Here is a 69,562-nt window from a genome sequence, read left to right on the forward strand (position 1 = left end):
TTTCATGAAGCCGTAGTGGATAATACCAGGGATGGACCACCAAACACACACCAGTACCTTTTTTTGATGAATATTGGGTTTTGGACTGTGTTTTGGCACATCTTCATCCAACCATTGTGCCAAATGCTTGCAATTGTCAAAAAGAATCCATTTTCATCACACATAACAATATGGTGTAGAAATGGTTCACCTTTATCTCATGACAGCAAAGAAAGGCAAGCTTAGAGATGATATCTCTTCTGATGCTCATTTAATTCATGTGGAACCCATCTATCCAGCTTCTTTACCTTGCACATTTGTTTCAAATGGCCCAAAATTGTTGGAACAGTAACATCAAACCTCACTGCTAATTCACACGTAGGTCGAGATGGATTCGCTTCCACTATAGCTTTCAGCTCATCATTATCCACCTTGGTCTCAGGTCACCCACGTGGCTCATTTTCAAGATTAATATGACCGGAATGGAACTTCTCAAACCATCCATGCAATGTGCATCCATTAGCCACATCCTTCCCAAACTCTTCATAGATATTTCAAGCTGTCTGTGCTGCACTGGTTCCATGAAGGAGCTCATATTTGAAAATAACAGGAATTTTTGACTTATCCATGATTTCACAAAAATTGCCCTAAAAAACGTGAAAGATAATCACAAGCCAAAATGTGTGTTTGGAAGACTGAGGATGTACCTTTACAACAGGGAAAAAACCAACAAGTGTCAAAGTGAAATGTCAGAAATACCGACTGTCAAACTTGCTACTCAGGGAAATCGGACATTTCATCCTTAATGACCCGTAACCGGATGGGAAGGGATAGTGCATTCGTGCATTTGAATGCTCAAAACAGAAAAGATGTCAACTCTTCCAAAATGGATTTGCAGATTTAGTGGGATTCCAAAGAAAATCTTGGCAGGACTTCTTTTGCAGACATAGGCTGTTTATCAAATGTATGTGGAAACGCAAAACATCAGAGTAGCTGCAACAATTTTGAAAAAAAAAATAAAGTTGGAGGAATGACATTACCCGACTTTAAGACTTTTTATGAAGTGGCAGAAATCTAGACAGTGTGGTATGGGTGCAGGGGTAGACACACAGACCAAGAGAAAAGAATTGATTGTAGCACAGTAACTGCCGCTTGAGTTGTATTTAACTCACGCTGGTTTTGAGCCTGGGGCCTTGTGAGGCAACACCCTGCAGGTGGTTCGTGAAACTCTTACTTGTTGATGTTCTTATTGTTACAATTAATATTGACAAATTAATTCTAAAAACATGGATTTAATGACTAGAAGTCAATAAATCTCATTTTTCATTAAATTTTTCATTAAGTTAGGAAGGACCATTTTGTTTTACAAGTTTTTATTCTATTTTTGCAATAAAACACCAAGGCCCCAAGAAAAACATTCTTTTTCTAGTGTGGCAGTCAACATACTAGACATCAGCCTGCACAAGTGAGGCCAGTTATTTCTGACAAATGTGCAAAGACAACTAAATGGAGAAGCGTCATAGTCTGTCTGTGCTTCTGTAGCAAAATACCCAGGCCTGGGTAATTTATAGACAACAGAAATTTACGTCTCACAGTTCGGGACGCCTCGGAGTCCACAATGCAGGCGCTGGGGTGTCCGCCAGGGCCTCTTGCCCTGTCCTCACGAGGTAGGAGGGTACAGGGCGTGGAGGGCCTGCCCCGCTCCTCCGGCCCCCTCACACGGCACTGTGGGTGGAAAAGAACCAAACTCGGTAAAATAATTTAAAGAGGTTTATTCTGAGTCAAATTTGAGGACCATGACCCAGAGCCACACCCAGGAAGCCTTGAACAAGTGGACTGCCTGTGGCTGGGTTACAGTTTGGTCTTGGACGTTGCAGGGAGACAGGGGTTACAGGTAAAGTCATAAATCAATACTTGGGAGGCATCCATTGGTTTGGCCCGAAAAGGTGGGACATCTCGAAGGCAGGGCTTACAGGTTATAGGTGGGTTTAAAGACTTTGACTTGTAGTCGGTTAGAGACATGAAGGTTTGTCTAAAGGCTTGAAATGTTTTAAGATAAGGAGTTCTGTTATCAGAGACAAGCTACCGGACATACATATTTTTTTTCTTTTTCTTTCTGCCTATGTTAGTGTAGATGCGGACACATATTTGTTGTGTAAACTGAGGACCTGCAGGTGTGTCCTGCACAGCCTCAGGCCTGTTAATGTTTACACAGGATGTCTCCAAGAAGGGAGGGGCGTGATGAGGCAGGTCTGACCTCCCTCCTCGTGGCAGGCAATTGAGTTTTGGGACACCTCTTTGGCCAGGAGGGGGTCCATTCAGTCAGCCGGTGGGGCGAAGCCTTAAGATTTTATTTTCATCCCCAGCACCAATCTGTTCATGGGCGTGCAGCCCTCACGACCTAATCACTCCCCAAAGACCCCACCTCTTTCTACCACTGCAGTGGGGAGCAAGTTTCGACAGGTGATTTTGGGGAGACATTCAGACCATTGCAAGAAGGGATTGTCTTTTTCAGCAAATGGTATTGGAACAACTGAACAGCCATATACAAAGACAAAAAACTTTAACCTAAACCTCACACTTTATACCAAATTAACTCTAAATCAGTCATAGATCTAAATGTAAAATATAAAACATTCAGAATAGAACATAGGAGAAAGTCTTTGTGACCTTGAATAACAAAAGCAAGTGTGTCTAAAAAACACACAGTAATCTGGGTGGAGTCTGCTATGGTTTAAATATAAAAGGTAACGTAGCAGAGTCTCTTCCTTGCAAAGGAGGAAGGGCAGACAGGGCCATGGCAGTGTTGTCGGCGGTGAGGCTTTGGAAGGGACATTTGTTTCTTCTACACCATTTTCTTCACCAAATGTCTGGTCTTGGAGGCTCACGATTACCCTGTGCTCAAATTTCAGTTAATAATGGCGCGGTACAGGCGTCCCATGCAGTAGGACAGCAAGCGGAGCTCAACAGATTCACTTCCACGTGAAAAATGTAAGAAACAAAAACACAAACAACCACTTAAAGCATCTGGAAATGGCTCTACAGCCATTTTAAATGAAGAAACATTTACTCAAGAAAATCTGTAAAAACCTGAGAGGGACTCTACGGGAGTCCGCGGTGTTTGAGCCCATGCATGTGCCCTCTCCCCGCCCAGTGAGACAAAGTCCACACTAGCCTGATGCGGCCGGGACACAGGGCTGTCCTCACCCACTTCCAACTTGTGGGGCTGTCTGGTGGCGGGTGGGTACCAGCATGTCAGCAGTTCGCATCCAGCCCCAGCTACCTGTTTCTGAGTGTGGCTGAGAGGTGGAGGTCCCTTCTCCTCAGCCTCCGCTCATGCAGCGAAGGCCTACCTGGGGCTCAGAGTCCCTGATCACCTGGCTCCAGCTCGTGGGCGGGGGTTTCACACTGACCGAGCAAGCTGAGGATGCCTGGGGCTGCTTCCCCCCACCCACCCAGTGCTCAGCTTCTAACGGGGGTGTGTCACTGGGAGCCGAAGCCCGTGCCCCCAGGGCCATGGCTGCGGCGCAGAGACCTTGTGCTTGCAGAGAAGCAGGTCATAGAGCAGAGACTCCAAATTCCTCCCCAAAGGAACTGCCTTTCTGTGCAGCAGAGTGTGACCTGTTGGCCTAAGGGTGCTCTCAGAATGGGTGGGGGTTGTGGCGAAAGGCGATTCCAGATAAACTCTAAGACAGAGAGAAACGAAAACAGCAACAGCTGGGAAGAGCCCTCCTGGGTTCGTAACAAACCTCAACCTCTGACCGTGGGGATTTTCCTTCCAAAGGAATCGGAATTTGATTGGATTAGTCTGTGAAGCAATTTATACCCTAAGGCAATGTTAAAAAAGTAGAGAAATTAACTGGCAATGCATGGAGTTTAACAGCTGAGTTCGGTCAGAGAGAGACGTCAAAGAGAGCCCTACCCACGCCACTGTCACCCCAGGGTGGATCTTCCCACTGCTCCTCGAGGGGAAATGGACTTCACTAAAATGTTCCAGGCAATCGCTAAGCAAGTAAACAAGTAGGTCGTAATAATACGCTTTGGGAGCAGGGCGAGGGGCAGCACTTGGAGTTGCTACAATATATTGTCTAAAATGTCCAGTTTCCAAGAAAACCTTGCAAGACATGCGAATAAACAGGAAGATACAACTCATACATCAGAAAAAAGCAAGCGACAGAAACTGCCCGTGACAGTGACCAGATGTCAGATTTAACACACTACAAAGCAGCCACTACAAATATGCTCAGAGCAGTGAAGGAAACCATGACTGAGGAAGTAGGGGGAGGTCTGGTGACAATGACACACCTAACAGAGACTATCGATGAAGAAACAAAAACTATGAAATAACACCACATGGAAATTCTAGAGTTGGAAAGTATAATAACAGAAATGAAAAATTCACTGGAGGGTCTCAAAAGTAGATTTGAACTGGTGAGGACAAAAGCAAATTTGAAGGTAGGTTATTGGACATTGTGCAACCTGGAGAACAAAGAGAAGGAAGAATGAAGCAGAATGAAGAGCGCTGGAGAGCGGCGGCCGCCGCTAGGTGCAGCGACATGCGCCTAACAGGAGTGCAAGGAGGGAGGGAAGAGAAAGGAAGGAAATGTTCAAAGAAACGATGGCTGAAAACTTCCCCAATTTATCAAAGCACATGGACCTAAACACCCAGGAAGCTCAGTGAGCACCAAGTAGGGCGAGTGCAAAGGTGTCACGAGCAGACGCGCGCAGTGGGGATGCCGACAGGCGAAGGCAGCACCAGCCGTGTGGCCACCACCACCTGGCAACTGCACTCCTGGGCACCCATCCCAGAGAAAGGAAGACGGATGTTCACACAGGAGCCTGTGCCCAAACGCTAACAGCAGCTGTCATCTAACAGCGTTTATACGTCCACGTTGGGCTAGTCACAATGGCCCAAACCGGAAACAACACAGATGCCCTTCAGCGGGTGACTGGTTCAATAAACTGGTACATCCATCCATCCCATGGAAACCTACTTACCAACAAAATGGAATGCACTATTGATGCCTGCAACAACCCAGACGACCTCAAAAGAATTATGCTGAATGAAAAAAAAAATCCCCAAAAGTTACATACTATCTTATTTCAGTTATATAGCATTCTTGAAATGACAAAATTATAGGTATGGGCTGGGGCGTTGGCTCACACCTGTAATTCTAGCACTTTGGGAGGCCGAGGTGGGAGGATCGCTTGAAGCCAGGAGTTCAAGACCAGCCTGGGTAAGAGTGAGACTACATGTCTACAAAAAATAGAAAAATTAGTCAGGTGTGGTGGCATGCACCTGTAGTACCAGCTACTCAGGAGGCTGGAGAAGGAGGATCACTTGAGCCCAGGAGTTCGAGGTTACAGTGAGCTGTGATCACACCACGGCACTCCAGCCCAGGTGACAGAGTAAGACTCTGTCAAAAAAAAAAAAAAATCAAAAAAGAATATAGAAGACTTGAACAACACTATAAACCAACAGGATGTGTCATATGTATAGAACACTCTACATGACAAGGACAACGAATAAAACAATAACTATTAAAGGAATTGAAACTAAGATTAAAACCTTCCTACAAAGAAAACTGTAGGGTTATCTCGCCTCACCAGCTGCTGCACCAAATATAAAGGACAAAGACAAATACTTTCTAAATAACATGAGAATCTTGGCACTAAAACCCAACAAGAGCATGTGAGGAAGGAACATTACTAGTCCATCACACTCCTTTGTATCTGAAAAAAAATCACAACAAAAATAGCAGGGTTTTAAAAATACAAATACAAAACAAACATTTTATGTTAGCCCAGGCATGCAAGATTGTTTTAACATCAGAAAAAAAATCCAATAATGTAATTTGCTACATTAATTTATTAAAGAAGAAAAATCACATCCTCAAATTAAAAGATGCAGAAACATTATTCAATGATATTTAATAGTAATTTAGTAAAATTGGGTCATTTCTTCCAGAATGCGTGCTCACAAAATGTAAACTAGCTCAAAAACCACTGGCAAATACAGAAATATCAGTATAACTCCAGAATTATTCTCATTTGGACACATGTCCCCCCAGCATATTAATGATTTAGAGCGACTGAGGTATCCGTTTTCACAACTAAGACCAGGTCTTGGAAAATATGGAGACCGTAAGGAAAAAGCTGAAAATCCTGTAAAAGGCGCTTCTTTTGACATAAGCAGCAGCTGGCTCAGTGTCTGCGAGGACGGAGCCGCGTCCACCCTGATGGCCTCTCTGGAGAGGCTAAAACTACAAAGGAAGAAGTGAGCAGACATTGTCACCTGTGTTAAGAAATGACGAAACGTCCGCACTCGGGAGCGATGTTTACACTTGGTGAAGTCTGAAGTGGGCGCCTTCCAGGCCCTCTTCGTTGACATTAGAATCAGGATCTGGGGCTGGAGACCGAGAAGGGACGGCCGCCAGGGTCCAGGCAGCAGTGACGTGGGGACCGCACCCTGCCGTCCTTGCTGACTCCAGGCACAAAAGGCCACAGGCTTTGAATGAAACTGCCCCAGACCTATCTCCCACCGCCGCTGTCATTTGCCTGTTACAGCTTAGAGAGTTGGAGTCTGTGCTCTTGCTAAATGCAAAGTCTTCCCTATTTATGGCATGATAGCAACAATGTCGGTATCAGCATATTGTGAGTAACAGGGAAGTCCCTTCAATTAATAAAGGATATCTACCAATACCCAGAACAAATACCACACAAAACTGTGCAACCTCCGTTTATCTTTGAGATGAGGATTATGAAAGAAAAGCCGCTATCACGGTCTCTAGTTTACACTGTAATTAATGTCCTAGAAAATGTGGCAAATCAGGAAAAACAAACAAAATGTATATGGATTAGAAAGGAAGAAATAAAACTCTAAGCAGTCATAGGACGAGACGCTATGATTGTGTCTGCAGAAAATCCAGATGAGGTTACAGAATTGCTAACAGAAGAAACACATGCAGCGGGATTCCAGACACGTGGGCGCTCGTTAGTAGTCAACTATTTCTTCTCATCAGTAACAAACACTTAGAAAAGAAAATATTTCAAACTCTGATATTTACAGTAGCATAAGAATCAAATATCTAGAAATACGTCTAACAAACTCTGAGTAAGACTCTACCCTGGAAACTCTACAAGGCGTTTTTGGGAGAAATTGGAGAAGGGTTAAATAAATGGAGGGAGAGGGTGTGCTTAGAGCTTTGCAAAACTCAATGCTATGAAAATGTAAATTCTCCCCAAATGTATCTACAGATTTAATCAAAATCCCAATAGGCTTCTTCTTTACCTAGACAAATTGATTCTAAAATTAAGTGAAAATCACAAGTAGAATAGTGGAGAAATTCTTAAAGAAGCACACGAGCGGGTTAGCAGACACCAGACTTAGCGCGAAGCTGTGATAAGCAAGCGTCTGTGTCACCGGCGCAAGGACAGACACAAGAGCCGGCAGAACCTGGAAACAGCCGGCGCGCCCATGAGCACTGGGCGTTCGGCCAGGAGCCCACCGGGGAGCAACAAGGAACCGGCGGCTTTTCCACAAACGGACAGGTGAGAGCTGCCTCTGCCTCCCTGTACACAGGTGGGCGCACAGCTACTGTGAAACGCAAAGTAGTAAAGGCCCCGGAAGACGATAAAGGGCAGGTAAATCGAGAGCTGTTAATGAAGCAATGACACCACTGAAGACGCCTGCCTCCATGAGCTGTATTAAAGGAACATCACATTAGGCAGCAGTGCCACGGCCCCCATGGGAGGTACAGATCTCAGACACACACACACACACACACACACACACACACACACACACGTGGCCTTGCAGAGCCGTACAGCCAGGGAAGACCAGAGGAACTCAAAATTCCGAAGAGAGTAACCTTCCCCAGGGGGTTGATGGACCTGGCCCATTTCCTCTGGGGGTCCGTCCTGGAGAGGGCCAGGGCTGGGTGGGGCCTGGGCTCAGGGATTCTCCCGGGGACGGGGACAGAGAAACCAGCGGGATTTTGCTGAGTCTCAGGGCGAGCTGGGGGCGAGCTGGGGAGTGGAGCGTGGGGACGCCAGTGTGGGGCTGGAGTTGCCGCGTGACGCTATGTCCAGGGGTTGGGGGGCCCCAGGGGTTGGGGGGCCCCTTGCAGTCTCACGATGCTTGCAGAGGCTCTCCCTGGACCAGAGAGCCAAGTTCACAGCCTCTGATGGGAAAAACGGACCCTGCCACGCTCTTTCAAGGCTCAGGAGAAACAGCTACCGGACTGTCGAGGGAAGCATTAGGAGGGTCCTGCCCCAAACCGGGGACAAAGTGAAAGTGGACTGACTCTTACAAAAACTGACACCGAACCCTGAACAAACTCTAATTCCTCAAACAAACGGACTGGGTTGAGATTGTCAACCTCTCCCACACCACCCACCTGACAGGAAAAGGACAACATCCTCTGTAAGAGAAAATAATAATTATTAATCAATTAATAAATAATGTTTTGTCTCTATAGTTCTTTTATGCATAATGTATGGAATGCAAAAAATAAATAAACCCAGAGACATGAAAAGAAGCAGAGAAATACACCCAACATCAAGATAATAAAGCCAGACAGTAGGGGCTGACCCGCTGATATCTGCGTGCTGGGGATAGCAGGCATATGTCAACAGAATTATTATAAATATGTTTTAACAACAGGGGAAAAGATGAACAAAACGGATGAAAAGGTGAAAAATTTCACCAGAAAATTGGAATTCAAAAAGATCAAATAAGTGTTATTAAACTAAAAATTATGATATCTAAAATGTAATAATGCACCGCATGAAAAAAGAAAGAACACAGTTGTGCTATTTGCAAACGTGCTGAGAGTAGGTCCTGAGATATTTGCAGAAATTACATTCTAAGGCAGCATTTCTTAAAGGGTTTGGAAATGGTCAAGGCCTACTTAGATTTTGCTTAAGATGTAGAATGTTTACAAAACGTGTTTAGAAAATGTTGGATTAAGCAACACTTCATAGGTTTCCAGGTCAGGGGCGATGGCTCACGCCTGTAAGCCCAGCATTTTGGGAGGCCAAGGTTAGGAGGATCACTTGAGGCCAGGAGTTTGAGACCAGCCTGGGCAACATAGCGAGACCCCGTCTCTACAAAAAATGAAGAAATTAGCTAGGGGTGGTGGCTCACGCCTGTGGTCCCAGCTACTTGGGAGGCCGAGACAGGAGGATTGTGTGAGCTCAAGAGTTTGAAGTTGCTGTGAGCTATGATGACACCACTGCACTCCAGCCCGGGTGACAGAGCAAGACCCCATCTCTAAAAAAATAAATAAAATAAAAACAATAGGTTTCTAAACAATATGGCTTTTTACATTTCAGATATAGTCACCTGAAATAAAAAAATAAAAAGAAAGAAAAGATAAAAATTTTAAAATAAACCATATACCTTAAGAATTTTATCAGAAATGTGCATTGTGAATCTTCAGAGAAGCGTTCTGAATATGTTCTTTTTTCCCTTGATGTAGCCAGGAGTCCTAATCAAGATTTTCCGCGATAAACTATAATTCTATTTATGTTCAACTATAAGCAGAACACCACAGAAACGGGATTAGTAAATTAGTAAATTCAAGGAAAGATGAATAGAAAATACAAAAATTAAAATGCAGAGAAAAAAGGCAAATATCAGAAAAGAGCAGAGTACAGAAGTGGAAATAAAAGGATGTTTAACACAAATATAATTAAAGTCCTGGGAAAGGAGGGAGTGAGAGTGCGGCAGAAGCAATATGCAGAGAAAATAACCAAGTATTTTCCAAAACTGATGAAAAATATCAAACCACAGATTCAAAAATTTAAGGCAAACCAGTGCCTGTGAATCTAAAACACCAACAACCAAAATCCAGATACGTCAGCGTCAAACTGCTGAAAACAAAGACAAATCTCAAAAGTAGCCGGAAAAAAAAGACATTCCTTCAAGGGAATGTCAATCAAACTGACCAGTTTTATAAACCAGCGGATTTCTCATCAGAAAATGGAAGCCATAAAATAATAGAATGACATCTTCAAATTGTTTTAGGAAAAGAGATCGCCAACCTAGAACTCTACAGTCATTGGCAGTATCTCTCAAAAATAACAGTAAAATAAAGACAGTTTCAGACCAGCAGGCCTGCTGCAAGGGACACTTTAAGAAGTTCTTTGGGCTGGAAAGGGTTTTATCCCAGATAGAATCAGAAGTTCAAAGAAGGATGCAGAGCACCGGGAAGGGTAATTATGTAGGTAAATACGTGTAAAAAGAGAGAGAGAGAGAGATTGGGTGGTTAAAACATAAGATTGCAGGTGTTTGCCACACATACAGAAGTACAGCATACGATAATGGTAACGGCCCCCCAAGGGCAAGGAGTAGCTGTGGTTAAATTGCCGCCCGGTGTTTGTGTTGGTTGGGAAGCAGCAAACCTGCTATTTAATTTAGGCTGTAATGAGTCAGGAACACGTGTGGTCCTATTACAACTGCTAAAAGATTAAAACAAAAGTGTATAAGAATCTAATAGGGGAGATAAAAATGAAATAAAAGCATCCGATTAATCCAACAAAAGTCAGAAAAGGAATAATAAAGAGAAAAAACAGGTGATGTGAATAAAAAACAAATTGCAAACCAAAGGTAGGTTTAAATCCAACTATAATACATCAGCAACTGTAGTAAGTGTTAAGACGATTAATCACTGCAGATAAATGTCAAATATAGTCAATACAGCTCTTTTTTTAAAAAAGTTGTTTATAAAAGATAGAATTAAGGGATATTGACAGGTTGGAATGCAAATATGATGTAGCTCGCAAACATTAACCAAAAGAAAGCCGGGGTCGCTCAATAAATATTGGGGAAAAAGTAGACTTAATAAAAGAAATATTGGTAGCTATAAAATGAATCACTTGATAATATTAAAAGGAACAAATCAAGAAGTCATAACAATCCTAAATTTGTAATCATCTAACAATACGTCTTTACATTGCAGAAAGCAAAGCTTGACAGCTAAAAGGAGACATCCACGAGCCTGCTGTCAGACTTGGAAGTTTCAATCCACCTCCATCAGTAACTGCTGGAACAACTAGACCAAAAAACAGTCAGTAAAATGAGAGATTGCAACAACGTAATTAGCTACTGGACATAATTGAAATTTATAGGACACTACAGCCAATAACTGAAAAATACAAGTTTTTTTCATAGGTACATAGAAACAGTTAAAAAAAAAAAAAACAGAACAAATTCTAGTCCAAAAAGAAGTCTCACAAATTGTTAGGGGACTGAAATCATATCGGATGTGTCCCCTGACAATAGGAAAATAAAACCAGATATTGAGAACAGAAAGATAACTAGAAAACATCCCAATGTCTGCCAATTAACCACAAGGTTTCTGTGTAATCCAAGAGTCAAAGAAGAAATCATGGTAGAAATAAGAAACTATATTGAAACAAATTATCAGAAAACAGTTAAAACTTGTAGGATATTTATAGCTTTAAATGCGTAATATTAAGAAAGAAGAAAAGTTGAAAATTATTGACCCAAGGGCTGGGGGAAAGAGAAATACATACGCAAAGAAACGACAAGGAAACAACGAAACTAGGAACAGAAATGAACGAAACAGAAGGCGGACACACAGCAGACAGATCCAGGGGACAATGTTTTCTCTTTGAAAAAATTAAGAATATTGATAATTCTCTACAAGACCGACCAAGAATAAAGAACATGGACATCTGTCAAGAACACAGATCATGATCAGAAGCGAAAAGGTGGGCATGACTTCAGACCTTGCAGACGTCCCAAATGTAATAAAAGATGCTGGGAAAATCTTTAGTCCAGTAAGTTCGACAACTTCAACGAAGTGGAAAGAGTCCTTGAAAAACATACCAGCTGTGAGGACTCACTGCGCACAAAGCCACGGTGACGATGACAGCGGCATGTCACTGGACCAACGGCGCAGACTGAAGCCCAGGAACAGAGGCACTGCCTCTGCTGTCTCCCGACTGGTGACGAAGGGGCCCCACGGTAATGGGGCAGGAGGGTCTGCTCAACAAACGTGGCCACGTGTGGAGTCTGCGGGGAAGAAACGTTAACTCCGCCCCGCGTGGGCTCAGGCTCTCTGGAAGCGGCAGCTGAAACGAGAAGGCCCACGTGTGTGTGTTGTCATCGACTGGGGACGAGCTCCCAGAGGAACGTGGGGAGGGCAGGTCTCAGGGGCGGGGGTTTCAGGTGTAGGCCCAGCTTCTGCCTCATCACCGGGAACTGCTGGGCAGAAGCCACGGGTTTATCCCAACCCCGATGCAGGCCCTGGGAAGGACGTACAGGCCAGACGCAGCGGGGTCCTCACCTGGCGGAGTGGCCCGAGGGTCTCCCACGGGACTGTCTCGGCTGCTCTGAGGGACAGGTGGAAGCCGGGCGCAGGGCGTGAGTGAGCGGGGAGGTGGCTCTAGGGGGCCTGGGTGAGGACCTGCAGTGTCTGTCCCCTGTCGCCCCACCTCGTGTCCCAGGCAAAAATGGATTCGAGACGGGCCACGGACCTAAACCTGCAAGGCGGGACCGTAACGCTCTTAGACGAAAACTAGGAGAAAAACCATCATCACCTTGAAGTGAGTAAAAAAATAAAAATAAAAAATTTGCAGGGCGTGAAAACCATCAATCATACAAGAAAAAATTAAATGGGACTTCGCTGAAAACAACCTGTCTGTCAGAAGGTAACACCGAGGGAGCCAGAAGGCAAACCACGGAGGAGACTGTATCAGTACGTGTCACTCTTTAGTCACCGTGCCCTTCAGGCTGGGACAGTCTTGCCATCGTCCCCTGACTTTCACAACCCTGACAGCTCCGGAGGTTGCAGGCCAGGTCTAGCTCTGTGAGCCCTCAGTCCGGGTCTGCCCGGTGTTTGGTTACGCGTTTTGGCAGCGTATGTGGCAGCTCGCGGCCACAGCGCAACACCGCGGCAGACCCGCCTCCTCGCGGCTCTGGAGGCCACAAGTCCAGGACGGAGGTGCTGGCGGACCGGCTCCTGGTGCCGACCCTCTCCCTGGCTGCAGACAGCAGCTCCGTCCGTGTCCTCGCGGGAGGGGAGGGAGCCAGCTCTCTAGTGTCCCTTCCATACGGACCAGCCCCACGCTGGGGCCCACCCTCACGACCTCATCTAACCCTGATCACCTCCCAGACCCCACCTCAAACACGGTCGCGTTGGTGGTCGGGGCTCCAACATGTAAGTCGGAGGACACGAACGTCGTCCTTAACAGGCAGGACTGTCACAGACATGACACTGCTCTCAGTGCACCCGGTAGGTGGCAGGTAACTTCGATTTACCCCATGATTGGTGACGGTCACTCTGCCCCTTTGGTCTGGGTGGTGCTGGCCGGGCTTGTCCGCCTGTGAAGCTGCTTTGGAAGCTGTGGGGCAGTCAGGTTTCCCTGCGTGGTTAGAGTCACCCTTCAGGGTGGAGCTCTGAGACTCAACACGCCTGTTAAACTTCTGCTCCTTTATGCATTTTGACCCGCAGTGTGGACTTTGTTCAATGGACTGCAGTCCTTATCAGCACATTTAGCGCCGCCGACTTGGTCGACTTGGTCAGGGGAGGCTCATCCTGCGCTTGGTGGTGTGACAGGTGGTCCAGGCTGGTCTCGCACCTCACCTGTCCCGCCTGGGGCAGCCACTTCCTGGGGAGCCGCCCCTGTCGGTGGATGGTGTTCCCAGCAGTGTCTGTTGCAGGCCGGCTCCTCGCTCCTGGGCTGTGGCTGCTTCCGGACACCCTCAGTACAGACCCAGAGGGGGCCCGGCCTCACTTCACCAGCACCGCAGGGCAGGTCGCCTTCTATCATCCGTCTCCATTGCTGCTACTCTCTGCACCAGCAGCGAGAAACCTGACTCCCGTCCCTGTAGTGTGTTGACCCACGTGACCCATGCTGCGTGTAACCAGCCCCTCCAGTCCTGCTGCCCCTCCCAGGCACACGCCCCTCGCACTGCACCCGGCCCCCCCCCAGGGCCCCTCCCCCGGCTCAGGCTCGTCAGCCCCGGGGGTCCTGCCCGCACAGGGACCCCCTTCTCGCTGTCCTCTGTGTGCATTTTGGTTCACAATGAAAATTAATAATCTACCGCCTACTGTTTCCCTTACCAGACCCAGTTTTCTCCCCGGAGATATTCGATTCTACGCCCGGGAATTATTTATGAATAAACATAAGGATAATTTCCCTCAGGGAAATTACTTGAACCCCAACAAAGATGTGCACATTTATTCATTGTATCTTCAAATATAGATGGAAATATGTCAATAGCTGCTTGAGTTATTTCCTGTCCGCGGCGCGTATGAGTAACGCCGCTCTCTATATAAATACGTGTATATCAGATAGAAAAGGGCCGTAAAGCAGAAATGTGCAGCCTAATGACTTTCTGAGGCCGTCACTCCTGTGAGCACCACCAGCATCAGGAAATGGAAGCTTCCGGCAGCGCACAGTCCTCCATCTGGGCCTTGATTGCAGCGCGCCGAGGTTTTTCTCCCTGATGACTTCTATTTGTGGGCTGCAGAGACAAGCAGGAGCCAACGGAAGATGTTAATGTGAGGACATTAAAATTGGAAACTTCAGTTTATAAAAAGAAGCCACTGAGCGAGGGAAGAGTAAGTGTCGCAGTGGAGAAGTCGTCCGCTGCCCGCGAGCCGGCGAAGGGCGTGCGCTGTCCTCAGGGGACTCCTGGAACCAGTGGACAGGGCCAGCTGCGCAGGAGGGGACGTCAAGGCACCAGGTGGGCATCGCGCAAGGAGGACACCCAAGGGGCCGGTAAACGTATGACACGGATGTTCGACTTCACTGGCGTCAGGGAAGCGTGGACTGAAACCACCGTGAGATGCTCCTCTGAGGTCGCGAGTGGCTAAAATTTAAAAAAGTTGACAACGGGACACGCTGGGGCGAAGAGGAAGCGCTGGGAACACGCTGGTGGGGTGACGGCACGGCCACCGCAGGAAGCTGGTGTCCCCTGCCGAGGCAGAAGACCTGCGAGTCCCAAGAGCCCACAGCCCCTCTCCTGAGCATGTCCCGGAGGCGCCCCCGGGGGCAGGCACACGAGTGCGCCCAGCAGTGGTGCCCACAGAGGCCCTGCGGTCTGCTGGCCGTAAAATGGATGCACGGCGGCGTAGCCAGCGGTGGGAATGGGCGAGCCGTGCTCACAGCACCACGGAACCACCACAGCCTATGGGTACCGGGCACAAAGGGTGATAGGACGTTTGGTTTCATTTATAAAAGTTCCAGAAATAGGAACTTGTTTAGCAGGTGTGGTGCTAAGCGGTGCACCCCTAGGTCCCTAAAAGCATAGACTCGACTGCCGCGTGTGCTGTCCGTGGGGGTTGCAGGACACTCTTCCTCGATGTTGGTGGCTGGCGCTGTGGGTGATCGCTTCGTGAAAATTCATAGGGCTGCACATCTAAAAACCTTTTATTTTTAATTGACTTTGTGCACTTTTCTGTGTGTTATATTTCACATTTAAGATGCTTTCATTTAGGCCGGGCGCGGTAGCTCCCACCTGTAAGCCCAGCACTCTGGGAGACCAGGGCAGGACGATGGCTGGAGCCTAGGAGTCAGAGGCTGCAGTGAGCTGTGATGACACCACTGCACTCTACCCAGGGTGACAGAGTAAGGCCCTGTCTCAAAAAAAAAAAAAAAAAAAGTTTTTGTTTAAAGCAATATTTTCTGTCCCACAGGTCATGAATGAATATGCTGTTATTTTTGGTGAAAAGTTATCTGTTGCTTTGAAAATAATCCTTTTTCTCTGGCTGCTCAAAACTTTTTTCTCTTTGTCTTTGGTGTTTTGTGGTTTGCTGTGCTGTGTCTACCCGGGATTTGTTGCTGTTTCTGTCGCCTGGGCTCCGCTGCTCTTGCCTCTGTGCACTGACGTCGTGGATCAACAGTGGGGATTCGCAGACTTCCTACAACTGCTACTTCTGCCTCTTCTGTTGTCACAGCCGGTGTCCCAGGGGTGCATCTCTGCTGTCCTGGCCATGAGCCACTCTTGGCCACCCCTGTGGAGTCTCCAGCTCGGTAGGTGGACGTGGAGTGGGGCGGAGGAGATACCTGTCCCTTCTCTGCCTCAGAATGCCCCTCCCCGCCCCCCAGTACTGGTCATGGGGGCCCTGTGGTCCGGTGCAGTCAGAGACCCCCACCCGCCCGAGCTGGTCCTCTCTATTCCGTGGGAGCAGGAGGACCCCGGGGAGCGCACATGCCTGCTCTCAAGCCCCGTGTGCTACGGCTGAGAGCACACAGTTAAGAAAGAACATTCTGTGGATTCCAGCGTCTGGAGAAGAGACATCAGGCTCCGCTCCCTGGCTGGAATGGGCAGTGGGTTTGGCAAATGCGTGGGGGCCTGGGAAACTCCGGGCCACCGTGGTCAAGGTGAGAGAGGCTGGGGGCTAGCTCTATGGTGCCGCCTGCCCAGTACACACATGTGCAACATGCTCGCACACACATGCACACAGTCACACACAATGCACACATGTATATATGCATGCACATGCACACACATGATCACAGCCACACAGTCCATACATGCACACATGCATAGTCCATACATGCACACGTACATACACAGAGTCCACACATGTACACAGTCACACATAGTCCACACATTATGCATGCACATGCACACACATGCACACAATGACACACAAGCACACACATGTACACAGTCACACATACCCACATGCATGCAGTCACACACAAGCACACACGTACATACACACAAGCACACAGTCACACATGCACATACACACAGTCACACACATACACACAGGAGCACACACACACAGATGCACAGACAGGCTCGGCCTTTCAGCCCCCTCCCCATTAGGCCACTTGGTCCTGGTCCTTTTAGACAGGGCTGTGGGCTGAGGGGAAGGGAGTCAGGGAAAGTCACCTGACCCCCCTAAAAGTCACAAAAGACCACAGCGGCAGGGAGGGTCAGGGAGGGCAGGAGAGGGGTGAGAGGCAGGGAGACCCATTCTTTCACTCATGTGAGTGTTCAATGAACGTCAAACCTGTGCCTGGGGCTGCACAAAATCCAGTAACGGTGGGGTGGGCAGCACGGTGGGCGGGGGGCCGGCAGGGCAGGGGTGAGCCCAGGGAGGCAGAGACGTGGACGGCAGCCCCAGGGCCACGTGGAGCCAGTGCCGCCTGCTGAGGGTGCGGGATGCCCCTGCTGCCGAGGTGCTTAGTCTGACTCTCCGTGGGGCGTCATGGGCGCGTCAGCCCTCCCTGGCCCTGGGGGTGCGAGCCAGAGCCTCCGCGGCCCCCCTGCCCAGGGGTGGACACCAGCATCCTACAGCCAGGGCACCTCGATGTCCCGTTTCTTCAGCAAGGACGCAGAAAGCCTCAGCCAGGCCCAGATATGTCCCAGGGAAAACTGTGGGCCACCCTAGCGTGGGCGCAGTTCCTCCCGGTAGCGGCCCAGGCAGCAAGCATGCGCTGGGGTCCAAAGCACATCCCAGGCGACTACCCGGGAATGGCAGGGCCACCTGTGCCTATTGGCTGAAGCACTGGATGCGCCCTCACGCAGTCAGACGCCCCCAGCCCTCCAGCTATACCCCACCAGCCTGCACCCCTGCAGCAGCCCCCAGCCCACCACCTCCCATCTGGGGTCAGGGGTCAGCACCTGGAGGGTCCTGCCCAGTCCCCACATGTCCCTTTCTGACCCCAGCAACCTCTCCTTGATGCTCAGGCCCTGCTGCTCCGAGGCCGCGTGCTCCCTCCACCCTTCCTGCAGAGCCCACCGCCTGCCCGGGCCGGAACCCCGTGGTGGGTGCTGACCACCCTGCCTCTCCCTTGCAGGTTCCCCGGGTCAGGCCTGTGACACTGCTCCTGCTGTGGCTGTGTCCCCACCCTGCGCCTGTCCCGCCTGCTGCAAGCTTTGGCACCCAGCTCAGGGTCCTCCCTTCCGAGTCCTGGGCCACATATCCATGTGTGTGGCATCAGGCGTGTGACGTTCCCACTGGGACCGTGATTGTCCAGACCAGGGTCGATGATCCCCCAGAGCTGCTGCCCCGCCTGTCCTTTCTGGCATGGTGTCCCCAGACCCTCAGCCTCGGCCTGCGCGGCCTGAGTAGCCAGCAGTGTGTCCTCGTCCTCGCTGGCCCCACGGCTGCTCTCTGCTTGGCGGGGCACAGTCGGCATCTTCCTCCGGGTTTGCTCCCGGTGCAGGGCCCTGCGCACCCCCGCTGTCCCTCCCACACACACCCCCACCCCCGTGTCCTCCCGCCCAGACTCAGCGCCCGCCACAGCCTCTGTCCACTCCCGTCCTCTGCAAGCCGATCCTGACACCCAAGAGGGCACCATCCTCAGAGATCGCAGAGCGACCCTGTTCTGCTCTGACAAAGCTTGCCTGCCTGCTGTGGGCACCGCGTCCCTCCGGCTGCTCCGCGCCCGGGCTGCACAGACTCCGCGGCTCCCCAGCCCGGCCAGACGGAGGCACCTGGCTCTGCACACCCGCTGCTTCCTTCACCTGACCCCGACTCCTCTGCTGGCCCCACACTGTCCCCTCTCAGCTCCTCGGACTCGGCTTCAGGGACCGACCGGCCCCCACCGTGGGACCAGCGCCCTCCCCTGCTGCAGCACCTTGGCCCCGGCCCACGTGCCGCTGCCTGTAGTCGCCAGTGGATCATTGCAGCGGCTGTGAGGCGGGAGGGCCGCTCCCCACCTCACAGGCAGGAGCCACGCGCGAGCCAGGCAGAGGGCCCCGCCTGGCCCCCAGAGCTGGCCGAGACGGGCAGCCGGCGGCCAGGGCTCTGCCACTGCCCGGTGCTCTGACTCCCAGCCGGCGTGGGCACCACGTGCTGCTCCCCATGCCCCCCCTCCACGGGGTGCTCTATCCTCTAGGGGACCCATGTTCGGGGCGCCTTCCACCAAAAGCCCCGTTGGTCCCCTGCCAGAAGATCGCCTGGCTATAGGCAAATCTCTCCGGCAAAGCCAGGTGAGACACAACCCGGGGCCTGGAGCACCAGGTGGTGCCCAAAGGAGGCCCCCAAGGCCCACGTTTCCCTCCGTGTCCTGCCGGGGTGTGGGACAGAAGGTGGGCAGGCGCTGCACAGGGATTTTATTGGAAGTTCACAGACACAGAGCTGAGCAGGGTCACGGCAGCAGGAGGAGGGGTCGGGGGAGAGCGCGAGTCCCCGATGCTGGCAGCCCCCCATCCTGGGCAGCCCCCACATAAGCCCTTCTTGCTGGGTGTCAGGTCGGAGGGGCCCCGGGGCCTGGGAAGGGGCACAGGAGGGCGGGGACGGCAGCCACTGGAAGCCGGGGTGCAGCGGCACAGGGAGAAGCCCACAGGCCCCAGGAACAGGCGGAGATGGGGGGGACCCAGCTCGCGACCCCCTTGCCGTGCTCAGCTCCTGACGGCCTTGCTGCCGGGGTCACGGCTCAAGGGGCCCCAGGGCAGAAGCCCTGCTCTGCCCGACCTCAAAGGGGCCCGCGTCTCAGTGACCGTGGAAGTGCCGTGTCTCCGCTGGGGCGCCCGGGGGGCCTCAGTAGTCGGTGAGTGGGTACCGTAGGAAGATGAAGATGAGGATGATGCAGGAGGCTGCCAGGGCGGAGCTGGTGATGTTGAACAGCCGGGCCGTCTTGGCGTCCTCCACCGCCCCGTTCAGGTCGTTGAGCAGCTTCTTGTCCCGGACCTGCGGGCATCAGAGCACGGTGTGACGGAGCGTGGGTGGTTTCGCGCCCACCCCCTGCTTTCGGACAGCACCGCTGTGGCTCTGTGGGCAGTGTCACTGCTGTGGCCACCGGGCCTGGAGCCTACGCACACACAGCTGGCGAAGTGAGTAGCGCGCAGCCGGAGAGAGAAGGAAGCGTGAACATGGTAGAAGGTTAACGCTGGGGACATCTGGGTGAAAGTATCAAGGATTCTTTCCCTTTTTTGTAACTTTTTGGTAAGTCTAAAATTATGTAAAATAAAAGAAGTTGGCCTCAGAGAGAGTAATGTGGTCAGAGGATGGGGCCACATCGGTCCTGGTTTGGTGGCTCCTGCCCGAGGTACCATGGGCCGGGAGGACGAGAGCGGCACAGGTGGTGTCCCCGGCTCTGGGAATGGACGTGGTCCGGGGCCCTGGAGTCCCAGGAGACACGGGACTGGGCTGACACATTTCTGAGACACCACCTCACCCAGGCCCAGTCTCAGGATCCCCTTTCTTCCCGCAAAGTCCAAATAAGAGCCAAAGCCAAGGCCTGGGGGCTGGAGGGGAGCGGGCAGAAGGTCGTCCCCCAGGGGGCTGCGCCGGGCTGTGGAAAGACCTGGGCAGGTGGACGCAGACGCACCGGGCCTGTGTCACCAGTGGGTGGGCGGGGCAGGCGGGGGGCGGGGGAGGGAGATGCACGGACAGCAGAGGGATGGAACCAGGTGGGTGTGGATTGTCTTGCGGGCGGGTGGGGGAGGGGATGGTGGGAGGGACCAAGGGAGGGGAGAGAAAAAGGAAGACGAACAGCCGGGTGTGCAGCAGCCGGTGGGGGAGTGAGGAAGGGGCAGAGAGAACAGAGCCGCAGGGACGGAGGGGACAGAGGGGGCAGAGGGGGCGGAGGGGCAGGTACAGAGAAGAGTCTACGCTCTCGGGAAGTTTCTATCCTAGCGATTCTGGAGAGAGCCGGCATCTCACTGAGTTCTGTCTTCCTTCCTAAGCACAGAACACGTCACCCACCTATTTGGGTCTAATCTGATGTCTTTGTTAAAATAAAGTTTCATACTTTTCTCCAGAAAGAGCTATTATATCTTTTGTTAGATTTAGTCTTTGTCTATTTTTTAGCATAAGTTAAAATTACATTTAAAAAGCACGTTTCTAACTGACTTTGGCTGGTGTGTGAATGTGTGACTGTCTCGTGCAGACTGGTGCTGGACATTCAGCGAACCGTGGGGCTGTGACAAGGACCGGGCTTTCTCCTCAGTGCACCTCACCGGCAACCAGCTGCCGTCCTCGTCCGCCCGCGGCCCGCGGGTAAGAGCTCAGGCGCCGGGACGCTGGCTGGACGGGCCCTGACTGCCGGTCGCCAACTCTGCGGCGCCAGGCTAGTGTGCCGCCTGCCGCCCCCCGGCCCGGCCTCTGCGGCAGGAGGGCAACGGCAGCGCCTGCCTCCCGGGCCGTGCGCGGTGGCCGTCGGTCTGGCCCAGAGCGGGCTCGTGTGACATCCTGAGCCACACTGAGCTGCGGGGGCACAGCAGCCCCGTCTCGTTCTTGGTCTTAACCTTCACTGCCAAGGACACTGTTCATCATTGTTAGAGGTCTGTGGTCCTCCAAAAGTTCCATAAGATGAACATATTGTTTTCTCTTCCGATTCATCGACCTGCGGGGTTGTATTCATTAACCTTCTTAACCTAAAGCAACCCTGGGCTGCGATCTCGTTGCTGGGTCCTTGCAACGCGTGGGCAGTGGGGGGTGTCCACGGTGGACGGCCCTGGAGGGCAGCTGGGGTACGGGAGGGACGGGAAAGAGGGGATAAGGAAGAGGCAGACCGGGAAGGTGACACGGGAACTGGACGGTGGCTGAGCTGGACGCCTGGCACAGGGACGTGGACATGGGAACGTGTGCTGGGGGCAGCCTGGCTGCACAGAGTCATGCGGGGGTGGGGGGGAGGGGAGGATTGGGGATACAGATGCTCCTTGCACTACAACAGGGTCACATCCCAACAAATCCGTCCTCAGTTTAAACTGTCGCAGTCACAACTGGGTTTGTCCAGACGAAGCCCCGTGGTGAGGCCGTGAGGGAACCAATGCGTGTCGCTTTCCCTTCACTGCAAAGTCGAGAAAGCGTAAGTCAAACCGCCGTCAGCCGGGGGCCGTCTGGAGGTGCCGGTGCGTGGAACACACGGACGGACATCTGCGTGCACGTCAAGCGGACATGCAGGCAGCTGCATGGGCACACAAGCGTGGCCAGACGGATTTATGAACATATGTGGACGGCTGGCACAGGTCCACCGTGGATGTAGCAATGCACGCTGGGTCACGGGACAGGCACACACACGTGCTGGGTGGGCGGGTAGGTAGAGAAATGGATTTACGCCTGCATATTGGACAGGGAAGGCTGTGGAGGTGGACAGGGAGGAATGCTTCTGGACGGATAGATCGTAGCCGGACCAGCGGACGGCAGACGGGTAGAGTCACCCGCTCACACACTCAGTCAGTCCGTGCTCGTGCAGCGTCTGCCCTGCGTACTTGCTGTTCCACGTCCTGGGTACACAGCAAGGAACAAAACAAAGTCCCTGTCCTCGTGGAGTTTACAGTCTAGGGAGAGGGTGCAGAAAGCAAACATGAGTAAGTGAAGTAGACAATGGGGTCAGCACCACATCAGGAGGGCCCGGCCGGGAGCAGACGGGAGGGCCCCGCGGCGCCTGCCGTGACGTGGAAAAGGCCACCTGGCGCAGTTCGACTCTGCAGTTCCGGCGGCTGCACTCGCGCAGGCCGAGGCTGCTACCGTCCGGGTGGGCGAGGGGCGGCGGGGCCGGGCGGAGCAGTGAGGTGGGGGCCCGGCGGGTGTTGGCGCTAGAGCTCGGTATTTGCCGGGATCAGCTGGGAGTGTGGCACAGAGAATGGGGCTTTTCAGTTTGACCAACTGGAAGGAAGCTGTGGAACTTTGCACGGGGGCAGGTCTGGGTGGTTCGGGCCCAGGTCCCGGGGAGCTAAGTCACAGAGGCCTTCCGGACACACAGACACGCTGAGTAGGGGCTCTGGGAGACCGGAGTTCGGGGGCGAGGACTCGGGTGGCTGGATGAGTGGGTGACGGGTGGACGGGCAGACAGGCGGACGTGTGATGCTGGCACTCGTGACGGAGGAGGGGCAAGGTGCACAGGCGAAAGCCGGTTCCTTCTGAGCCTCCCGCGAGGTCCCAGCTGCTCCTGCTCCCCTCGCCCACCCTTCACCCTGCCCTGGTCCCCGCCACATGGTCTCCCGCCGGGACCACCACTGTGGGACCCTAACCTCTGCTTGTAGGCGTGTCTCGTGCCTTCCTCCACGCTGGCTGCAGGTTTTACGGCACTGACCACATCTCTTCCTCCACACGGTGAGATCCCAGCCCCCACGCGGCCCCCAAATCCCTCCCCGCGTGGCCTCGGCCTGCCTTTCCTCCCGCAGAGGACGGGCCCGGCCGACCCCCCACCTCCATGTCTCACTGGATGCAGCTTCCCCACCTGGACACCTGTCCTCTCACGCTCCACCGAGCCCCACAAAAAGGCCACCTCCTCCCAGAGTCCCCACCAGAGACCAGCCTCACCCCACGCTGGGAGTGACATATTTCTTCTCTGAAACACCACTCGGGGTAGTCCCTCCTGTCCCAAGTCCTCTGTCCATCCCCCTGTGCAACCAACATTCCTTGACCCCCAAATTGGTCAGCCCTGCCTTGGGAAATGACAGGGCACCAGAGGGTCGGGTCTGGCGGGGTAAGCAGACGTGTCTGGGCAGCAGGGTCTCGGGGGCTTCCCAGGAGAGAGACCTGCACTCTCAGAAGCTCTCTGGGCCACGGGAAGAGCTCTTGCGAGCTGAGGGCGCACATGGCCCATGGCGCCTTCACGGGAGGACGGGACAGGGGGTGTGGGGAAGCCAGGAGAAGGGTGGAAAACTGGTCTTGAAGGGTCTTGAACGCCAAGACGGGAAGCTTGGACGTGGTCCAGCCGACAGCGGGAGCCAGCGGCCACGGGGAGGCGGCCACAGAGAAGCATGAATGGAGAATTGGCTTTTTGTGCCTCTGCCTCCCCCAACACCAGGCCGCATGAACACAGACTCGGTCTCTGCGGTCAGTCCAGCGCGTGGAGCTGAACCGCCGGTGGGTGGGGGTGGACAGGTGGCTGGAGGGTGGACAGACACGTGGGGCCGGGCAAGGACACGGCGTCTGTTTTACACCTGCCACACGCCAGCCTCCACCCTGCTCCCAGTGCCGGCTCCAGGGCTGTTTGGTTTCCATTTGTTGTGTGAGCAGATGAGGGAGCAGGAGTCAGTGAGGTGTGATGGCTTGTCTGTCCCCACAGCTCGGATTTTGGCCGAGACCTTCTGACCCCAAGTCTGCCCGGTGCCCTTGGAAGAGCCGCGACTGGCTGCCTGTGGTCTGGGGTGCAGCAGGCCAGGAGACCTGCAGCTGGATGGACAGACGGACGCACTCCCAAGCATGGGGCCAGGCTGGCCGGTCTTGTCCTCCCCCCGCCCCAGGACGGAGGCAGCTCACCTTGCACCCGCTCCTGGAGGCCCCGAAGCCTTTCCACACTCATGGCCTCCAGGGAAAGAGAGGAAAAGCAGTCCCCGTGTGAGGTGGGGTGGGCACTCTGTGCCCCTCAGAAGGACAACCTCACACCACCCCCACCCCAGCTCCAATCTGGCACCATCCAGAAAGCCTGACCTACCTACAACCTGTGCCAGATGGGCCTGCCCAGTGCCAGCCAGCCGGCCACAGCCCGAGCCAAGGGGAGGAGGGGAAGGCTTCCGGACAGGAGCCCGGGCAGCCAGGCCGTGTCCGCAGGCTGCTGGCAGGGCACAGCGAGAGGGCACCAGGAGGCAGAGCTCCGCAGCTGCGGCTTCCGCTCCCCGGCAGCCCTGCCCTCTGCTCGGCACAGCCTGGGGAGCAGAGCTGAGGCTGGTCTGGAGGCTGCACCCCTCACCCCAGGGACTCCTCCACTTTGCTGCCCTCAGCACATGCACACACATACACATACGTGCACACACGCAATTACACGTGCGCTTACATACTCATGTGTGCACATACTCCCATGCACAGTTGCACACATGCACACAATATATGAATGCACACTCATGCACACATAGTACATTCCCATGCACACGCAAGTATACTGACGTGCACACACATGCACACTCACACACATTTGGTTATGCTCACACAAAATACACTCACCTTTATGCAATTACACACACACATACACATGGACACACTCATGCACACTCACACACATTCACATGCACACATGCAGTTATACACTCACACATATGAACACTCACGTGCAACACACTGACACACACTGGCACATGCTCCCTCACACACAGGTCCCGCGTGGTCGTGCCCAGGGCCAGGGCCAGGCCTCAGGATGAGTGCACCGGTGACGGCAGGCAAGTGGGGCCAAGGCTGAGTCAGGAGCAGGACAGGAGGCCAGGTGGCCAGCGTGTGATGCCGAGCGGGGCACTCAGAGCTGGATCTGAGGCAGAGCTGTCCAAGTGACCTACCTGCCAGCCCGGCCTCTGCCCCAGCCCCTGCTTCCCTGCAGCCCCCGGCCCCGCCCCTCACTGGGCAGCTGCAGGCACCGAAGTGCCCCTGGCTCGGCCACTGGAGTCTGGGAGGGGAAAGTGATGATTTGGCTAAATGTGAGCTGCGCTTCCTTCCGGAGTGTCGCCTCCGCCTCCTCTTGCCGGCGGGTCTCCATCCCAGGACAGGACGGGCCCCCACAGCAGGTCCCTCACAGCCTCCTCTGGAAGCCTCCGTCTGTGTTTCTCTGGTTTGCCTTTGGGGCACGAGGGTCCCGTCACCTGGCACCCAGCTCTGCTACCAGCCAGCTCCTCTCACAGTGCCAAGGGGCTTTCAGAAGTTGAGCCCGCTCAGGGTGTGGGGTGAGGAGGTGTGCAGGACATGTTTACACCTCTCTTCCCTGGGCTGCCTGGCCACCCGGGACGGGGCCCCCGCTAAACGTCTGGCATCGGGCTCCCTGATGAGGGGCTCAGGTAAGGTCTCCAGCCACCCTCCTTCCAACCAGAGAACGAAGCCAAGCCCCCTTCGGCTCCACGCCAGCTCCACCCCTGGACACCAAGGGCTGCTGCGGTCCGGGTCTAGTTCCCACATCCCCAGTCACTGGACAGGACTCTAAGCCCATCCAGACCCCCATGCCCCCTCCTGCAGGCTCCCCCGAGCCCCGCACATCCTGTCCCTAACAGCCAGAGAAGACCCCCAAGAAGCTCTCTCAGCTCAGGCAGGGGAAGGGCAGACCCCTGCAGATCACATCTCGCCAACACCCCCCACCCCAGACCCCATAAACAAGACCCCTCACTCTTCATACACCTCTTGGCCCTGACTTTGCCAGCTCTACCGGGGGGCTCCTCTGAGAGGGAGGGACAGAGTGGAGGAGGCTGGGGTGTCCTGCCAGCACCGCCGCCCAGGGCCCTGCCCCGCCGCCAGGCTCACCTTGAGGGAGTAGGCCAAGGCGATGAAGCCCAGGCAGCAGAAGTTGAGGTAGACAAAGTTGAAGATGGACCACAGGTAGTAGTCGTTCACCTCGCTGCTGTCGGGGTAGACCTCAACCACCGTCGCAGGGTTCGCCATTGCTTTCTTCTCGGCTAGGTGCTTGCAGGCCTGGGGGGCGCCAGTGGCCCGCACGCTGTCTGTCTTGCTGCTCTTGGACTCCATGGGGAACAGCGTGGGCGCCATGGGGGGAGAGGCGGAGGGCTCCGGTGCAGGGGCCGGGGGAGCTTGCAGGGCGGGGGGCTTGGACACGCAGGCAAAGCAGCCCTTGGGGGACCCTGCTGGGGGCCTCGGGATCCAGAAGGCCCCGTCCAGGGAGACTCGGGCTTCCTGGGTGCCGTCCGTGGTGCTGCCGGGGCTCCCAGCGGGGCTGGGCACTGGCCGGGGCCCTGGGCCTGGAGGGGAGGGAGAAAGGAAGACTGAGATGGACCCTGCCCGCCTGGCGGCACCCACCCTCTTGCCCTGCAGCCCCGTGAGCAGCCCCAGAGGAGATGGGAATCTGCACCCCCCCTGCTAGCCAGCTGCCAGCCTGCCACCTGCCTCCCTGGCCCGGCCTGGCGGCCGCGGCCACAACACTGCCAAAGCCCTTTGCAGCAGCCTTGGCGGGGACACGGGGCTTTTCACCACTTCGCCATCTGCGCACAAACATTCGCCCACTGACACACAACAGCACCCACAAACGCACACCCACACTTGGACTGACACGCTGCAACAGACGCACCCAGCACCCCAAACAACCCAGGGCTCCAGACCCCCATGCTGCCCAAGCCGGTAACGTCAGAAGGAGCAGAGCTGCAGGCACCTGCACACAGACGCGCGACACATGGGACACAGACACCAGCACCGCCCACGGGCTCTCCAGACCCTGCGCGCCCGCAGGCGCCAGACGCCGCCAGGTAAACAAATCCCCACGCACGCGACACCGGCTCAGCCGGGGACTGACGCAGGTGCGGGGCCTCCAAACTCGCGCGCATCGCCCCTGACCTCCAACCTGAAGACCCCAGGCGCGCACATTCGCATGGAGCCACCCATCCCCGAGGCCGCAGACAGACGCACAAGGACACGCTCCAAAACGAACACTCCAGCCATGCAGCGAGTCGCCCGCGCCGAGCGGCGCGCGCCGGGGGTCTGCGGCAAGGCCCCTGCCCGGCCCCTCTGCCCTGCTCTGCCGCAGCCGCCCGGACGGCGCGTCCTCACCTACTGGCGACTCTTCGGCGGGCAGCCGGACCCTGAGCCTCCGAGAGCGCGTCCTTCCGCCGTCCCGCGGGCCGCTGTCTGTCCACCCGCCGCGTCCCAGCGGCCCAACCTTGGGGGCGGGGAGCGCGCGGGGCTCGCGGCGGCGCCGCTGCCTCCCCCGCTGCCCGCGCTCCCTCCGCTGCGCCAGGCGGCCGCGCCGCTGCAGCCAGAGCCTGACTCACGCGGCGGCCGCCACCTCCCGCCGGAGAGGTGGGGGGGCTCCCCGCTGGACCGAGCCCGCGCCACCGCTCCGCACCCGCCCCTGCCCCGCCCTCTCGCAGGCCCCCAGACTCCAGGCCCTCCCCATCCGCCTCCCCGGGAGACAGCACCCCCTCTTTCTACTTCCCCCCTCGCTGGGCCAGCTGAGCCCCTGCCCCCCCTGCCCCCGGCTGTGTGCACAGCACTCAGAGTCCTTGTCCCCTGCCCCCTGCCCCAAGAAGCGCCAGTCCCTGCGGGGGTCTGAGCCTCACCAAGCCCCTACCGGAGCACCCATGTCTGCACAATCCTGTCCCTAACCCAGCCCCCACCCAGACGGCTCTCCGGCCCCTCCTCAGCCCACCAAGTCCAGGCCCCCCCACTAACTTTCAGTGACCCCCCCCACTCTCCCCTCCTCTCTGGGCCCACCCTGGTCAGAGCTCCTGCCCCCTCATCAGACCCCCATTAGACCCCACCGAGCCTGGGCCCCACCCTTGCCAGTGCAGCTCACTCCCGAAGTCTGGGAGCATGTGGCCCCTCCCTGGACAGCTGTCCCTGAACAGGCACCCTGGAGCGCTCCCCTTTGCCTGCAGAGCCGAGGGTCCTGCTTACTGAGGTCCTGGCCACTAGTGACACTTGTGTCCTCGGAGCTGGGTCCACCACCTGCCCACAGCCTCTCTCTGAGTGCTACCTGTCCCATCTGGGCCTTGGGTCCCCCCAAATCGCTTCTCAGAACTGATGTCTGTCCTTCCAGCCTTGGTCCCTCCCAGCCCTCATCTGCCCCACCACACTCTCCTTCTCTCTTGGACACTTGTCCCCAACTGATCTCCCAGCCCCACAAAAGTCCCAATGAGGAGACTCTTTCCCCGTGGAGAAAGCACCAGCCTCCCACCCTCCTGCACTGCCCACCTTGGAGCTGGGTCCTCGTCACCAATCTGCTGGCCCCCACCCAGCCCCGACCCTCCTCCAAAGGGACGCTGTGCTGTGGCAGTTCCTCCTCTCCAAGCCCCGTCCTGGCTCTGAACCCCCCTGTCCCCCCATCCTGTGGTCCTATGAACCATGAGCCTCCCTCCCACCACCCTCTGGCTCTACAAGCTGGTCCTTCTCGGGCTGCCCCTGACTCCCAGCACGCGCCTGCCCGTGCCCGACACTCTGTTCCTGTCTGAACCCCTTCTCTCCCCAACCTCCGTGCTCTGAGCCCACAGCCTGCTCTGAACCCCTGTCCCCTGGACAAGCCCAGCCCTCTGCAAGCCCTTCCCCTTCCCAACCCCTCCCCCGGGCCGACCAGCACAGCCTCAGCCACGGTTAGGTCGGAACACGCAGTGCAAAGCTGATCTTCAGTGATGTTAAAACCCTCCCTGGGCCAGCCAGCGGGAGAAAGCACAGGAACCTCCCCCTGCCCCCCACCCCCTTCTCCTGGGACACCCTGGCCACACCTCTGTGGAGCCCTGTGGGCAGGTGGGGCCTGCCAGGGAGGGAGCCAGGGCTGCGTCCTCCTGTGCCCAGCTCCACCGCCCACCCTCCCCAAGGGCCTGGCAAGGGGATCCCAGGCCTCAGTTGCCCTCCCCAGGCTGCGTGTGGCCTGTGTGCCATGCCACCCCTGTCCCCGGGTCTAAGCTGAGCGGGAGGCTTTTGGGGACAGGCAAGGGGCCTGGTCTGCACACAGGTCCAGAGGGCCCTCAGGCGGCAGGGAGGAGGGGGTGCCAGGGCCTGCTCAGGTCACTGGGCAAGGCGAGGGCAGGCCCAGGCGCCCTCCCTGCTCCAGACCACCTCTCTCCAAGGCCCGCAGAGCCCCCACCATCCTCCCCTCTGAGTGGGTGATTGGAGGGGCTGGACTCCGGTAGACTCCTGAGATCTTGCCCTGGGACGGAGCAAGGGCGTGGCCGGGAACACCCACTGAGGGGCACAGGGTGGGGGTGCAGGGCCCAGCCAGCCAGGCAAGGGCCAGTGCTCTGGCCGCAGTGACAGGGCGCCCCACGGGCACTGGTTAGTCGCAGCATCCTCTGTGAGCAGTGTCCTGCTGCTGCCCAGTCTGGAGACAGGACTCCAGGCTTAGGGCCAGTCCCCCAGCCAGAAAGCCAAGGAGGCTGGATTTGAACCTGGAGTCAGACCCCAGGGCCCTGAGGCTCCCAACCGGCTGAGGGGAGCCCTCCTCGGGGCACCCACCCCGGCCCTGGGCCCCCGGCAGAAGCAGCAGTGCAGACGGAACCTCCAAGGTGTGGCCTATAGTTGGGGGGGGGGACTGCCCCTGCCGCGCTGCCCTCCCTGGCCTCAGTGCACTCTGCAAAAGCGTCCGGTCACCCCTGCCCCGGAGCCCTGCCGGGCTCTCTGCTCAGGTTTCCCGTGCGTGTGAACTGGGCAGGTGACGAGCCTCCTTGCAACTCTGGATAAGTGTCCCCAGAGAAGGTGTCCGATGGGGCCCAGCTCTGGGGTGCAATCTGCAGAGCCCCTGGGAGTGGGAGGCCAGTGACAGCCACCAACCCACAGAGAAGGCACCAGGATGATGACGAATGTCACGTTTGCCCCATGTCCTATACCTGCTGGTACGAGGCAGGGGGAAGTTCCAAGAAACACTTCAGAGCTACTGATCCCAAAGGAACCCTGTCCCTACCACCAAGTGCTCACAAACTCCTGCCTATCCCTTAAAACCCCACTGGCTGCTGCCGCTGTCACATCTGGGCACATGCCCCCAGTGGACCACCCCAGCCATCAGTGGCTGCCGCAGCTGTGGCTGCCACAGCACCGGCTCTGCTCACGGCAGGAGGCTGCGTCCAGGGCCAGGCAAGGGGCAGCCCACACCCACCCACCCCGTGCAGGCGTGTTCTCTTTTCAGGTCCAAAGAGGGGGCAGAGGGCCATCGGAGGTCCCGTCTCCTCCAAGAGCAGAAACACTCTCTGGAAGGGCACAGCCGCCACTCGCCTCGCCTGGGCCACTTGAAAACCGCACCTGGACACCGGAACCCCTGGCCAAGGCCACGTCCTGCTGCTCACTGCTCCAGGCCTCAGAACGAGCCAGTCCCTGCCCAGAGACCAGGCTGGACAGCTAGCTACGGGCGCAGGGTCCCACGTGCAGAGAAGGGCAGGGGCACCCGAGTCTGACACCAGGCACAGGGCACCCAGACACTCGCCCTGAGCCTGGCCCTGCATCAGCCCTGCCAGCCCCTTCCCCATCCTGACTTAGAACTACCCAACCTTGGCCGGGCGCGGTTCCTCACACCTGTAATCCTAGCACTCTGGGAGGCCTAGGCAGGAGGATCGCCTGCGGTCAGGTCAGGAGTTCGAGACCAGCCTCAGCAAGAGTGAGACCCCCATCTCAATAAAAAGAACCACCCTCCCGCCAAGCACAAAGCACGCGGACACGTAGAGAGGCTGCACAGCTGTATTGTCACGTCAATTCTGTCCCTCAGCCACCCGAAAAGGCAGCAGAGGCCAGCCGGTCCGGCTCCCCGTCGGGCCCACGAGTGCCCACGCAGATGGCTCCTCCTTCCAGCCCCTGCCTGCTCACCCTCGGCCCCGGCCCTCCCTCAGTGGGCCCAGCACACATGGACGGGGGTCGGCAGAGCCCAGCTGTGGGTGGCCAGGGGCTGGGGGGGGTCCTTGGACAGGGCCAGTTTCCGAAGGAGGATCTGTGAGGACTTTGTGAGGACGGCCTGAGGTGGGCGGGAGCTGGCCAGCTTGGGGAGGGACTCCCAGGCGGAGGGGCTCCGGGGCACACGAACACGCTGCCTACCGAGTGACATGTGTGCTGGGCCGGTGCCCGCCCTCCATCAGACAGGCAGCCTTTCTGAACCCAGGGCGGGGCAACACCGGGCGAAACGGCAAGCCCAGCCGGGCCGGGGCCCCCAGAGCCGGGACAGCGGCCGGGGCGGGTGAGTGTGCGAGTGCGTGTGAGAGGGGAGGGGCGGGGAGGGCTGGGGACGCCGGCCTCCCCCTGCAGCCTCCTGCTAGCGGCTCTCCTTTCTCTGCCGGCGGCGGGGCGGGCCGGGGAGCTATAGCTTGGTGGCCTCAGCGAAGCCCACCCTGTTGTTGTCGCGGTCGAACACCGAGTAGTAGCGGCCGATGAAGACATCGCCCAGAATCCAGAGTGGCCCGCTGGGCGGGGGGATGTCCATGCCCATGAAGCCGCTCAGGCAGATGGTCTTCCCGGCCTGGGACACCTGGGCAGCCATGGGGGTCACCACTGGCCCGTCACCACCCGGGCTGCCCTCCCCCCGGGGCGTCCAGGCCACAGCCCCACCGCGCCCGCTCACCTTGAGCGTGTAGTCCTCCGAGGACAGCACGTAGTCTTTGCCTCCCAGCTTCAGGGTGACCGAGGGCAGGCTGGACACCTTCTCACAGGGGATCATGTACTGCGGGCGAGAGCGGCGTGTGGGGGCACCACCCTTGGGGGCACACCCTCGGGCCCCCGCCCGCCTGCCGGCCAGCCCCGGCGCTCACCTCGCCCTGGATCAGCGGCACGGCCCCGATGGCCTTCTGCAGTGCACGCACCTCGTCCACGGGGCCCACCACGAGGGAGGTGCCCGTGTCCACGATGGCCTCGCAGCCCTCCTTGCACAGGGTCAGCCCGCTGGCCACCTCGACCCTGGGGGCAGGGAGGGCATGAGTCCCCCACCCAGGCTGGGGGAGGGCGCTGCCGGGCACAGTCCCCGGAGCCCCTGCCTGGCCCGCATCTTCTGCAGGACGTGAGCCGGGCGGGGCAGTGGCAGACACTTCCTCCTCCTCCTCCCTCGGGGTGGCTGAGTGGTCTGGGCAAGGGGTGGGGGAGCGGAGACTCGGGGTGGCTGAGAGTGAGAGGGACACCCACAGGTGGAGGCAGAAGGCATGGGGTCCGGCAGGGCGCAGGGTTCTGCACGACTCCCACCACGTCCCCCACCATGTCCCCATGTGCCACACCCACCAGCAGGACCGAGGGGCGACTGCCCGCTACTCACTGATCCAGATGGATCTGCCAGTAGGCCTTGCGGGTGACGTTCAGGTAGGACAGGGAGCCCGTGTAGTACTTGGAGTCTATGCCGCCCAGCATCAGCTCACCTCCGGGCTGCGCGCTTGGGTCCCTGGGAGGAAAGGGAAGGAGTCAGCTGCCTCCCTGTCCCCCAGCGTGAGAGGGCCAGGAGACCACTGAGGACTAGGCCCACGAGGGCAGATGTAAGGGACTGGTGGGATTACCAGGGAGAACTTCCTGGAGGAGGGGCCTTCCTGGACCTGCCGGGACAGAAAGATCCAGAAAGGAGAGGAGAGAGGGGCCTTCCTTCCTCCCAGGGAGGGGCTCTGACCCCACACCCACGTGGGCAGATCTGCACTGGCCCAGCCCATCCCAGGCAGAATAGATCTTGCTCAACCCGTAGGTTCTCCTGCTCTGCTGGCCGGACGGCCAGGAGCAAGGCTGCAGGGCAGAAGGGGGAGAGGGGGCCAGATATTTAAGCAGGGGAACCCTGTCTGTCTGGGAGAAAGACCAAGAAAGGCCTCTAGGAGGAGGTGACAGCGTGACCCTGAGAAGCTGAGGCTGCTAGCTTGTGCCCCACGGCCTTTGCACTTGCTATCCCAGAAACTCCCTGCGCTCACGCCCTCCTGAGCCTCACTGGCTCTTCCTTGAGATCTCGGCCTCTCCCTCCCTAAGCCAGACTGCCACAGACAACAGCCAGCGCTCTGGGCGGGGACAGGGATGTTATGTTCTCTGTTGAGGTTTTTTTAAGTGACGCTCAAGTATGAGCTCGAACAGGCAGCAAACCCACCAGTCTCGACAGGGAGGTTGCCCTGGTGGGGGTTCTGCTGTCTCGCCAGAGCATCTTCAGCTGAGCCTGCCAGTGTCCTGCTGGCCCATCCCCCACCCATGTCCTCCCACCACCAGCCAGGGGGCCCACCTGCCAGCCCCTTGGCAGCCCCAGGCACAGACGCCCCTGCCCGAGACCCCCTCCCCGGCAGTCACGCCTCACTGCCTCGGACCTGGCCAACCTCCTGGGTCCCCCTCCTGCTGGGAGGGAAGGCACCCTCTTCACCTCATCAAGGGCTCCAGAGGGTGACCCGGGCGGCCCCTAGCGAGCGGCGCTGCTCAGGAGAATCCACTGCCCCAGCAGGGGACGGAGGACAGGGGCAGGGCCAGGGCTGAGGCCTGGAGATCCCACGTGCTGGTGGGCGTGTGAGGAACAACCCACCCGTCAGCCCTGGCGAAGGGGAGCGGTGACCGGGCACGGCTCAGGGCAGGAGGCCGCCTGCTGACGCCCTGCGCACACCCCGCGGCCAAGCGCAGGCGGCTGGGAGCCCCTGCGGCGCCCGGCACCCCTTCCTTGTGTCTGATGCTCCCACAAGGCTGGCCCTAGAGGAGGAAGCTGAGGTCCCCTTCCCGAGGTCCCCTGACGATGGTCACCCATGCTGGCACGGCTGCTAGCAGGGCGGGGGGCCCAGCTCCCCCACAGGAAGGGCATCCATTAGGAAGGCAGCCGGCACCTGCCAGGGAGGCCCACGGACCGTGCACGCCCCCTCCAGCGCTCAGGGCCCACCCCCCAGGCCAGGACCACATGAGCCTCTGACCCCTCTTCCCAGAGGACGGAGGTCCCAACCACGGAGGTCCTGGTGCCCACGGCCCATCCTGAGCCCCTCCCCACTGGGAGCCCCAGGCAAGACACGACACCTCTGCCCTCTGTAGAAAGGTGGCCTCCCCCGCCTCCCAGGATGGCCCAAAGTCAGAGGTCAGGAGCTGTGGCCATATGCCTGGAGGGCAGACATGGGGCGGGGGCAGAGGGGGGCAGCCTCTTGAGCACCACAGCCCCGCATTCCAGCAAAGCTGGGCCCTGACCGCCGGGGGGACGAGGAGGGGAAAAGGAACCTGCCCCTCCCATCCCACCTGTTCAGGTAGAAGGAGAAGATGTTCTTGTCCACCAGCTTCTGCTTCATCAGGTTGTCGAAGACGGGCAGCACGTTGTCCACGGAGATGCGGGGGAAGGCCAGGCCCAGGATGCCATCGAACTTGGCCGCGATGAAGGTGATGCCGGGCTGCTTGGTGGCCTCCCCGAAGACCTGCTTCTCCACTTTGACACCGACGGAGGCCTTCACGGCTGAAGAGCAGGGCACCTGCGGGCCGGGGCAGGGGTCAGCGGGCCACACGCGCCCGCCAAGCCCGACACCAGCCCTGGGCGTGGGTGCCTACGGCTGCAAATCCAGCCCCATCAGTACCCCTCATCTGCCAGGACCAGGTGGAGAGGGCACAGGAGGGAGGGCTGTGAATGGGGTTGGGGACGCGGATGGGGGCTGGGAGTGGGGGCAGCCTGCGCAGGAGCTGTTGGGACCTGGCAGGAACGCAGAGGGCAGAGGGCAGGCTCCTTGCTCCGCTCCCACCTCCTGCCCCGCCCCCCCATGCCAGGCAGGGCTCACTCCTGCCCTCAAGCGTGGGGACGAGGGCCTGGATCCTGGGAGACGGAACTGCAGACGCCACCCCAGCAGCCCACCTCCAGCCACGCCGCCCTCCCCGGGCCCTGGGCCGCGCAGAGATGGGTGGCGGGGCAGGATGTGGGAAGCAACGGCTGAGCTGTTGGACAACATCCTGTGCAGGCTGAGCAGAGCAGACAGCGAGACCCCGAGGAGCCCTGCACGTCACTTGGCAGGACGCAGAGGGAGACAGGTGGCCCTGTGGGGTGCCCCCTTGCCGTCCTCACTCTGGCGCCATAGGCATGAGGTGCTGTGGCAGAGTCCTCAGAGCCCACCCCACCCCTCTGGACCCCCCAGCAGAGACTGTTAGAACAGGCCTGGCTGGCGGAAGGGGCCTCTCCCGGACCCCTGGCCTTCCCGCCCCAGGGCTGGGGGCTGCATCAACTCCGGAACCCTGGGCCCCCTGCAGCCTGGAGCCCCCGGCAGCAGGCAGCTGTGTGATGGGAACACACTCGAGGCACACCAGGGGTCGGGGCGGCTCTCCCTCTCCTCGGGGCAGGAAACAGCCACCCCGCTCGGGCCCCTTGGGCTCCTCTGCAGGTGCCTCCCGCCAGCTGCCTGGACAGCGGGGTCCCGGCACAGCCCCGCACCCCTCCCGAGCCTCCAAACCCCTTGGCTGGCTGCAGGGACCCCACCCACCCCCTTGCCTGGCCCTGAACACCTGCTGGCACCTCAAACCAACCCTGTCCAAAGTGGAGCTTAATCCTTAATCCCCTGCCAGCTCGCACCCAGAGCCTGGCAGGAGAGGCTCACTCGCCAGGGCTGCCCACGGAGCCGCATGCCTGCTGGGCGCTGAGGTCCTCCCCTCCGGCTCCTGGGCCTGACTCAAGGGGCTCCTGGCCATCCCCCGCCTGCACCCCAGGCCCTGCCTCCTTGCCCAGGGACTGCCGCCAGCCACCCACACTCCATAGCCCTTCCCGAGAGCCGCTCGCCCGTGCACCAGCCCCGGGAGGGACTCACCGACACGGTGTCTTGGCTCAGGTACCCGGAGAGGCTGCCTGAGCCGTAGTGGATGTCGAAGGAGGTGCCGTTCTTCACGTAGCTGCTGGACTTGCTGCTGTCGTACTTGTGGTGCACCCCTGCCAAGCAGGGTGGTCAGCCACAGTCCCTCCGAGTGGCCTCGGACCTCGGCCCTGGGCGGCCCACTCAGAGCCCCCCCTCCCAAACTGCCTCCCAGGGTGGGTCTGGCTGCGACACGAGGCCCACCATGCCAGGGGTCCCAGGACCATGGGGCTGTGACACCCGGCCTTGCTCTCTGCCTGGCGGGTGGTCCAGCCCACCGCCTGCTCCATCCTTGGCCACCATGGTCCCCAGCCCCGGTGAGAGCAAGGCTGGGGCCGCTATGAACAGGCTCAGCCAGAACGCAGGTATCCCCGGGTAGGGTGGAGGGAGGGCCGGCCCATCTCCTGGGGCCAAGAGTTGGGAGCAGCGCATGGCCTAAGACAGTTCCCGAGGCAGGGCCACCTGAAGGCCCCAGCCCTGTCCCTGCCTTCCTGGTAGGGCCCCAGCAACATCCCAGAAGGGCCACACTCAGGGGAGACCCAGGACCCCAGAGGGAGGGCGTGTGGGCATGCAGGTGACGTGGACGGGCCCCCACTCGGGCCAGCCACTCCCCACCCATTCCCCACCCTCGGGCCCTGACTGTGACCGGCCACCCTGAGGCAAGTGGCATCTTGAAGGGACAGAGGCTGGGCAGTGGGCGGCGAGCGTGACTCACAGCAGGCAATGTCCAACACCTTGCAGTGGACCGAGGGGACCCACAGGTTGGAGGAGCCGGTGTCGAAGATGACGGTGAAGCACTGGGGGGGGGTCCCGATGCCGATCTCGCCGTAGTACTGGGCCTGGGCGGGTGGGGGTGGCGGTCAGGGCTGCGGTGGGGGCACCCACTTCCCCTCTGGGCCTGATGAGGCCCTGGCTGTCCCTGGAGACAGGGCTCGAAGGCCCAAGCTGGAGGGAGGGGCAGTCTACTCCCACCTGCCAAGCCTGGGTTTGACCCCTCCCCAGGAAACAGGCTCCTGCAGGGAGGCCGAGGCCAGGCCCCCAGCGCTGGGTCCTCAAACCCATGGACACGTGGGGCCTCCAGGCCCCTTGGTCAAACCACCAGCCCTGCCTGTGTGGGGATGTTGGGGAAGGACCCAAAGAAAGAGGAGGCCAGTGGTGAAGCCAGCGTGGGGACAGGCGTGGGCCCAACCTCAGCTCTGGGCACGGCACAGGCCTACCTGGAAGAACCTCTGCTATTCAGGGCTCCAAGGCCTAAGAAGGGGAGTGACTTCGGCCCCAGCGTGGGCCACGTCAGGGCCTGGCTCTGGGGCCCGGCTGGCCAAGGGGTGCCCTGGAGGCACCTGCCACCCAGCAGCCCTGCCTTAACTGCCCCGGAGAGAGGGGGGGTGCCGCCTGGGGTCCGCAGGCACGAGGGTCACATGCCCCTCTGAGTCTCGGGAGGAAGGCCACCCTTGGCCCTCTCAGAGGGCAGAGGTGTGTGAGTCCTGGAGCTCGGGGTCATCCGGGCCCTGCCTGCCTGGGCACCCCCTTCCCTGGGTGGGAGCCGGGCCCACCGCTGGCCACAGGATTTCTGGCTCTGATTCTGCCTGGTGTCTCTCTGGCCACTTGGCTCCAGGGTGCAGCAGCTGCTAACTCATGACCCAGCAGAAGTGTCCCCGCTGGTGGGGGGCAGGGGGTGACTCAGCAAATCTCCCTCTGTGTTGGGGGAATCTGGAACTGGCCTGTCGCGCCCCAGGCGGATAGTTCCCCCTACCCCTGAGCAAAGTCACATGCCTGTGAGTCTCCAGAGCTTCCTGCCTTGACCAGGGCTTGGGCCAAGTGGGGCAGAGGGCACAGCCACCCACCCCACCCGTGGGCCAGGGCGAGGCTGGACAGCAGTGAGGGACTGGACTTCGGGGGGCCGGGGGCACCAGCTGGGCCCTGGGCAGCTGTGGAGGTGCCAGGCCCTGGCCCAGAACCTGTCCCCACAGGGCTGGGACAAGCCTGACGAAGGCCCAGCCTGCTGTGAGGCTTCCAGAATGTTCTACTCTGAGCTCGTTTCCCCTCCAGGAGCAGTGGGCACAGCAGGGGCTGCCGCCCAAGAGGACAGTGAGGAACTGGGCACAGGGTCACCCCAGGCCTGCCAGCAGGATGGGCAAGACAGAGGCTGCTGGGCAGTGGCCATACCCAGGCAGGCAGGCTCAGAGAGCCCCAGGGTCCCCCCACGCCGCAGCCTCGGGGCAGGCTCAGGAGCTGGGCCTGGGTTTGACTCTGGGCCAGGGGAGCTCCGAGCTGCCGTCAGTGCTCAGGACACTGGGGAGACGTCACCAAGGTGCCAAGGCCACCCCCATGCACCCCTGGCCCTGAGAAGACCAGGACCCTGCTCGGGGGTGCAGCAGGAGCACTTGGCCTGGAAGCCCCCCCAGCTCACGGATCAGGCCAATCAGGCGAAACCACTGGCTGCTGTGTGAGCGCGCGGGAGCAGCACACACGCCCCTGCAGAAGTTTCCTGAAGGCCTCCAGCAGGGCCCCCCCACCCGCCCCTCATACTCACGTCCATGTAGTTCCTGAGCATCTCAGGGACGGGCCCCTTGGTCCCAGTGGCCATCGAGTATTTCGTGACGGGGCCCTTGGCGATCAGATCTTCCACGGGGCCCCCCACCTCCGACATGGTCCGGCGTATGGACTTGAACTTGTGCAGTGGTATTCTGTCAACATGGGGTCAGGGCATGTCAGGGCGGGGCAAGGGCAGCCCTCCTGTGTGCCAGCTGATGCCACCCATCTGTGAGCCACCAGGCACCCCCAACAGCCACGTCCACTGCATGTCCACCCAGATGCCCCCAGCATCTCAAACCCAGCAGGGCCCAAAACACTGGAAGCCCACTGGCCCAGCCTCCCCCAAATCAGTGAACAGCAACCTATCACCACCCCAGGTTGCCAGGCCAAAGTCCTGGGAGGCCTTGGTCACCCACCCGCCGCCCCCCACATCCAAGCTGGGGACAGTGTGCCACTCCCCTCTTCGGCCGCTCCAAAGACTCCGAAAGCTGGTCTCCTGTCCTCCCTCTGCACCTGGGCTGTTCCTTCCCGGAAGGTGGCCAGTGGGGATGCCTAGGGTGTTGGTGGCACCTGCCACCCCTGCCCAAAGCACTCCAAGGCTCCTGGCCACTGGCCCCATCTGCCTTCACCTGGACCTTGCCCCAAGGTGGTCCCACCGCCAGGCTGGCACTGGTGGCTCTGTCTGTCTGAGCTCCTGGCAGCCTCCTCCTGGCCACCATACGGGCCTTCAATGCCACCCCAAGAGCCCTCTTTGACTACCTGTAGCCCTTCCTGCCACCGTGCTGGGGTCCAGAGCCCTGGCCCCACATTGCATTTCTGTGCTTGGGCCCCATGAGGCCGAGGACTGCACCTCGGGCTCTAGAGGCATCTGTGCTTCCTCCAAACGTGCCCCTCTGCACCCCCACTCGGGGCATCCCCCAGCACTGCGTCCGGCCTGGGGCCTCGGGGTCTGGCCTGTGCCGGAGGGAGCTGAGACTGCGGTCAGGGGCCTGACTTCTGTTACACACGGAGTGTGCTGCAGGGGAGGGTCCCACCCCCTCCTCCGGGCTCTGGGGCTGAGCCTGCTCCTGTTCCAAGGAGGGCTTATTCGAGTTTTTAATGACTCGGATGAAACTTTGTCCTGCCCTAGGGATTTGGAAGTCCAAGGTCACAGCTGGTTGTGGCTGGCATGCCAAGGGCGTGCTCCAGGAAGATGGGATTCTTGCCTAAGAGCTGGTGGGCTGGAAGAGCCCCAGGTTCTGGCCTGGGGGAGGCACATGCCCCCCAGGGGTCCCAGAAGCAGGTACCACCAGTCCCATAGGACCTGGGATTAGGTGAGGGGTTCGGGTCAGATGCCCAGCCCCCAGGAAGTCCCAGGCTCCCTTCCTCGCTGCCGGCTGCCTGAGAGGGGAGGCAGGTGGGCGGGGCTGGTCAGGGCAGGCTCAGGCCTGTAGCTGCTCCCCAACAATGGCTCTGTCTGGGGTTAGCACCCCGGGGGCCACTGCCCAGGGCCTGTGGAGAGGCTCAGTCCCACCCTGTCCCCAGCCCCCGAAGCCCTATGACCTCCCCCACCTGCCCAGGGCAGCAGGCCCACAGCAGAGCCCCAGAGCAAGGGTGGGGGCAGGAGCGGGGGTCCAGAGAGAAGACCTCAGCCCTGCCTTCTGCTTGGCTGGCACGGCCTGGCCCAGCCTGGGTCCAGGCCAATTGTGGGTGGCTCACCTGGTTCAGGACTGAAGGTCCTAGGCCTGAGGAGGGTGTGGTCCTCACTGCAGCGGAGCCCTGGCTGCAGGATGGGCAAGCTGGACCCTGCCCTGTCCCTGCTCCCCGACTGACCTCTCTTAGGACCTCCCTGACTCCTAAGGCCTCCAGGGCCTCCCCACCCCGCGCCTGTGTTGGGGCCCTTGGAGCAAACTTTTAAAAACCACACCCCAGTTCATGGCTGGCAAAGGGGTCTCCAGATGGAAAATGTGGGGTCCAGCTCAAGAAGGCTCCAGGGCCTACACCTAGGTCTGGCGACTTCCCCAGTAGGACCCTGCGCAGGGGGACACCTCAAGCACACCTGTCCTGAATCAGCACTACCTCCTCCCCACCCTGCACCTGGGGAGGCTGGGGTTCTCACGCCTCCTCCTGTCCCCTCGAGGCTGGCCCCCGGTGGCATGGGGGCGAGGTGCTGGCGAGGGCCCGTGGAAACCCCGCACCCCCAGAGCTCCCGCGCCCGGGGGCGGTGGGCGCTCCAGCAGCCGCGCAGGACACAGGTGCACAGCGCGGGCGGGGCGCGCAGGGGACACCGCGGGCGCAGGTCCCTCGGCGCGGAGCACCGCCCGGCGGGGCCTCACCTGACGAGCGCGGAAGTGGACGCGATCAGCAGGCCGAGCGCGAGCAGCAGCAGGCTGGGGGGCTGCATGGCTGCGGCGGCGGCGGCGGCGGAGGCAGCGCGGTCGGACTCGAGCGTGGAGGTCGCGCGCTTATAGCCGGGATGACGGCGCAGTCGGCCGGGTCAGCTGACCGGCTTGTTTGCGCCCGGGCCGGTCACGTGGGCGCGGCAGCCGTGCGCGGGAGGCGGGACTGGGGCGGGGCGACCGGGCCCGGTGCAGACGCGCGCTCCCGCCCAGGCCCGCGCACGGCGCTCGAAGCGCGTCTTCCCAGCCCGCGCCTGCCCTGCATCTCGGGCGTGCCTGGGTGGGGGGCGCGGCTGAGCGTGGCGGGGACCCTGACCCGCTCCCGGGGCCTCCAGATGAGCCAGCCCACGGCTGCCGCTCCTGTCCCCGCTCGCCAGCCGAACCGGGGTGCACCGGGTCCCCCAGTGGTCGCTGAGGCTCAGGTGCGCGGGCAGCCCTTCCCAGGGCCCGAGGCCGAAGCTCCGGGCTCCCCTGCGCCCTGGCCCCACCTGCCCGTCTCTGTCTCTAACACCTCCTGTCCACTCCTGTCTGCTCCCTTGGGGACCTGATCTCAAAGGTGAGCGGGAACGGAATAACCATGTCTCCTGAGCCTCAGCCCTGCAGAGGCCACAGGGAGGCCACCCCCAGGACCTCACCCTTCACGTGAGGACCTGACTTAGGAGCTGTCCCTGGGCTCCCTGGACCCTGTGGAGCTCAGGGCCAGGGTGGGGCAGGAGGGGCAGGCCTTAGGTAGGAAAGGGGTGTTCGCACAGCTCATTTTAGAGATGGTCCATGTCAAGAAGGAAATTTATCAGGGAAAGTGCTAGAAAGTGCGATCTGGAGGGCGTGCCTCCGAGGAGCTGATGTTTGAGCAGTGGCCTGGTGACTCAGGGAGCCCAGTGGAGGAGGCCGGCCCCCACCCCGCCTTACAGAGGGGCAGGGGGTTCTGCCCGCTGTAACCAGATAAAACGGGACCCTGGCGGGGGCTGAGCCTCCTACAACCCTGGTCGGCCTAGTGGCCGTAGGCGAGTGGCCGCTGCTTCGGCCACCTCCACACCCAGCCTCTCCGTTAATAGTTACTGGGGTCATCTGATACGGTTCTAAATACCAGCACAGATGCCCGAGCAAAGCAGAGGACATCTGCCATGGGACTCTGCCCTAGATGCCCGGGGCTGGGGCTGTCCTTGGGGCAGGCCCACAGCCTGCTGCCTGCGGTTGTCACCTGCCTCCCAGCGGGCTGGGATCTCAGAGATGTCAGCTGGCCCTGGGTGGGCTGGACTCAGGAGAAAGGTGATCCCCACCAGTGTCTCCTGCATCAGCATCGGGGTCCCTGGGCCCAGTGCTGGTCAAAGTGTCATCCCAGGTTGCCGAGATACACACCTATAAGGATGAACACCTTCAGGCGTGCTCCCCAAGGAGGCCCTGACAAGGTGACAGGCCTCTGAAGTGAGTGCGCGGTGCAAACGACCAGCGGGACTGGAGGCATGACATGGCGGTCCACTGCGGGGCGTGTGTGGGGCCGGTGCAGGCCCGGCTAGGATTCTTGGGCTGTCCCCTGCGGATGACAGGCAGTACTGAGAAGGGACCCTCTGGGGGCCCCAAGGGTAGAGAGGCCCCCACTTCCCTGCAGAGGCCGTCGGCTCTTCCCTTTATCACAGAGTGGAGACATTCTGCCTGTGTTGTGCCTCAGTTTCCCCACACCGGGGGCAGAGCCTGGCACATGGTGGGTGCTGACAGTTCTGTGTGGGATGAATAGCTGGGTGTTGGGGTCCCACAGAGGCAGGGCAGGACCCTGGGAGGCATATTGGGTGGAGGTTGAGGGGAGTGGCTCCTAATCCCCTCACCTCTTATCTGCCCAGGTAGACCCTCCTGGTCTGGGCCTGGCGCTCCCAGGCCGAGAGTCAAGGGTGGGGATGACAGCCTTGACTGTCCTCTAGGGGCCGGAGCTGCAGGAGTGTGCCCTGGCCTCCTGGCCTGGCTCGGACTCCCAGGACTCCTGCACCTGCCGAGCTGACTCGGGAGCCCCTGTCCCCACTAAGCCTGCCTTCGGGCACCTTCGGCTGGCGGAGTGCTGAGCATGTCTAGGCCCTGCACCTGACAGGGCACAGGGGACAGGGCCCTCTGCGACCTGAGCACAGATCCCACCGTGGGTTGACTCTGGTGGAGTTACTGACTTGGAGGGGCCCTTTGGCCCCCAGCACAGCAGAGACCCCCGAGGTGCCCATCTGGAGCTGAGGGGGTTCTCAGGGGGCCCAGGATCCCCAGGCCAGAGCAGCTGCCTACGACTGGGATGTGGGCTGTGCCTGGTGCACACAGAGTGGGGCAGGCGGTGGGGGCCTGGCCCAGGCTCAATCCCAGCTGCTGGCGTCACGGGCCACTGAGCTGCCCGCCAGGGAGGCCCCTGAGCTCCTTTCTGGGGAGCAGCTGCAGGGCCCAGGACAGTCGGGGAATCGCGGGTGCTGGAGTGCCAGAGAGGGGAGGGGTGGAGAAGGGAGCGGGAACTGAGCACCCACTGTGTGCCGACACCCCTAGGAGGGCGGGCAAGGGCCGAGTGGAGGGCCCAGGCCCGGACTGGGAGGGCCCGCCTGGGCGGGCAAGGTGAGGGGCAATCCACTCCCCCGATATCCCCAATGTGCCTCCCAGGGTCCCGCCTCCAGGGTCGGTCGCTCTGGGCCCTGAGCATCCGTGCATTGATCCCACACAGAATCATCGCACACCTGACTCTGCCAGGCCTGGCTCCATGTACTGGGGAAATCGAGGGAACGGGACAACTTCCGGCCGTCGTGGAGTCTACATTCCAGACGGAGAGGCCAGGCGTGCGACACCGGACCTTGGGAGGTGGTACGTGCCAGGGAGGAACTGGTGCAGGGCACAGGGGTGACAGGGAGGAGGGTGCTGCTTCAGAGAGGCCTGCTCTGATCAGACTCCAGGGAGGTGGGGACCCAAGCAGGCTGGCCTGGAGTGACAGCAGAGGCCGTGTCGGGGCACTCAGGCCTGGGGGAGGGGAGGAGAGAGAGGCCGGGGCAGAGGGCAGAGGAGCGTCCTGCCAGGGAGCCAGGCGTCCACCCGCTGGGGGGCCCCTGCTGTGTCTCCCACTCAGAACAGAGGTGACGGGGCAGCCCTTGACTGCCTGTGGGGAGGGGAGCCATCGTCCAGGGGGAAGGACAGCGGGGCCTGGGCCAGGGTGGCGTGACAGAGCGTCCATACTGACATACCGGGGTCTACCCAACAGCCGGGAGGAGGGCGTTTTGCTGGCTGGGATGAGAAGGGGTGCAGGACGAGGTGCCTGGGGAGGAAGGCCAGGATGTTTCCAGTTGCAACGACAGACGTGCGGGTGGTTCTGCTGGGTGGCAGCAGCTGTCTGAGTCGGGGGTGCAGGCGGGGTGGACGTCACACTCAAGAGTGCCATCATAGAAGACTTGGGTGAGATGTCCAGGGACTGAGTCCTGGGGCCGTGCGACTTTAAGAGACCAGAGAAGCCAGGGGTCCCATGGAGGAGACAGGAGCCGGAGACTGGAGAGGCCAAGGGGAGAGGGCCAGAAAAGTACTTTGGGGCGGGCGTGGCCGCTGTGTCAGAGCCCCTGCTGCTGCATGGGGGAAGGGGAGTGGGCACCAGCCCTGGGTCTGGCAGTTTGACCCTGACGGAGCTGTTCCGGTGAGGGGGGCTGGGCAGGAGTGAATGTGACATTCAGTAATCGATGCAAAGACAGGCTGACGGTGGCAGCCGGGGGCTCTCACACCGGGAAGAGCGGGAAGAGCTGGGGGAAGGGTGGTGCCAGGCCATGGAGTGGAGGGAGCTGATCTCTCCCTCACACCGTACACAGAAACCGGTTTTAGCTGGATTAGAGATGCCAGTGTGAGTGGCAGTTTGGGGGCGGGGGGCAGAGGAGACCATCTTCATGACCTTGGGTCAGCACAGACTTGTTCAATAGGACACACACACGCCAACGCCAGACCTTGTCAGAATGAAGGGATTTGTATCCAAAATACACAAAGAACTCTGAAAGCTCAACCATAAGAAAACAAAGAGCCCAATTTTAAACATAGCAAGTGGTTGGGTGGACGTTTCAGCAGAGCAGAAATGCACAAGCACACGAAGAGGTGCCCCACGTCACGTGTCATTAGGGAATGCAGATCACCACGACGAGGCACGCCTGTTAGAATGGCCAAACCCAAAACACCGATGACACCGGTTGCTGGTGAGGACCTGGGGCAGCAGGAAGTCTGCGCCGCTGGTGGGAGGACAGTTCTTACGAAACTCCACGTCCCTTGCTGTGCGGTCGAGGAGTCTCGCCCCAGCCCTGAGGACTCAAGTCCACACTGACACCTGTGCACGTGCTCACAACAGCTTTGTTCGTCATCACCCAAACCGGAAGCAGCCACGGCGCCCCCAGGAGGTGCGTCCAGACGGGCGGGGGCTCCCTGGGGAAGAGAAGAGAGCTGCCAGCCCCAGCAAGACATGGCAGCGACTGCCGAGGGGAGGAACCAGTCTGCGAGGGCTGCACCCCACGTGACCCTGACTTTGACCTTCTAGAAAGCAGCACAATGGAGACAACAGAAAGAACGGTGGTTGCTGGGGCTCAGGGGCGGAGGGGTGACGATGGCACACACAGGGTTTTTACGGCAGTGAGACTCTCCTGTGGGACTCTCTACTGGGGCACACAGGACCCCAGGCATTTGTCAAAGCCCACCAAATTTACAGCACAACCTCAGAGCGACCTAATGTAAACTCTGGACCTGAGTCAGCGGTCAGGTGTCACTTGTAACACATGTCCCACCCTAAGGCGAGGTGCTAATCGTGGGGACCTGCCTGTTGCGGGGGAGGTGGGGGAGCCTGCACTGTCTGCTTGACTTTTCTGGATGTAAAAACTGTTCTAAAAAGTAAAGTCTATTAACAGTGGAAAAAAAAGAGCATTAACTTCTTTTGGGGAAAATGATACGTTGGACTGTAAGATTAACAACTTCTATTCCACAGTGCACCGTGAAGACAGTGAGAAAGCCGCCCAGAGAAGAGACAAGTGTTTTTCATTACGTGAACTGAAATAAAATCTTAAGCCTCCAGCTGCCTGAATGGACCCCCTCTTGGCCAAGGGGACCCCGGAAATACCCTACAGTTGCTGGCCACGAAAATGGGGGTCAGCCACGCCTCGCCATGCCCCCTCCCTTCTTGGAGATGCCTTTTGTGACTCATTACCAGGCCTAAGTCTACACAAGACAGAGCTTCGACCACTCCTGCAGGTCCTCCATTCACTCAACAGATGACTTGAGTCAGGTGTCTGTCCAGTGTATGTCCAGCGGCTTGTCTCTGCTGCAGTGGTCCCCAACATTTTTGGCACCAGGCACAGGTTTCATGGAAGACAGTTTTTCCACAGATGGGGGGCAGGGCGGGGGCGTGGTTTGGGGACGACTCAAGGGCATCACATTCATTGTGCAGTTGAACTTCTCTGCTGGTGACAATGTGCATGTGCAGCCGCGCCCCAGTGCGAGCATCATCAGCTCCAGCCCAGATCACCAGGCATCAGATCCCCACAAGGAGCCGTCACCTAGAGCCCTCGCGGGCGCAGTTTACAGTAGGGTTCGCGCTCCTGGGACAATCTAATGCCACCGCTGATCTGACAGCTCTAATTAACAGAGTTCCTTATCTTAAAACATTCCAAGCCTGTAGACAAGGCTTCATTTCTTTTTTTTTTTTTTTTTTTTTTTTTTGAGACAGAGTCTCACTTTGCTGCCCAGGCTAGAGTGAGTGCCGTGGCGTCAGCCTAGCTCACAGCAACCTCAAACTCCTGGGCTCAACGATACTACTGCCTCAGCCTCCCGAGTAGCTGGGACTACAGGCATGCGCCACCATGCCCGGCTAATTTTTCTATATTTATATTTTTAGTTGTCCATATAATTTTTTTCTATTTTTAGTAGAGACGGGGTCTCGCTCTTGCTCAGGCTGGCCTCGAACTCCTGACCTTAAGCGATCCACCCGCCTCGGCCTCCCAGAGTGCTAGGATTACAGGCGTGAGCCACCACGCCCGGCCTTTTTTTTTTTTTTTTTTTTGAGACAGAGTCTCACTCTGTTGCCCAGGCTAGAGTGAGTGCCGTGGCATCAGCCTAGCTCACAGGAACCTCAAACTCCTGAGCTCAAGTGATCCTCCTGTCTCAGCCTCCCGAGTAGCTGGGACTACAGGCATGCACCACCATGCCCGGCTAATATTTTTTGTATATATTTTTAGCTGTCCATATCATTTCTTTCTATTTTTAGTAGAGATGGGGTCTCGCTCTTGCTCAGGCTGGTCTCGAACTCCTGAGCTCAAACGATCCGCCCACCTCGGCCTCCCAGAGTGCTAGGATTACAGGCGTGAGCCACTGTGCCCGGCCCAAAGCTTCATTTCTTTAACCAATTACAAATCAAAGAATCTTCAGACCCACCTATAACCTGTCATCCCCTGCTTCAAGATGTCCTGACTTTTCCAGCCAAACCAATGCATGCCTTCCGTGTATTGATTTGTGACTGTACGTGTAATTCCTGTCTCCCTGAAATGTGTCAAACCAAACTGTAACCCCACCACGGCAGGACCACTTTCTCAAGGCTTCTTGGTGTGGCTCTGGGCCATGGTCGCATATATTCAGACTTAGAATAAACCTCTTTCGATTTCTGTACAGAGCCTGGGTTCTTTGCCTTGACAATTACATCTACCTGACAAAGAACTAGTATCTGAAATACGAGGACTCCTGAAGTCAATGAAAAGACAGACAACCAGTAGGAAAACATGAGCAGATGATTTGACAGACATTTTACATCTGAAAGAAGAAATCCAAATGTCTAATAAACATTGACACTTGTTCCCATTAGTCATCAGGAAAGTGCACTTAAAACCCCGGCCGACGTCCCATGCGCCCACCAGAACGCCACACGGAAACAAGATCATGGAAGCGCTGGGATTTGACGAGGACGTGAGGCTGGGACTGTGGGTTGCACAGGCCCCCGTGGCCCTGTCCCCCACAGCAGGTCCTGCACTGTCCTTGGGCAGTGGTGGCATCCTAGACCGGATGCCAGGGGAGGCCCTGGAGCCAGGCCCAGCCCCTGCGCTGTCCTCCTGTCTGGGGCGCAGTTTGGGGGGGGACCCCTCACTAGGCCTGGGTTCTGCTCCTCTGTCCCTGAACAGAGCTGTGGGCCCAGGGCAGAGCTCATTGCGCTCTCTGGGGACACCCCTAGGGCCGCAGCCTCCTCGGCGTCCTCCCTGAGAAGGACAGGGGATGCTGAGGGCTGTGGGAGCCGACACAGGTTCTGTGCTCAGACCAACCACCCAGGCTTCCGACCCCACTGCCCGCCGAGCTGTGCGCGTCCCTGTGAAACCCAGCTTGCCGAGGAGCCCCTGCCGTGTCTGATCAGGAACCCTCCCGAACTGTTCCCCACCGACCCTGCCCCACTGCGTGGCTCTAGGCCCGCACCGGCCCCGCGCTGTGTGTAGAGTTGAGCCCCGTCTGTGTCCCTCTGCGAGACCCTGTGGCAGGGTCCCGTGCGCACGGCCGTGGTGCTGGGTGAATCGCCTGACCCAGAGCTCTAGCAGGGTCACGGCGTCATTTCTTCTGCAACAGGGCTCAGCACAGGGAGAGACCCCAGCCTCCCCCAGAGGACCCCGGGCCTGCCCTGGCCACACCCCAGGCCTTGCCCTCCTCACTGGGAGGCCCTGAGACCACCCCCTCGGCCCCAGTGCGATGCCCTCCCCACTCCTGTGCTTCTGCTCTGAACCCCTGGACCCACCCGCTGGCTTTCTGGGCGTCTGGAGGGAAATGAGGGGGTCTGGGCCCCCCCACAGCCTGGAGCTCAGGGGACGGGCTGAGGGTCAGGCTGGGGGTGGGGCGGGCTGCTTGGTCTGAGCAGGGAAGTGGTTTCTAACCCCCACGAGGTGGGTGGGGTGCCACTGAAATGCTGAGTCATCCCACTGGGCCTGCCCTCCCTCCTGTAGGCCTGACTCACCCATTCCCAGAGCTGGCCACCCAGCCTCTGAGGGAGGGGGAGCGGCTCCCTGGGGCCCCCCACGGGCCCAGCTGCTAGTTCTGCAAGAGCAGCTGCGGAGGCTGGGGAGGGAATTAGCTTTGCATCAGCTGACCTTGGATAGGACTGGAGCTGGTGGGGGAGGGGGGCTGTGAATGGCTGGCACAGTTATGGGAGGGGGAGGGGTGCCAGACACAGGTGGAGGGAGAGGAGGGGTGCCAGGCCCAGGTGGGGACAGGGGGAGGGGTGCCAGCACAGATTGGGGAGGCAGAGGGGTGCCAGGCCCAGGTGGGGACAGGGGGAAGGGTGCCAGCACAGGTTGGGACAGGGGGAGGGGTGCCAGCACAGGTTGGGACAGGGGGAGGGGTGCCAGCACAGGTTGGGGAGGCAGAGGGGTACCCAGACACTGCTGTTCTAGGTTCCCTCCAGGCCCAGGGCATGTGGTTTCTGGGTGCCCTGCAGGGCAGAGACCTGGCTTGGCTGAAGGTGCACTGTGCCCTTAGCCTCCCCTCAGGTCCTCCACCCCGACCACAGGACAGGGTCATCCGGGCCTCCCTCCCTGGCCACTGTCCCATGGACATTCACCCAGTTTTCTGCACAAGGGGGAGAAACAGCATCTAGGGCCGGAGCCGGTGGGAGGCCCATCCTGTGTGTCCTTCTGCCTGGGGCCCCAGCATCCCCCAGTTTGGTGCCCAGTATGGGGCTCGGTTCTGGACTGGCTGCCTGGGTGGGTATCTTTGGGTGCACTCCTAGGGCTGGGTGGGCCCAGATACTGTACAGGAAAGTCGCATACGTCTGTCATCAGCCCGGTGGGCTAACTGGATGACCTTTTAAGCTAACCTTCTCTATATACATACACTGCTTGGGTGCCCTCAGCTCCCGGGAATTCTGAGATGTAGACAAAACTCAGAGTCTTTAGGAGTATAGGAGTCTCTCAGGGCTAAGTGCAGGCACTGTTGAAAAGGAGTTCAGGGTCCCAGTGGCCCACAAGCCCTCTGGAGTAGATGCTGTAGCCCCATGGGTTGAGCCCTGAGCTGTAGCCTTCATCCCTCATGGCTGCCCTGGGAGAGCAGAGACCTGGCAGCCACATGAGGGCCTTGGCGGGCCCCAGGAGGCCCCAGGAGCCCCCAGGTCAGGGACCTGCCTTAGCAGGCCCTGCAGAGTCCACGGGCCCCAGCTCTTAGAATGACTGAAATATGTGACTTGCTATCCCCAAGCTTGGTCAGGAACTCCTTCATGCTTTGACAAAATGCGCTGCAGCCACGGGGGGCCAGTCGCTGTGTGCACTGGGGGTGAACAAGACAGACAGACCTGCCTTCCTGGGGCTTGGCCGGGCTGCCTCAGAGGAGGTCGGGGTGTCCACGGTGACAACTAAAGACTGTCCTGAGCGACAAACAGGAGGCAGCCCAAGAATGGAGGGATGGGGATGGCAGGGGGGGCCTTCTGGGCTCGGGGCAGCTGCGTGTGCAGACCCTGTGCTGGAATGGGCTGCCACGAGCTCAAGGGTGGTGGGCAAGGCTGTGGGGTGGCAGTCAGAGGGATGACAGGGGCCCACCCGGCCAGAGGGTGCACTGGTGCAGGTGTGGCTTGGCTGGGATGTGGGAGGCCCGGGGAGGGCAGAGCTGCCCTGGCTTAGTGGGAGACAAGCCAACACCCGTGGAGTGATGCTCCTGTGAGGGTGTTTTTCCGGTGAGATTAACAGTTAAGTCAGTAGCGCAGATGCCCCTCCACGTGGGTGGGCCTCGCCCAATCAGTTGAAGGCCCTGTGGGGGGGGGGGGAAGAGGGCAGTCCCCGAGGAAGAAGGGGCTCTGCTAGAGGTGGCCTCGAGCTGCGGCACCCACACTCTCCCCGGGCTCCAGGCCGCCCTGCAGGTCTCAGACCTGCCACCCCCACAGCTGCAGGGCGGAGTCTTCAAACAAATCTTCCTCTCCATGCATCTGCATCCCATGAGTCTGTCTCTTTGAGGACCCTGGCCAGTAGGATCAGGGAAAGTGTCTTTGGGGAGGTGCCCTTGGGCAGGGTGGAAAGCCAGGCAGCCGCACTGGACGGGCCCCTGGTGGTGCCAGGCTGGGCCGGACGTGCGGGAAGGAGGGTCAGGCGGGGGCTCCGGGAGGGGGCTCCTGGCCCCACGTGCTGTGAGGGAGGTCTGGTGGGGTCCAGCCGGAGCAGTGGGCAGCTAGCGGGGGAGTGGGTCGGGCCTGAGCTTGCAGTGGTCACGGCCCCCAGTGTGACCCGAGGCCCCGGAGGCTCTCCAGGTGGGAGGGAGGTGGACCCAGACGGTGGCGTTGAGAACATGCAGAGGCAGGCGGGGGGATGCTGGGGAGAGGTGGGTGGTGAGGGAGGAAGAGGGGGAGGCGGCATTGCCTCTGCTCTGAGACATGAGGGTGTCAGCTGGCTCCGGCGTCGGCCACTCTAGGAACAGAGCCGCCTGCACTAGTCCTGTCGTGCCGTGACAGATGCCCACAAACTGGGTGGCTTCAAACCACAGTCGTTCTCAGTTCTGGGGGCCAGAAGTGCACAGTCGGCCTCGCTGGGCTGCAGCTGGGCGTTAGCGGGGCGAGTCTGCTCCCTGGCTGCGGCCGCCACTCCGACCCGTGCCCGTCGTCTCGCCACCCTCTCCCCGGCGCTGACCCCCGGCCTCCCCCTCCAACGGGGGCCAACCCCGGTAGTCCAGGGTCATCTCCATCTCAGGTCACGTTGTCAGGGTCCCCATTGCCGGGGAAGGGTACGGTCACAGGTGCCGGGGGTCAGGATGCGGGCGTCTGGGGAGGGCCGGTTCTGCCCACGACGCTGCCGTTTGTTGAAATGGACAATGTCAGGCGAGGAAGAGGAGTTCAGTCTGGGGCCCAGACAGTGTGTGTGACTGTGGCCTGGGCCTGCCAGCAGCGGTGTCCCAAGTGCCTTGGACATGCAGAGTGAGGTCAGAGCACGGCTGGGAGTGTTCACCGGAGCCCTGGAAGTCATGCTGGTCAAGGCATTCGTGTGAAATCTAGGGAAGGGGAGAATAGGAGGAGGGAGGGGCTGAATCCTGAAGCCCCACCAGCCTGACGCTGGGGTGTCCTGCGAGGAAGCTTGGGGCAGGGGGGCGCACAGTGAGAAAGGCTGAGTGGAGGAGCTGGGTTGAGTTGGGGGATGGGGCCCTGAGGGTGATTGGGGGATGGGACCATCAGGGTGACTGGGGGATGGGGCCATCAGGGTGAGTTGGGGGGATGGGGCCATCAGGGTGACTGGGGGATGGGGCCATCAGGGTGAGTTGGGGGGATGGGGCCATCAGGGTGACTGGGGGATGGGGCCATCAGGGTGAGTTGGGGGGATGGGGCCATCAGGGTGACTGGGGGATGGGGCCATCAGGGTGAGTTGGGGGGATGGGGCCATCAGGGTGATTGGGGGATGGGGCCATTGGGGTGAGTTGGGGTGATGGGGCCATCAGGGTGACTGGGGGATGGGGCCATTGGGGTGAGTTGGGGTGATGGGGCCATCAGGGTGACTGGGGGATGGGGCCATCGGGGTGAGTTGGGGTGATGGGGCCATCAGGGTGACTGGGGGATGGGGCCATTGGGGTGAGTTGGGGTGATGGGGCCATCAGGGTGACTGGGAATGGGCAGGTGAGTTTAGCCGGGGGCAGTCGTGGTGATTGGATTGTTCTGCCCCGAGTTCAGCGAGGCTGGGCTGGCCTGAGTGGCTTGTTTTCCATGTTGGCTGGTGACTGTCGGGAACAATTGGGCAATGCCTGTGGCTTTCCCCTAAGTGCTCTTGGGCCAGCCACGTCCTCCATGGAACAAAGGCAGGACTTGTGCCTGGGCACCTGGAGGCTGACGGGGTAGGGGCTCCTCCCTCGCCCCCAGCGGCCTCAGACACCCTCCACACACCTGCATTCACAGCCACCTGGCTGGCCTCCCCCACCAGCCTCGCCCTGGGCCGGCTGCTCTCCAGGGACCCTGACGTGCCCCGATAAGGGGGCCAGGCCACCTGTCCTCCACGCTGCCTCTGTCCACCACGGCAGTCCTTGCGGCGTGGCCACAGGACAGAGGCTGCCCACGTCCCTCCCCTTCATCTCGGGTCCAGCCCTAGCCTGAGGCCAGGGCCACGTGGACCCCGTCATGACCTCGCAGGGATGGGTGTGCAGGGAGAAGGGAGCTGGGTCCCCACGAGCCCAGGCATGGCTCACCCGCCACTCCTGGGAGAACCTGTTCTGCTGTGGCCCTGTCTGGTCTCACTGCAGGGAGAGACCTTATCACCTCCCACGACCCCGGCCCAGCCTCTGCCCACAGCCGGGCCTGTTCCCCAGGGTGGGCCAGTGGTGGCGGTCAGCACCCGCCTGCCCCCGGGGATGCCAGCTCTGCAGTGGCGCCCTGCCCCGCCCAGGCAGCTGGATAAACGGGTCTGGGGCTGCAACACCCCCTTTCTCTGGCGCGGTGACTCAGAAGGGCAGGGAGCCCGGGGTGAGCACAGGTGACCCCTGTGTCCCCTGCACATTGCCCTGATTCTCCCAGCCTGGACCTGGGGTGGCCGTTTGGGGCTACGGTGGTGCACTGAGGGGGGCAGGGCTGAGATGGGGGGATGGGCCCGGCCCCGCCCGAGACAAATCTGAGGCCTCCACTCTCATCCTGCAGGGACTCTAAGCCAGGGACACAGACCCGGAGTCACGCGCTGTCCTTCCCTCCTCACAGCCAGCAGGAAGCAGGGCTCTGGAGACAGGCGGGCGTCCCCAGCTGTGTGACTTCGGTGGGTTACACGTCCCCTCTAAGCCTTAGTCTGTCACTGTGGGATGGGGTGGTGACCTGGGCTCTCTGTGCGGGGAGGGGCCCACAGCGGGGCTCGCGGTGTGGCCACTCATCTCCGTCCCCTCCTTTCCTTGGCGGCTGCAGCAGGAAGCTGAGGGGCCTTTACCTCCTCGGGCCGCAGGGGACACCCAGGTGGTGGGAGAGGCCTGGGGACCAGGCTGGGGCCCTCGGGTGGTACCAGGGAGGACGGCCTCCGGGGGAGGCCACCTGGGGGGGTCCCGTCAGCCCAGACAGGCAGCAGGAACCCACGAGGTGAGGGTGGACAGAGGGCCAAGGGAGAGCAGGGACGGGGACAGCTGGAGAGGGAGCGTGCGGGGAGAAGAGAGCAGGGGTTCCGGGGCCACGCGCTGGGGGGGTCGCAGGAGAGTGGCCAGCCGTGCCAAGGGCAGCTGTGGGGGGGGGTGCCGTGGCTGGGAGGGGCAGGTGCACAGAAGGGCGTGAAGCTGCTGGAAGCATCCAGGGAGGAGCGCCTGCAGGTGAGAGGGGACAGCTGTGGCACCGGAGGGGTGTGGCAGAAGCAACGTCGCAGGGACCACTGAGCACATCTGCAGCGTCACCTGACCCCAGGCCCCTGGCATGCGGGAGAGGCCACCGCTTCCCCGAGTGACTGCTGAGTCCCAGGTCCTGACCTTTGAGCGCATGACAGGAGGCCCTTCCTGCAGTCCCCAGGCCAGCCAGCCACTTCCTTCCTCGTCCCCCGCGGCTCTGGCTGTCCCCTTGCGGGCTGTCACGTGAGGCCGGCCTTGGCTCTCAGGCTGCCGGGTTCTACCGCCGGGCCCCCCTCCCCTGTCCCTGTGAGGCAGCCCCTCTTCTCGACAGCCGCCCCCCTGCGCACTCAGGCCTGCGAGTCCCCGCGGGGGGAGCCCCTTCCAGGCCCTTCGGGAGTGGCCCCGGATCCACCTGTCCTGCCCTGGCCCCGCACACAGGTTCTGCCTGCGTGGGCAGCTCCCTTGGCCCCTGGGCTGGGCTCAGCCTGTCCTTCCACCTGCTGGGACCACGACAAGGGCATTACCCTCAGCCAGGACGGGTCTCCCCTCCTGGGGTGCAGACAGCACGCGGGAACCCAGACGCAGCGTGCCCCACCGTGGGGCTGGTAACTAACGCGGGGGCTGCGGCTGGGGACTCGGGCAGAGAGTGAGGGACGCCTGGGGTGGGGACGACGTTCTGGAGCCTGGGGCCGGGCTGGAGACCAAGGTGAGGTCGCAGTGAAGCCCTGGCACCAAGTGGGGGAAAGTGCTGAGTGGGGAGGTGGCCCCAGACGGCCGCCTGCCAGTGGTGGCCACAGCCCCGACCACAGTCGTGGAGTCGGCCACAGCCCTGCAGCCCTTCCTTACCCACTGTCTTGTCTCGTCCCCCCGGTCCTGGTTGGGGGACAGGGCCTTGTTCCCCTGTCCCCGATGAAGAGACTTAGGCCACCCACGGAGGAAATTGCTCAAGGACACACACAGCACCTCCTGACCTTGCTTTTTGCAAGTTTTGCAGAAGTCACATCCCCTTTGGGGTGATGATCCCGGTCCCCGCTGCCTTCCTCCCACCGGAGGGCAAGGCATCCCCCTCCTCTGTGGCCTGGACAGAGTCCCAGTGGGCAGGGGCCCTCCCTGGGCCGGGGGAGACCCTCCCTGAGCTTCCAGATCCTGAGCTGGAGAAGCAGCCTTCCGCGGCCTTCCCTGTCCTTCCGGCCCCCGATCCTCTGTTCTTGCACCAGGCAGAGACGTTCACATCCTGATCCCCACAACCTGCGTGGCACGCGGCCCCCCGATGTGACTGAGGCAGTGAGCTTGGGGGGAGATTGTTCTGGACTTCCCAGGGGCCGCTGGTCAGAGCAGAGAGTGGACGGTGCCGCCCTGCCGGACCTGTAGATGGGAGATACCGCGGGTGAGGAATGCTGGCGGCCTCTCGGCACCGGAGACAAACAAGGACCAAGCACGCAGGTCCACCCGCAGGGCCCCAGCCCTGCCTTGCAGATGCCGTGAAACTCACCCTGTGAAACCGTGTGCAACCTCTGACCCCCAAACCGTAAAATAGTAAATCTGCGTCATTCTAAGCCCCTACAGTTGCGGTCACTCGTCACGGCTAAAGCAGTCCTTGTGTGGGGTGACCAGCCACCCCGGCTGGCCGGGGCTGTCCCCGCTGGAGTGCTGGAAGCCTCTGGTCACCCAGCTATTCCCAACACCTGTTCCTCTCATGTCTTAACCCTCCTCGCTGTCTTCCCTGCGTGTCTGCTGCCGCGCATGGCGGGATGTCACGTGGAGAACGCTGGTGACGGGAGTGTTGTCCCGTTTCACAGGTGGGAAGACGGAGGTGAGGGTGGGTGAGCACCTGGGAAGTGGTGGAGTGAGGGTTTCCGCCCCGGGCTCTGGCCCGAGAGATGCCCGTGGTGGGCAGACGTGTCCCTTTCCAGGCCGACCTGGGCCTGGCGGAGGGTCTCCCTCGCCTCTCCCAGGCCCCTTGGGCTGTCTTTCTTGTCCTCCGCCCTTGGCCACTAAGCACAGCCCCCAGGCCAAGGCACAGGGTCCTGTCCCGGTGGAGGCCTCTCCCTTGGCTGGCAGATGGCGTCTTCTCCCTGTGTCCTCACGTGGTCACCCCTCTGTGCGTGTTTGTGTCCTAATCTCTTCTGATAGGGTCAACAGGCCCACTGAAGGCCCCATTTTAACTTACTCACCTCCGTACAGACTCCTCTCCAAATCCGGTCACATGCCCAGGTGCTGGAGTCGGGGCTCCAACACCTGACTGCTGGGAGACACAACTCAGCCCCGAGCAGCCCAGCGCCCCCCACGCTGCCTGCGTCCCCGTGTCCCTGCACACCGGGCCTGCCAGCGGTTCCTTCTGTGCCCCCCTTCCCTCTGCAGACGACGGCTGTGCTGTTTCCGTCTCAGACATCTGTCAGCGTCCCACCATGGAATACGGTGGTTTCGCTTGCTCCCTCCTCACCCAAGCGTTCACACCGTCCCCGGGTCCCCTTTCCTGCAGGTGCCCGCCTGGACCCGCCAGTCCTGCCTCCTCTGCACAACTGGAGCCGGCTCCGTCCCCACACAATCCATCCCCACAGCACGGCGTGCGTGCGACCCATTCCTCTGCCCCAGGACTCGGTGGTTTCCGGCAAGGTGAGCATAGAGGCGGGGACAGCCTTCTCTGGGCCCCAGGGCCACGCGTGGTCTGCCCTGCTGAGCGTGACGGCCCCTGCGCACTCCGGGGACACCTCCCCGTGTGGCCTCTGCCCTGCAGGTGCTTGCTGTCTGCGGACCCCCCACCCAGCCCTGCGGACCCTGCCTCAAATGCCACCATCAGAGAAGCCTCCGCCCCACCCCCAACGGGGCCGGGCCCAGCCGCAGCCCAGTCACCCGGCACATTTCCTTGGAAGCACCTGACGCCGTTTGCAGCGTTGCTGCTTGTGGACATTCAGATCGTCGTGGCCGCTGTGCTTTTTACCATTTTATGTGAAGTGCGATGGCCGCCCGTGTGACAGCGTCCCACGAGGTTATCATGGGGCCGGGACATTCCTGTTGTCCGTGGTGTGGTCGCCGTCGTGACGTCGTAGCCCAGCGCTCCGCCTTCTCCGTGCTTGGACACGTTGAGCTACATATACTCAACGCGGTGTCGCAGTCGCCCGCAGCGCTCAGTCCGGCAGCACGCGGCCAGGCTCGCGGCCCGGGAGCAGCGGGCGCTGCCACAGCTGGGTCTGCGCAGGCGTTGTGGTCACGCAACGAGGGGGTGGCCTCGTGACGCGTTTCTCAGAACACCTCCCGCCATTCAGCGATGCTTGACTGTAGGATGGACAATAAACTGGACCTGTTTAAAATGTGCAATTCGGCAAGTTTTGAGGTGTGTGTGTGCGCTGACAAGAGCCTCTCCAAAGTTTAGCTAAGGAACGTCAGTCACCCTGGGGCTTCCTGGTGACATGTCCCCTCCGCCACCCGCCACCCCCACCCGCTCCTGGGCAGCCCCTGCTCTGCCGTCCCGACTGTAGACCGGGCGCCCTCCCTAGATGTGCACGTCCACGGAGTCATGGGTATGAACGTGCTGTGTCTGTTTCCTTCTCCCAGCGGGACGGCAGCCCTTGGAGACGTTCTGCGTCGGCGTCTTGATTTGCTGCTGAGACAAACCGCCACGCACTCGGTGGCTTAAAGCAACGCAAAGCTGTGATTTTACAGTTCTGGAAGCCAGAGCTCCAAAACGGGTCTCAGTGGGCCAAAACCCAGGGCGGACAGGACCGTGCTCCCTCTGGGGGCTCCAGGGACAGCCCTTCCCTCTGTCCCTCAGCTTCACTGCCACCAGCGTCCTCCCCCGTGGCCGGTCCCCTCGCGGAAGCCGGCCCCAGCGGCTGAGCGCTGCTCACGGCCCAGCACTCTGCCTCCCGCTTTCCCTTCTCAGAGCCCCGTGAGCACGTTGCTCTCGCAGACAATCCAGGACAATCTCCCGGTGTTAAAGTCAGCTGTTCAGCAACCACGATTCCATCTGCCACCTGACACCGTGTGTTCCCACGTCCCAGGGGTTAGGGCGTGACCGTCCCCCGGGGGGGCTGATACGCTGCCGCCCACAGTCCATGTTCCATTGTTTTTACTGCTGCATGGTTTTCCAGCGTAGGCAGGTGACACAATTTGTTCATCCGTTCAACTGTCGATGGTCCTTTGGGTGGGTTCTAGTTTTGGGCTGGTACAAGTGAAGCTGCTGGAAACATCTATGCGTAACACAAGTCTCTGTGTTGACTCCCATGGTAAATACATAGGGAATTTTAAAAATTTATTTTATCTAATTAATTAATTAATTTTGTAGAAACAGGGTCTCTCTGTGTGGCCCGGGCTGGACTCGAACTCCCGAGGTGAAGTGATCCTCCTGCCTCAGCCTCCCTAGTAGCTGGGACTACAGGCGTGTGCCACCACCCAGCTTTACATGGGCAATTTTAAAAGAAATAGTCCATGTTTGCAAAGTAGCATGTTCTGTTCCCACAGCCGTGCTCCACACCCTCACCCACACTTAGTATGCTCAGCGGTTTTAATTTAGCCCTTCACAGAGATGTGCAGGGGAATCTCACTCCAGTATTAATTTGCATTTCCCTAATGACGTATAAACTTGGCCATTTTTTCACGTATTTGTCAACCATTTGTATATCTTCTTTGTGAGGTATTCCTTTTTATTCTTTTGACAGTGTCTTTCAAAGAGCAGAAGTTTTTTTCTTTTATTTTAATGAAGTCCAACTTACTGATTTTTTTTCTTTAATACTTTTTAATGCTGCATGTAATAAATCTTTGCTAAACTCAAGGTTAGTGAGATTTTCACCTATGTTTTCTTTTAGAGGTTTTATAGTTTTATCTCTTACATTAGGTTTATAATCCATTTTGAATTACTTTTTGTATATGATGTGAGTCAAGGGTTGGAGTTTCATTTGTACGACTATCTAGTTGTTCCGACACTATTTGTTTAAAAGATAATCCTGTCTTGGCAGCTTGGGTGGAGACCGGTGGACCGTGTGTGGGTCTCTTCTAGGCACCCTGTTCTGACCCATCTCCTCACTCCTGTGTCTTCACACCATTGCCACCGTCTGGGCTGTAGCCTTATAAAAAATCTTAAGTCAAGTAGGGTAGGTCATCCAACCTTCTTCCTTTTCCAAGTTGTTTCAGTGACTTGAGGTCCTTTGTGTTTTCATATGAATTTTTAAATCAGCTTGTACATTTCTATGAACAATCCTCCGGAGGTTTTGATTAAGATCGGGTTCATCCATAGATTAAATTGGAAGGTACTGACATCTTCACAACATTGTTTTTTTTTTCTATCCATGAACGCCGTGCGTCTCTCTCATAGGCTCAACTTCTTACTTTTTCTCGTGTGTTTTAGAGGTTTCTGAGTCCAAGTCTTGGACGCCTTTTGTCACATTTATCTCCAAATATCTCCTATTTGAAATTCTCTTAATGTTCATTACTAGCGTGTGCAAATAGAGTTGATTTTTGTCTATTGACCTTCTATCCTGCATCCCTGCTAAACTCATTTATCAGTTTTAGGAACTTTTCCATAGATTTTGTGGGATTTTCTTCAAAGATGAGCTCGTCTTCCTCAAACAAAGACAGTTGTGCTTCCTTTGCAATCTGGACACATTTTCTTCCTTCCTTCCCTCATTGCACTGGCTCAAGCCAGGACCACGCTGGGTAGGGGGTGGGAGGGCGGGGTCTGTGCCTTGCTGCTCACCATGGAGAGAAGCATCGGTTTCCATCGTTATGGACCATGTGAGCTTTATTTTCTGCTTGCTGGGAGCTCTTATCAGGAATGGGCTGTTTCCATGCCTGCGGAAATGTTCATGTGCTTTTCTTTTTCAGTCTGTTCAGATGATGACTTAAATTCATCTTTTTCTAAATGTTAAAATAACCCGGGATCCCTGGGGTGCACCCCGCTCTGCCATGACTGTTGTCTTTTTATATATTTTGGGACTGGATTTGCTAAACTTCCGCTAAGAATTTCCGAGCATTTGTCATTTTCTTGCCTGTATTTCACCCTGCCGGTGAGGTGTCAGTTCACGCCTTTTCACATTTCTAAGCTGGATTTTCAGGTTGTTGAGTTGTCAGGGTTCTTTGCATATTTTAGATTCAAGTCCGTTACCAGATACGTGTGTGGTGAAAACATTCTCCCCGTCTGTGGCTTCTCCTCATCCTCTGAGCAGCGTCTTGCACGGAGCGGAAGTTTTTAATTGCAGTCAAGTCCAGCGTGTCAATTATTTGTTTCCTGGCCTGCCTTTTGGTGCTACTTCTAAAAAGCCATCACCACACCCAAAGTCCACCGAACGTTCTCCTGTGTCATCTTCTAGGAGTTTTGTAGTTTTGCATTACATTAGGTCTATGGCCCATTTTGGGTTAATGTTTGTGAAGGTGTGAAGTCCATGCCTAGATTCACTGAGGTACTTATCTCTGCTTATCCAATCGTGCCAGTGCCGTTTGTTGGAAGGACTTTCTTTTCTCCGTGGAATCGTCTTTGCTTCTTTGTCCAAGTCCGGTTGGTTATATTTACGGGAGTCTGTTTCTGCTTTCATTTCTGCCTCTGATCTCTCTGCTCTTTTGCCAGCACCACGCCGCTTTGCTTACTGTAGCTCTGAGCACACCTCGAGGGCAGGAGCGTCAGTCCTCGGCTTTGATCTTCTCCTTCAACGTTGCCTTGGCTACACTGGGTCTTTTGTCTTTCCTTATAAACTTTAAAGCGTGTTTGTCTATAGTCACAAAATAACTTGCTGGGATTGTGACTGGGATTGCGTCGGATCTGTGGATCAAGAGCTGGTATACTGACCGGGGAGGTCCTCCTGTCCACGAATGTGGAGTAGCTCTGTATTTATTTAGATCTCCTGTGATTTCCTTCATCAGGGTTTTGCAGTTTTTCTCACACAGATTGTGTATGCATTGTGTTAGATTTACACCCAAGTATTTCATTTTTGGGGTGCCAGTGAAAGTGATCATGTGTTTTTAATTTCAAATTTCACTTGCTCATTGCTGTTCCGTCTACGTTTAGTCTGCTTGTGTCTTTTTATAGGTAGCATATAGTCGGGTCATACTTTTCTTTTTTAAAATCCAATTTGACTATTTCTGCCTTTCAATTGGGATTTTTAGACCGTTAGGCCAGGGCCCCGCCCGTGGAGAGTGTGACTGTGCCTATTCGCATCCCTGCGGTCGCCCCCTCACCTTCTCCAGGGCGTTTCCTTCCCCGTGTTTGGTCATTTCTGCGACACAGGCACTGGTCCCAGCTGCGGGGACCCTGTGCAAATCTCCATGTCCCTCGTCCCTGGCACTTTGCCACGCGGACTCCAGCCGCCTTGTCCTCTCTTGCCTCTCGGGGCAGCAGGTGGGGACAGAAAGCCCAGAGGTGACACACGCCAGGACGGTGAACCGATTTGTGACGGAGACATGAAGTGAGTCGAGGGACAAAGCAGTGCCCTTCAATAAACGGTGCGGGAGCCACCAGACGCTGTCCGCAAGCAAAGCGGATAAAGAACCTCAAAACATTCCTCACACTTATGCAAAATTTCATAGACCTCAATGTAAAACGTAGCACAAAAAATTGTTTAAAAAAGCATAGAAGAACAATCCGCATGCACTCGGGCGAGGCAGAGATCTTGGGCAGCAGGACATCGAAGGACAACCTGTCAGGGGGAAGACTGATGAGTCGGGCGTCATCCAAACTGAGAACTTTTGCTCTTCCAAAGACACTGCTCAGGAAACGAAAGGACGAGCTGTAAGCCGGAGGAGATATTTGCAGATGGCCTCCCCACAGCGAACTTGCACGCAGCCGCATGACGCACTCTCAAAACGTAACGAAAGAAAACGGGGGACCCAACAAGACAGGGGACAGAAGATGTGAGAGGCTGCCCCAGAGCCGCACAGACGGCCGACGAGCGCCGGAGATGCTCAACACCACGGTGTCACGGACATCCGAGTCAAGCCCGCAGTGGGCGACCACTGCACACCCAGTGGCATGGCTGCAATAGAACAACCGCTAAACAGGCCGAGCGTCGGTGCCCACGGGCGCAGCTGGGACCTCACCCACTGCCGAGGGAGCGCCCACGGGCCGTATCTCAGGAAGTTTGACACGCACTCACAGACGGCCCGGCCTTCGCAGTCCACGGTACTTAGAGGGAAGTGAGAGTTCGTGTTCACACAAGCACCCGTGCGTATATGTTTAAAATAGCAGTATTGTCATCACGAAAGCCTGCAAACAACCCAGTGTCCTTCACCCCGTGACAGGGTACACACGCAGGGACAGGTCCGCCCCGTACAACCCTCCAAGGCAATGAGAGGAAGAGCCGCGGGTGGCCCTCGGGTCACTGTGCTGTGAGAGAAGCCAGGCGAGGAGGCTGCGCACTGTGCAATCCCACTCGTGTGACATTCTGGAAGTGACACAAACAATAGGGAACAGAAGTGGATCAGTGACTGCCCGGGGTCAAGAGTGGGAGGGTTGACCGCAGAAAGGAAGCCCGAGGGACAGTTTTGTGGTGGCAGGATTGTCCTATATCCTGATATTGGTGGCAGTTATGTAACTTTATGTATTCTTCAGAGCTCGCAGAACTGAACGTACAAAAACAGTGAACTTCACTATGTGAAATAAAAACATTTAAAATACAACCTGCGTCTTGATGAAGGCTGCCGTCTGTCGCTCTCCTCCTCCTCCTCAGCCGCCTGGCTCCAGCCTGTCTCTTCCACTAATGTCTCAGGCGCTATCAGCAAGTACTTTATCTCTACTTGGTTTTTATTAACCTCTATAAATTAGTTATTTTATCATCTTTAAGTTACTATATTTTTAGTTGTACTTGCATATTTACCAGTTAACTAACTCCCCATTTCTTGCTGAGTTTTACCTTCTTTCTGGCTATGATGTTTTTCTTCCTGAAATTTCTTTTCTTTCTTTTGTTTGAGACAGAGTCTTGCTCTGTCGCCTGGGCTATAATGCAGTGGTGTCATCATAGCTCACGGCAGCCTCGAACTCCTGGGCTCACACAATCCTCCCGTTTCAGCCTCCTGAGTAGCTGGGACTACAGATGCACACCAGCCCGGCTAATTTTGGTATTTTTTGTAGAGACGGGGTCTCACTCTTGCTCGGGCTGGGCTCAAACTCCTGGGCTCAAGTGATCCTCCTGCCTCAGCCTCCCAGAGTGCTGGGATTGCAGGCCTGAGTCCCGGCCCGGCCCCTTTCTCACAGTTGCTCCTTGTGAGCACGTCCCTACACTGTCCCGTTCCATTCTCCTGTTTTTCAGCCGTGTAAAGGGCAGCGTGTCGGGGTCGTTGCTTTCCCTTGGCCTCCTCGGCTGTCTGCGGTGGCCGTGGGCTCTCCAGTGCTGGGTCCTCTGTGGCTGGCCCGTACCTGTGTGGTCCGTGTCCTGCTGTGGGTCACCTCACGTGGGCGCTGGCCTCATCCCCAGTCGGGGGCGGCCAGAAACACCACAGCAAAGGGCCCTCGGGGACATGCTCGTTATGCGGCTCCTCCAGACTGTTGCACCCGGGGGTGACATTACAAGGGAGGCACGGGAAACAGGTATCTTTCAGATTTCCCGGGCAGTACCAAACTGTTCTGAAGGTGTCGTGCCAGCTTCCACTGCCCCTGCACAGAATGAGCCGTCTCGACATCCTACATCCCTGCCAACGCCTGGGTCTGCCAGGCATTTCAGTGTCTGCCTATCTGGAATGGCAAATCAGTGTGATTCTTTACAAGCAGCTTTATTGAGACATAATTCACATATCATGCAATGTACAATGGCTTTTAGTGTGTGCCCAAAGTTGTGCAACTATCACAACTACGTAATTCCAGAACATTCTCCGCATCCCATAAAGAAACCCTGTACCCAGTAGCCATTATCCACCAATATCCCCATCCCCCACCTCCTGGTAACCACAAATCTACTTTCTGTTCCTCTATCTGCTTATTGGGACACTTCATACACACGGAATCACAGAATATGAGGTCTCTTGGGACTGGCATCTTTCACTTGGCATGTTTTCCAGACTCACCCGTGTTGTGGCAAGTATTAGTAACTGATTACGTTTTGTTGCCAAATAGTATTCCATTGCATGGGTAGACCACACTTTGTTTATCTGTTTATCCATTGCTGGACATTTGGAATGTTTCTTCTTTGTGTCGATTATGAACGATGTTGCTGTACACATCCGTGCAGATTTCTGAGTGGCGCACAATTTCCTGGGTGTGCCCCTGAGAGTGGAACTGCTGCGTCATATGGTAACACATACTGAACCTTTTGAGGAACCGCCAGACTGTTTTCCAGAGTGGCTGCACCATCTCACATTCCCGCTGGCGGTGTATGAGGTTCCGGTCTCGCCCCATCCTCAGCAACACTTGTTATTTTGTCTTTTTCATTGTAGCCATCCCAGTAGTTGTGAAGTGCTATCTGCTTGTGGTTTGGATCTGAGTTTTCCCGATAGCTAGTGATGTTGAGCATCTTTTTGTGTGCTTGTTGGACACTTGGGCATCTTTGGAGAGCTGTCTGTCAATCAGTGCAGTTTAAATCTGCATCCCCTGATTATAGACGAGCTGAAATACCTTTTTAAGTGTTTCTTGGTTATTTGAGTTTCCATGCCTGTTTACATGTTTTGTCCATTTCTCTGTTGCATTTTCTGTTTTATTTTCTTAATGATTTGCAGAGGTGATCACTTGTTGTGTATACTACCCCTTTGTTTTTTATGTGTGTTCCAAACGTAGCCTTCCACCTTGTGACTTTTCCTGTAACTGTTTTTCTGGCGTCTTTCCATGAACAGGACTTGCAGAGTTAAATGTAGCCAAACATGTCAATGCCATTTTCTTTCAAATGTGGTTCGGCTAATATTTTCCTACCTCAGGTCATGAAAATACTCTCTTTTAGTCTCTTCTGAATGTTTTAAGATGTGAATCTACAGAGCTAATTTTGTGTATTTCTTTTTGCATCCGCATGGGTATCTTATTGTTCTGAAATGACTTTGGTGCCAGCCGTCGTGCCCTGTGCCCACTGTCCAAACGCACAGGTCGCTCTCTGGAATTTGCTTCCATTCTGTTTGTATGAGCTGTCAATTACCACTTAGGAAAACGGCGCACACCTTGACTGCGATGGCTGTACGGTGTCCTGGGATCTGCCTGGGAAAGTCCTCTGGACTTGCCGTGCGGGAGCGCCTTGCTCCCTTCGTCCCATGCATTTTCATAAATATTTAGAGTCAGTTTGCCAATGTCCACGAAACACCAGTGAGAATTTTTTTTTTTCAATTTAATTTTACAGAATCAAAGAGTCTAACAGTATATCTTGTTAGATACAGTATGTCTTCATAATGTATACATTATTTCTTGTACAATGATATGAAATAATATGGGAAATATTCATGATAAATTATTAAGTGAACAGTGCAAGTTAAAAACAATAGTTTCATATTTTTTTCCCCACCCCCCCTTTCCCGAGTCAGCACCTTCCAGTGTTACCACTCCCCAAACGGTGCGCAATGCACTCATTGTGTAGGCATACCCCCATCCCCTCCCCCACCCCCCACCTCAGTCTGATGTCCAATTGGTGTTGTTCCCAGATTTGTATTTAGGTGATGATCAGGGAAACCAATTTTCTGGTGAGTACATGTGATGCTTGTTTTTCCATTCTTGGGATACTTCACTTAATATAATGGGTTCCAACTCTCACCAGTGAGAATTTTGATCGAGATCTCATATAATCTCTAGATCATTTTGGGAATAATGGACATCTTCAGAATATTGAGGGTGTGAAACTGTACCTTTATTCAACCACTTCTTGATTGATTTATTTATTTTGAAATGTACCAAGGAATGCGTAAAGCATGTATGCATTAATTACTGTAAGGCAAACATCCATGTAACCCCCGCTCAGGTCAAAAAATAGAATAGTATTGACACTCCAGAGATCTCTCCTATGTCCCTACTCACCTGGTAACCACTAGCTACTGCTGGGCACTGGTTCTGATATCACGTCAACACTGTATTTGCCAAAATCTTGGTAAACAATCCAAATATCCATCGTGGTAGCATAGATAAATAAATGTGGATATTACTTCAACAGAATACTACATGGCAATGCAAATCAATGAAATGCAGAAACACATAACGTTATGAAGGATGCAAGCAAGCATGCATATGTCCAGGATGTGTGATGTGTGTGGGTATGTGTGTACGCATGTATGTATATGCATGTATAAGATACGCATGTGTGCGCACATATATACATGTAAATGAAACTAATGATATTTGACCATGTTTGAGCTGCACACATGGCAATTTCGTCAAGCCACGGTATTTTCCACAGCGGTTGTACAAACGAACACACGCCCGGCCATGTGTGAGGGTCTGGGCTCACATCCTTCTCAACCTTGAAATTATTTTCAGACCTTAAAATTATTGCCATAAAATTATCATTGTTGTTGTAATTTGCATTTCTCTAACTACACATGAGCACCTGATCAAATGTTACTTGGAAATTTGGACATGCTATTTTGCGAAGTGCCCGTTCGGGTCATTTTTCCATTTCTGGTCAAATTGTCTGCTGTTTCCTCACTGGTTTTCAGAGCCCTGGAGTGAACACAGAGCTCGCTGCACGAGTGTCTCCTCTTGGGGACCACGGTCGGCTGATGCCACTGTCCGACGCCTGAAGACAGTTGTCTTCTTTTGACAAATTCTGTCCGTTGTTTGTCAAAAATGTCTATATTTTTATTTTAGTTTTGAAGAGTGTTTTCAGCGAGCGTAGAATTCTAGGTCGGTAGATCGCGTTTCAGTCTTTGGTGGCTCGTTCCATTTCTTCCGGCCGGGATCTGCCTCACAGCTCATCTGCCGCTTCCGTTCGGGTCACTTGTCTGTCTTCTCGGCTCCTGCGAAGATGTCCTTGTTGTCATTGGTCACTGTGATTTGTCCAGCCATCAGTTTTTAAACTTCATGCTATTTAGAGTTTGTAACCGTGCTTTAATCTGCGGCTTCGTGCTTTAGTCGGTTTTGCAAAACTCTCAGCTCGATGGACTGCCCGGGCTCCGCGCTCTCCCTCTGGAACTCCGGTCACAGTCCGGACGTTTCTGTGTGCCTCACATGTGGCCTACGCTCCCTCCTGCATTTCTCATCCTTTTGTCTGTCTTCCAGGTCACGAATTCTCTTTCATGTGGCGCCTAATCTGCAATCAGGTTCCTCTTAACTAGAATGGACATTTTTGTATTGTTTTAATTCTGGAATTTCTGTTCGATTCTTTTTCATAATCTCTAGTTTTGTGTCAGATTTCTCTATCTGTTATCTAATTTCTTGAATGTAACGATCAGAGGAATATTCAAGAGTAGCTGAATCTTTTCTTGGTCTCTGCCTGTGTTTGTTACGTTCTCGTGTTTTTATGAGCGCTCTCGCTTCTCAAGTGCCGGCGCCGACGCAGGTGCTCGGCTGAAGCTCTGACCCAGTCGCCCTGCAGAGAGGCTTGGCTGTGAGCTGTTACAGAGCCTCAGGGACTGGACGGACGCAGGGCTGGCGTCAGTCCCTCTAAGGACACGTCCCCTCGGCCCTCCCCTGCTCCTGAGGGCAGCATTGTGGGTCCCAGCCAAATCCGGGGCTCCGTCAGGACCTCACCCTGCACGTGCTGCGAACACCATATCTTGTCCCTGCAGCCAGGAGGGACGACAGAAAGTTCTGCCCAGGGTCTCCCACTTTCAGCAAGTCACAAGGGAGGCGTGGTCTGCCCAGGTCCCCTGTCTTGCCTTCCCTCCTCTGCTGTGTCTCGGACAGACGCAGTCTCCGCCCTGCTAAGCCCTCCAATGTCTTCAAAAGCTTTCCTCTCTGTCTCTGTTTTTCAAAAAACTTCCCCCGGTCTTTCTGGTTGTTCTCGGCAGGAGAGTTGAGTCAGCAGAGTTTCCGCCTCTGTTTTTGAGCCTCCCGGGCTGCTATTGTTTTCTGGAATCTCAGCCACGATTTCTGAAAGGACCACTGTTACCGCTTCTCAGTGTCTTGTCTGGGAGGAGGATGGTTAAGATTTCTCCGTAAATAGACGTCTCTGCTTAATTTCATGGCTGCTTCCCAGAGTGCAGGAAAGACGTCTGTAAGTGCCGGTCCTCTAGGGGAGCAGCAATCGAGGCGGGGCTGTCTGGGGCCCGAACCCCTCTTGGTAAAGGGGAGCACCGAGGCCCCGTGCTCCCAGCGCTAACGGTAGAACAGGCCGCTTGACTGACCGGCCGACTGCGGGACAGCCGCCCTCTCTCTCTGCTGGGCTCTGGGGGAAACACGTTCCACACCCAGGAATTCTGCTCTGGCCCATCAGGTGACGCCGAAGGCTGCCAGCTCTGAGTGGGGCCCTGAGCAGGGCGGGCGTGCGAGGGTGCAGGCGCGGTGTCCCCGGCGGGGAAGAAGCCGTGCGCAGTTCACGGCAGCCTCAGCGGTGAATCTCGGTGCAAATTCCTGGGGTCCTGGAGCAAGGCCTTGCCCCCCGCAGCAGAGAATTATATGCCTGTTGAGAGACAGCTCCTGGCATGTCACCAAGCCCTGACAGAGATAGAACTACCCATGGGGGTCCTGTTGGACCCATCAAATCACAAAGCTGGTCAGGCTCAGCAGCAGCCGCTAGCAACCTGAGTCAGGCCCAGGCGGGACCAGAGGGCACAGGCGGCTGCAGCAACAACTAACCGGCCTGGACCTCGTGTCGCCGGCCCCGGGCCCCTCCCCCAGCTGCACCTGTGGCCGTACGGTGTCCCTTGTGAGCGGATGAAAGAGGGGCGACAAGCCAAGCTTAGCCTCCTGGCGGCTTGGCTCGATCCTCGGGAGTGTGTTGAAGGAGGGTGGCGGCCGCGTTGCCTTCACAGCCAGGTGGCCTCGCGGGGCGTCGGAGGACCTCGACCATCCCCCGGGGGCTGAGAGCAGCACAGCCGACGCTCAGCTTTGGAAGGAGACGTGGCCAAGGTGAGGATATGTACGGATTCCTGGGCAAGGACCCGTGAGCTGGTTATCTCGGCCGGGGGCCTGGAGGAAGGTCAGAGGCCCGTGCAGGGGCCAGCATGAGTGGCACGACGTGTGAAGACCTCTGTGTCACACGTTAACGCCTGCTAGAGAGCCACAAGCCGCCGCGCAGACAGAGTGGCCTGGCCGGTGTCCGCCTGGCCATGGGCTGCCCAGACCCAGCCGGGCGCGGGAGCCGAGTGCCCGCAGCGGCACAGACGGAGCTGCGTGTGGCCCCAGCGCACGGCCCCCACTTACCAGGGCCACGCTGGCCGCCGCTGCCTCCGAAGGCCGAGCTCCCAGCAAGGAAGGGCTGAAGCCCCCAGGAGGGTCCTGTTCCCTGAGGGGGCCAGCTGCTTGGTGGCCGGACTGAGTCTGGGTCGGGGGCCGTCAGCCAGCACGCTGGGCCTCGGGATTCCTCCTCCCTCCCTCCCACTGACGCTTGGGGCGGGAACTGGCACCTCCAGAGAGACCCTCTCC

The 69,562-nt window shown here is 57.8% G+C and overlaps 2 protein-coding genes across 2 annotated transcripts; both read right to left on the reverse strand.

Annotated features, from left to right (window-relative positions):
* Positions 1 to 19,440: 19,440 nt before the first annotated feature.
* On the reverse strand, positions 19,441 to 27,508 carry IFITM10 (interferon induced transmembrane protein 10). Its single transcript, XM_069470381.1, has 3 exons — positions 27,345 to 27,508; positions 26,091 to 26,542; positions 19,441 to 19,610 (listed from the first exon to the last, which is right to left on the reverse strand). Exons 2-3 carry the CDS (start codon positions 26,331 to 26,333, stop codon positions 19,461 to 19,463), a joined length of 393 nt encoding a protein of 130 aa, XP_069326482.1. The 5' UTR covers positions 26,334 to 26,542; positions 27,345 to 27,508; the 3' UTR covers positions 19,441 to 19,460.
* A 3,434-nt stretch (positions 27,509 to 30,942) lies between these two features.
* CTSD (cathepsin D) lies at positions 30,943 to 41,014 on the reverse strand. Its single transcript, XM_069471814.1, has 9 exons — positions 40,852 to 41,014; positions 38,535 to 38,688; positions 36,717 to 36,840; positions 35,960 to 36,078; positions 34,419 to 34,645; positions 32,509 to 32,631; positions 32,015 to 32,159; positions 31,828 to 31,926; positions 30,943 to 31,734 (listed from the first exon to the last, which is right to left on the reverse strand). The coding sequence occupies exons 1-9, from the start codon at positions 40,917 to 40,919 to the stop codon at positions 31,567 to 31,569; spliced, it is 1,227 nt and encodes a 408-aa protein (XP_069327915.1). The 5' UTR covers positions 40,920 to 41,014; the 3' UTR covers positions 30,943 to 31,566.
* Between the last annotated feature and the right edge of the window lie 28,548 nt (positions 41,015 to 69,562).

This window comes from Eulemur rufifrons, chromosome 6, assembly GCF_041146395.1.
Source record: "Eulemur rufifrons isolate Redbay chromosome 6, OSU_ERuf_1, whole genome shotgun sequence".
NCBI classification, from domain to species: domain Eukaryota; kingdom Metazoa; phylum Chordata; class Mammalia; order Primates; family Lemuridae; genus Eulemur; species Eulemur rufifrons.

Bases quoted from the DNA above. Each gene is read 5' to 3' on its own strand.
- CTSD (XM_069471814.1), bottom strand. From the start codon at position 40,919: ATGCAGCCCCCCAGCCTGCTGCTGCTCGCGCTCGGCCTGCTGATCGCG. The intron at 36,079-36,716 runs GTGAGTCACGCT...CCTGCTTGGCAG, and splicing joins GGTGTTGGACATTGCCTGCT to GGGTGCACCACAAGTACGAC. The intron at 32,632-34,418 runs GTGGGATGGGAG...CTTTCCTCCCAG, and splicing joins TTCTCCTTCTACCTGAACAG to GGACCCAAGCGCGCAGCCCG.
- IFITM10 (XM_069470381.1), bottom strand. From the start codon at position 26,333: ATGGCGCCCACGCTGTTCCCCATGGAGTCCAAGAGCAGCAAGACAGAC. The intron at 19,611-26,090 runs GTGAGCCTGGCG...TGATGCCCGCAG, and splicing joins CCTTGGCCTACTCCCTCAAG to GTCCGGGACAAGAAGCTGCT.